Raw genomic sequence first — 72089 nt, 5'->3', positions numbered from 1 at the left:
GTAGCACCAAATCGTACTGCTGAAGAGAAGTTCCGCAAGGAAAAACCTCCAACATTTGACGGGCTGGGCGACCCAACAGACGCCGAAAAGTGGATTAGGGCCATAGAGCGTATCTTTAACTACATCCGTTGCGAGGACGAAGACAAAGTAACTTGTGCAACCTACCAACTGGTGGATGAAGCCGACTTCTGGTGGGAATCTGTGAGGCGCACAATGACTGAGGAACAGTGGGAAAATTTCACTTGGAAAGATTTCAAGACTGAATTATACGAGAAGTACATACCGGGATGCTATAGACAGAAGAAGCAGAATGAGTTCTGGAATCTGAAGCAGAGGGCTGGGACAGTTACTGAGTACGATAGAGCCTTCAATCAGCTATCAAGATATGCTCCGACGCTGGTGGACACTGATGAGAAACGTGCAGAAAAATTTAGGAATGGACTGCGCCATGAGATATCAATCTCCCTAGCAAGCCAGGGAGGTCTCACCTACGCACAAACTTTGAGCAGGGCTCTTACCATTGAGTCATTGCTACCAAAAGAAAAAGGGAAAGCTCCGGGACAGTCTGGATTTGTACCACCTCAAGATGGTGGTAAAGGAAAAAGAAAGTGGAACGAGGGAACTGGAGGAAACCCTGGAAATGGAAATGGGAAGAAACCATGGGTTGCTAACCAAAATCAGAATCAGCGTCAGAACCAACAGCCGCAAGCAATGGGACGACCACTTTGCCCAAAGTGTCAGCGACCTCATTCAGGGGAATACCTGAAAGGAATGAATATATGCTATAGATGTGGGGAAACTGGGCACTATGCTTCAGTATGTCCGAAGAAGAACGGAGGAGCACCTCAACAGCAAAACCCCAGAAATCAACAGCGACAAAATCAGGGTCCTGGAGGACAACGGGGACAGCCACAGAATGCTAGGGCCTATGCCCTTAACCAAAAACAAGCAGCGGGAAACCAAGGAAACTTGGCAGGTATGATTAATGTTTTCGACGTGCCGATTATAGCTTTGTTTGATACGGGAGCGTCCCACTCTTTCATTTCACATGCTGCTTGTAAGAGATTAGAATTGACTCCACAATTGGCTGAGACAACTTTAGAAGTTAGCACCCCTGGTGGTGGAAGATTGGCTGCTAAGGACATTATCTCGAACTTAGAGCTGAACATAGGTGCTGAAACATTTAAGGCAGATTTGTATGTCATCACTATGATAGAGTTTGACATAATCCTAGGGATGGACTGGCTTACTCAAGTCGGTGCCACGATACTGTGTAGCGAGAGAAAGATCTCTTTCCAATCCGCTGGAAAGGAGAAGGCAAGTTTTCATGGCATAAGAATGGGAGGAAGAGTACCAGTGATTTCGGCGATGAAGGCCACAAAGATAATGAGAACGGGAGAATGTCAGGCTTTTCTGGTCAGTTTGACAGGAGAACATGAAGTAAAGAAAACGATCGAAGAAGTTCCAGTGGTGCGAGAATTCAAAGATGTTTTTCCCGAAGAATTGCCCGGTATGCCACCGAACAGACAACTAGAATTCACGATTGATCTAGAACCCGGGGCAGCACCAGTGTCAAAGGCACCATACAGAATGGCCCCGCCAGAGTTACAAGAATTGAAAGTGCAACTACAAGAACTGTTGGATCTAGGTTTCATACAGCCTAGCGTGTCACCGTGGGGAGCACCAGTCTTATTCGTCAAGAAGAAAGATGGTTCACTAAGGATGTGTATCGATTATAGAGAATTAAACAAGCTCACGATAAAGAATAGATATCCTCTTCCAAGGATAGACGACTTGTTTGATCAGTTGAAAGGAGCCGGTGTGTTTTCCAAGATTGATCTAAGATCTGGTTACCATCAACTCAAGATGAAAAGAGAAGACATTCCAAAGACAGCATTTCGAACGCGTTACGGACATTACGAGTTCACAGTGATGCCCTTTGGATTAACGAATGCCCCAGCCGTTTTCATGGATTTGATGAACCGAGTGTTCCATCAATATCTCGATAGTTTTGTCTTAGTGTTTATTGATGACATTCTCATCTACTCTAAGACTGAAGAACAACACGAGGAGCACTTGCGCATCGTACTCGAAACCCTGCGTAATGAGAAATTGTTTGCTAAATTCAGCAAATGCGAGTTTTGGTTGAGAGAAGTAATGTTTCTCGGTCACATCGTGTCGACTGAAGGAATCAAAGTAGACCCCGCCAAGGTCGAAGCAGTCAAGGAATGGAAGGCACCATCAAATGTCAATGAGATCAGGAGTTTCCTCGGTCTAGCAGGTTACTACAGAAGATTCATCGAAGGATTCTCGAAATTGGCTAGGCCAATGACTCAGCTTTTGAAAAAGGGGACTAAATACGTTTGGTCTGAAGCGTGCGAACAAAGTTTTAAGGAGCTGAAGACTAGGCTGACTACTGCACCAGTGTTAGCAATACCAGAAGAGAATGAAGAATTCGTGGTGTATACTGATGCCTCGAAACTAGGATTGGGTTGCGTGTTGATGCAAAATCAGAAAGTGATAGCATACGCGTCTCGTCAATTGAAGCCCCATGAGCTGAAGTACCCTACTCATGATTTAGAACTAGCAGCCGTCGTGCACGCGCTGAAGATTTGGAGACACTACCTCTATGGAGTAAAGTGTGAGATCTTTACAGATCATAAGAGTTTGAAATACTTCTTCGAGCAAAAGGATTTGAACATGAGACAACGAAGATGGCTCGAATTAGTAAAGGATTACGATTGCACCATCAGTTATCATCCAGGAAAAGCGAATGTAGTAGCTGACGCACTGAGTCGAAAGACGAAGGCTAAGCTAGGGTATTTCATCACCCAGCAGAAGGAACTTATTCGTGACTTCGCCTCACTCAGTTTGGAAATTGTTCATCCTCCAGACACAGTATCGGGTTGTGTTGCTGCATTGATAGCTAAACCTGATTTGAGAGAAAGAATTGTGCAAGCACAAAGAGAAGATTGGTTCTTGGAGAAGATGCGTCTCGCTGCAAGAACAAATGAAACGAAAGGATTCACTGAAGCAAAGGATAATGCACTTATGGTTGGTGAAAGATTGTGTGTGCCACACAAAGAAGAATTAAAGAACGAGATTATGAGCGAGGCTCATGATACTCCTTACACTGCACATCCAGGCAGCACAAAGATGTATCAGGATTTGAAGAAAATTTTCTGGTGGAAAGGAATGAAAAGAGATGTAGCGTTGTTTGTAGAGCGATGTCTCGCTTGTCAACAAGTGAAGGCCGTGCATCAGAGGCCGTATGGAATGCTGCAACCACTACCTATCCCCGAGTGGAAGTGGGAGCACATCAACATGGACTTCGTAGTGAGCTTACCGAGGTCAGCACGTGGAAACACTGCTATTTGGGTCATAGTAGATCGATTATCAAAGTCAGCGCACTTTCTGCCAATTCAAATGACTTTTGGATTGGAGAAACTTGCAAAGTTATATGTCAAAGAGATAGTACGCCTTCACGGTGTACCTGTATCTATCACGTCAGATCGTGACACCAGATTCACATCGCGTTTCTGGAAAAGTTTACAAGAAGCAATGGGCACTCAGCTGAATTTCAGCACAGCGTACCATCCTCAGACTGATGGGCAGTCAGAAAGAACGATTCAGATTCTAGAAGATATGTTGCGAACGATTGTCGCAGACAAAGGTGGAAGTTGGGAGGATTTGTTACCTCTTGTAGAATTTGCTTATAACAACAGTTATCAAGCAACAATTGGAATGGCTCCATATGAGGCTTTGTATGGCCGAAAATGTCGATCACCACTTTACTGGGATGAAGTGGGCGAGAGAAAGTTGTTAGGTCCTGAATTGGTCCAACAGATGGTTGAGAAGGTCGACCACATCAAGCAAAGAATCAAAGAAGCTCAAGATAGACAAAAGTCTTACGCCGATAAATGCCGATCGGGGTTAGAATTCAATGTTGGGGATCGAGTTTTCCTCAAAGTTTCTCCCACAAAGGGAGTTATACGTTTCGGAAAGAGGGGCAAGTTACGACCCCGTTTTATAGGACCTTTTGAAATCCTAGATAAGATAGGCCCTGTAGCCTATAGGTTGGCATTGCCGCCCAGTATTGGAAACGTGCACAATGTGTTTCATGTCTCTCAGTTAAGAAAGTATGTGTTTGATCCAAAACACGTGATTAAGCATGATGAAGTGGTCCTAGCCCAGGACTTAAGTTATGAAGAGAAACCAGTCCAGATACTTGATCGCAAGGTTCAAGTTTTACGTAACAAGAACATCGTTCTTGTTAAAGTGAAGTGGAACCATCACGGGATGAAAGAGGCCACATGGGAACTTGAAGATTCAATGAAAGTCAAGTATCCCCAGCTAGATTATCAAGGTATGTAATTTCGGGGACGAAATTTTTTTTTAAGGAGGGAGGAATGTAATACCCCGTTCCTTTTTGCTAAGTTTAGAATAATTTTTCGAATTTAGAAGTAAGATGATTCACGCCGGATATAAAGAAAATGAATTTATTTTTAATTCCAACAAAAATGATTTACAAAAACATTTGTAAATTTAGTTATTGAATTTATATGCATTTCATATTTATTTAATTTAGCATTTAAGTATTTTCACGAGCTATTTATTTAACGAACCCTGAAGTATTTATTACAGTCCCGATATTTTATCTATGTTCCTAATAGCCACCTTATATCATGATTATTTATAGCATACATGTATTTATGCAGACTAATAAAATCCTCCCATATCTCATCCTCAATCCACTACTCATCAATGGTGCTACACTACTCACCAATTCACTACTTCCACCACCAACGTTAACATCACTACCCACTCACACTTTCCACCCACACTACACACGATACCTTGCCCCCCATTCCCTTCCACTCACCATTTCTCCTACATACCAAGGAACAAGTGCAGAGGTAAGAACTGCAATCATAATTTCATAATTTAATTCTTACAACCTTCAGCAACTCCCAAGCTCTCTCTCTCTAAAAAAAAAAAAAACGCCACTGCCCATGTAAGTTTGGAACTTTGAAATTCTTTCATTTCTTCCTTGTCTCTCTTGCAAATTTTGAATAAAGCAACATCTGAAATTCTTGTACAACTCCATTCACAGAAGCTTAGTAAACAACAACAAATACAACAACAAACACCAGCCGAAACCTCACCAAAAGGTTATAATTCTAACTCAATTAGTTTATGCCCAATTCTTCCTGTGCTAATTGAGCCTAAAGCAGAGAAACAAATCCATATTCATCATCTCACAGATATATGCATATATTTATATATATATATATACATTCATGTATGTGCATAAACAAGTACTAAATAGTTTTTCAAGTCTGTGAATAAACGAAAGAAAGAAAAGAGGAGTCTTGATCTTGATTTAGCTTGCTTTCGAGTTTGAGGCGTCGAATCGGTTGGTTGTTGTTGCTGCTTGTATGAGTCGAGTCAGGGGTGGGAAGAGGTTGGCTGTGCGTCGACGACGCAGTGACGAGCTGTTGCTGCTGCTGTCGCCGAGAGAGAGACCGAGGGAGGCGGCGGCGCTCGTCGTTGCCAAGGGGGAAAGAGAGAGTTGGGGGTTAGGACGCTGGTGGTGGTGGCGTGAAGCCGCTGCCGTCGTCCGCTGGATTTTCAGAAGGAGGCAACGGCGGATCTGCTGCGAGGACGCCGGAGGCGGCGGAGCTCCGCGGCGGTTGCGCCTGCTGCGTGAGGGAGATGAGAGAAGGGAGAGCCGAGAGTATTCGCCGTTGCTCCGGCGAGCTTCCGAGGCGGCGGAGTTTCTGGCGGAACCGAGGGAGAGAGGGCTGAGCGGGGCTGTTGGCGACGTTGGGTGCGTGCGTCTGTGTGTGAGAGACGAGAGATGGGGGAGAAGGGAGTCAGGGGACGGCGGTCGGGCGGCGGAGGCGGCGCTGCTACCTCTGCCGGAAAAGAAGAGGGTGTTGCTGTATGCGTGTGTGTGCGTTTGTGTTTGTGAGGTGTGCGTCTGATATGAGAAGGGGGGAAGGAGATATGGGTTTGAGTTGGGCTAGGGCTTAGTTAGAGTGTTGGGCTTTGGGGTTGGGTTTGAAGTTGGGGAGTGGGCTTGAGTGTTGGGCCGGGTATTAATTAGTTTTGGGCTGCGATTTTTTTTATTTTGCTTGGGCCGATTTTAATTAGTAGTGGGCTCGAGTCATGAGCCGATTTTTATGAGTATTTGGGCCGAGATTTTATTTATTTTTGTTTCAGTTGGGCTTTTAATTAATAAATTTGTTGGGCCTTATTTTATTTAAGGACTTTGGACTGCCTTCAATTAATTAAATTGGGCTTTCTTATTTTTAATTAATTGAACTATTATTAGTTTGATTAATTTATTTAAAGGATAATTTTCATAATAATATTATATTATTATTATGTGCATATTTTAAGTAATTACTTATTATATGCTAAGCATGACATAATTTGCATTATATTTTGCAATAAGAATATTTATGATTTAATTGGTTTTATTATAATTCCAATTATTAAAGAAAGATGAGTAAGAATATTGTTGGTGTTCTTAACTCAAGAGAAATGTTTTCAATTATTTATTCATTAAATTTTGAAAACCCGGCTAAGTGAATCATAGAATATTAAGCACTTCACCATGACTTAAGATTAGAATTCAAGGAGACCTATTGAGAATAGATTTCTTGTAGGCTTTGAGCATCAGGAGGATTAGCACTGCTATTCCGATTCAGAGATAACGTTAAACGACAGGCTTTGCCTAGACAGGTGGGCTTATTTTTCAAATGTATGATTTAGCTATTGAGCTTAAATATTCGTGTAATATAAATTGTTTATCCAATAAAATATTTTTGTGCACTCTACCATGTTTAAGGCTCGTACAGTTAATCAATTGAGGTTCTCTTATGACCTAACACGTTGTTTGAGAATTGTGTACACTTGTTAGCTGACTCGGTGGGTTGATCTCCATCGGGCACTAACCAGAGGCGTTATAAGGGTGCTCGACGGGATGTGTTCCGGAGCATAGAAATGATAGGCCTGTCTGGATTAATTTCTGAGGTTTATTATACTTGACTGGGTTACGCCCTCAGTTCAAGTCAGCGGGAGACAGAGATCCGTCGGTGGCTAGAGGTCCGGGATCACAGCGAGTAACAGAATGGAGTGTGCAAACGCGCGCAAAATAATTAAGTATATATATATGAAAATGTTTTAACATGCATAGAAGTTATTTCTCTTTAAAACCTTCTATGTCATGTCAGTAAGATTGGATAAACTGTTCTTCAGATTATGAAATGCTTTAAAAGTTGCAGCCCACTAAGTACATTAGTACTTAGCCAAAAATTATTTTCAAATGTTTTCAGGTTAATGGCTGGTGATGACGGGGCAGAGCTGAGGCTAGAGTTCAACTCCTTATTTTAATTTCCGCTGCAGAACTAGCCAGTATCTGTCTTTTGTTCCTTAACTTAAGACCTATTATGTTGTGATTCTAAAAACAATATCTTTTGTTGAACCTAGACTATTAACTCTCAAATATTTTGATCAGTGATTGTTGGTTATCTGAAGCATGACACTAAACTTGTGATCCTGAAGTTGTTATATTTGTTGATTGATTTGTATCACTTGAATACCTGTCTTTCTTCATCCAAATGGGCTAAGCCCGTTCGTTATCCCTTTTATTCGGATTTTCACAAGGATTTTCCCTTGTTCATTTAGATGATTAGTTGTACCCCAGTTATAGTTATTCCTTCAAGAATTGGGGTGTGACATCAATCATCACTAATCCAAGATTATTACTAAGAATTCAAGATTCTTAGTAAGAATCTTATAATTATAACTTAAGAATGTTAATTTGATTAGTGATTCACTCATCAATCATCACTAATCCAAGATTATTACTAAGAATTCAAGATTCTTAGTCAGAATCTTATAATTATAACTTAAGAATGTTAATTTGATTAGTGATTCACTCATCAATCATCACTACTCTAATATTATTGCTAAGCATTCAAAATTGTTAGTGAGAAACTTATAATTATAACTTAATAATGTTAATTTGATTAGTGATTCACTCATCAATCATCACTAATCCAAGATTATTACTAAGAATTCAAGATTCTTAGTAAGAAACTTATAATTATAACTTAAGAATGTTAATTTGATTAGTGATTCACTCATCAATCATCACTAATCCAAGATTATTACTAAGAATTCAAGATTCTTAGTAAGAAACTTATAATTATAACTTAAGAATGTTAATTTGATTAGTGATTCACTCATCAATCATCACTAATCCAAGATTATTACTAAGAATTCAAGATTCTTAGTAAGAATCTTATAATTATAACTTAAGAATGTTAATTTGATTAGTGATTCACTCATCAATCATCACTAATCCAAGATTATTACTAAGAATTCAAGATTCTTAGTAAGAATCTTATAATTATAACTTAAGAATGTTAATTTGATTAGTGATTCACTCATCAATCATCACTACTCTAATATTATTGCTAAGCATTCAAAATTGTTAGTGAGAAACTTATAATTATAACTTAATAATGTTAATTTGATTAGTGATTCACTCATCAATCATCACTAATCCAAGATTATTACTAAAAATTCAAGATTCTTAGTAAGAATCTTATAATTATAACTTAAGAATGTTAATTTGATTAGTGATTCACTCATCAATCATCACTAATCCAAGATTATTACTAAGAATTCAAGATTCTTAGTAAGAAACTTATAATTATAATTTAAGAATGTTAATTTGATTAGTGATTCACTCATCAATCATCACTAATCTAATATTATTACTAAGCATTCAAGATTATTAGTAAGAAACTTATAATTATAACTTAATAATGTTAATTTGATTAGTGATTCACACATCACTCATCACTAATGTAAGATATTACTTAAGAATTCAAGATTCTTAGTAAGAATCTTATAATTATAACTTAAGAATGTTAATTTGATTAGTGATTCACTCATCAATCATCACTACTCTAATATTATTGCTAAGCATTCAAAATTGTTAGTGAGAAACTTATAATTATAACTTAATAATGTTAATTTGATTAGTGATTCACTCATCAATCAACACTAAGGTTATGAATGGTGTATAAACTAGATTGATAAAAAAAAAAAAATCTAAAATTAATAATAAATTAATTAATAAATATTTTTCCGACATAAAAATAAGAACGGAAACGAGCCCAATCCGTAATTAACAATATTTTTTGTATATCATCTCGACATATTCTAAGGTTATGAATATATATGATATTGTATATTGAAGTAGACTTTAAATGAATTAATAGATACTATATATATCAATAATACGAGTGTTCTGTATTGGTGACCATTCGAAAAGAACTTCAAGGTTAAGCGTGCTTGACTTAGAGCACAACTAAGATGGGTGACCGACTGGGAAGTTCGTCTAAATTATGCAATACTGTATAAATACCGAAATAAATTGTGGATATACAATAAACTAAATAAATAAATAAAATAAATAAATAAAAAAATAAAATAAAAAAAATAAATAAAAAAATATTACCGAGGGAAAATGCCGTCGGTAATTACCGACGGCATTTTGCCCTCGGTAATACCTTGAACAACTCCGGCGTGTGCGCCACCACCGTCCGGTGGAAATTACCGACGGTGATCTCGCCGCCGCTAATTACCGACGGCATTTGCCGTCGGTAATTTTCCGGCAACTCTCCGCCGTTCAACGGCGGTATATAATGGCGGAAATGCCGGCGGCTTCGCCGCCGTTAATTGCCGGCGGCGGTCGATCGCCGTCGGTAATGGCGTTACCGACGAGCCGGTTAGCGACGGCGAGTTGCCGCCGGTAACGCTGCCGGTAGCCTTTATCACCGGCAGCCGTGTCTTATTACCGACGGCAAAATGCCGTCGGTAATCGTGCGTTTTTTTGTAGTGTCTCATTTTTGAGCAAATAATACTACTATCAATATAAAAAATTAAGAGAACACTTTTGAAATAGCCATTTTGAATAAGGAAACACAATATTTGGCCACTAATTGAAAAAAACACAAAATCTGGCCATTTATTACGTGTTAAGACTGTTTTGCCCTTAATTAGGGCGTACCGGATTCGGGTCGGATTCAGATTTGCGCGCCGGAAAAAAAAATAAAATTCTAAGTATATGACACTAATATGACTATAAGTACCATTCGTGAATGAATAATCTAATCCCTAAATGGGTAATCTAAATCCTAAATGGATAATCCAAACCCTACGGGGAAGTATTCAAAATGGTCATATGATTGTACCCATCTAAATAATATCAGCACACAAGTATATGGTACTAATGACACTAATAGTGTCATGTGTGCCTAACTCGCGCGCAAACCCAAATTTTGTCCGCCCTAATTAAGGGTAAATCAATCTTAAAACGTAAAAAAAATGGCCACATTTTGTGTTTTTTCAATTAGTAGCCAAATATTGTGTTTCCTTCTTCAAAATGGTCATGCGAGTATATTGTTTCGAAAACTGCCTGCACTTAATACAACAATTTGAACTCTTAAAAGTCCAACTATATTATTACTAAAAGTCCATAATTAAATACCAAAACTAATTAAAAAATTAGAAAAAATATAAGTAATAATAGAAAAAATAACAATATATATTTCTTAAGATATAAAATAAGAATTATTTTCAGCCATTAGATCATCAAGATCTACGGTTGATTCGTAACCCTATTCGATGGATTTATGGTCCTGGGTTCGAATCCCAAAGGTAGCAGAATTTTATTTTTCACAATTCATACATTTATACAACGAATCCATACGTGTTCTACATAAAATTCATATATATATATATATTAAACGAAATTTCCTGAGTTAACAAAGAATGACCCTATGTATAGAGATTAAAGAAGAGATCTCATCCATTAAAACCGCTACATCTTGCAGTTTATATTAAACGAAATTTCTTGATTTATCTAGCAATTATAATATCTGAAAAATTGATTTTAATTAAGGCTAAACCTGTAAAATTGATTTGGTAGAAAACAGAAGGGGCGAAAATTACTCCTCACTGACAACTTGTCGTTCTCAACCTCTCTCTCTTTCTCTTTCCTCATCCTCTCAGCCGTCTCTGCAAATCTTTCGTTTATTTATTCTTCAATGGTGTCATGGCGGCGGACGAGGGAGTTGGCGGGGTGGATATCCCAATCAGGCGGCACAAATAGAGACGACGCAAATGGTTGCCGATTATCCGGTAACTTATCTATTTCCCTGCCTTTTGTTCTTGGTTGGCGACGATTGTTCACAGGAGGCCACGCGTAACTTCCGTCGTAGGGAGGTGCTTCTGCCTCCCTCTGCTGCCACGTGATGATGGGAAGCGAATTCGTCGGCGGATTCAAAGCTGATGGAGTGACCGAATTCGGCTCTTATTCGTTGAAGAAATTTGGAAACACAAAATCTAGTTTTTGGTTGTAATCTGCACTGCTATTTTTTTCGTCAAATTGAATGATTTTTTTGGAATTTTGGAGATATTCATGCGTCCAGTAAATCTGAGTATATCTGTTCATTTATAAAAATTGTGTTATGTTCATTTATAAATTGTGATTCTTTGTACAATACTATTTAATAGGATGAAAACAGTTTAATCTAAAAATCACTCCTTTATCGCTTCCATTCTTCCTCAAAGTTATGCACGAATAGGTAGGGTTTCTTAAGTAAATCGGCGAATTGCTTTTGTTTTTGGTTCTACTATGAAATCTGATTTTTTGTTTTGGTTTTCGTTTTTTTAACATAAAATATTTTGAACATGCTTTAAACAATTACGAACACCTAAATAAACTATTTGAATTTCTCTTACTAACATAAAATATTTAACATAAAGCATTTTGAACAAGCTTAAAAATAATTGCAAACACATAAATAAACTATTTGAATGTTTCTTACTATCATAAAATATTTTGAACAAGTGTAAATTTTTTTACGAACAGACGTAAACTATTTTGAATACAGATACAAAAATAATTAATAAGATTAACGAGATGACTAAATTACACGTGAATACAAATACATAAATTTGCATAAAGATACGACGGGATAATATTTCGAACATGCATAAAAAATGTACGAACATTGTGTTTGAACAAGATCGATAAACAAATGAGGGAAAAAATATATTGAAGATTTCAGATATGGACGAAAATAAAAAAATAAGAAGATATAGAAAGATACTATCTTATCAAAAAAAAATTTAAAAAATAAAGATTTATAAACCTTAATTAGCGACTGCGTAAAATTATTGAATTACATATATAACCTTTCGGCTATAATTAAGGAAAAGAAACAGAAAAAATCGGCCCTTGGATTGATAATTTTGGAGGATCTAGATTAATTAAAATGAATCTATATAATCTCCTTCTCCTTAATCAAGATAAAAACTATTATGACTTAAATATATGTAAATTTTAACAGTATTATAACAAAACAATCATGTAAACTGTTTGAAAGAAACAAAAAATTACATCTACTTATTTTTTAACCATTAAACAAAAACAACATGAGAGAAAGTGTATGGTGTTCAATATTATAAATAAATGAGAGGAAAAACAAATGACATTTGATTTCTATTATACTAATTGTTGGATATTTGATTGGATAATGTAATTTACTTTAACCTTACAATTTAATTTATTTACAAAATTTAATTGACAATTTTAACCTTCTAATTAAATTTATTTACAAACACTTCTTTTTTAATATATATAGATAATAAATGGACTACATTTAATTTCATACTATAAAGTTTAGATACTTTTTAGATTTACAGTTTGTGATGCTCCCGTTTAAGTTAAGAGGAGCATACTCGTCAGGCAACTGATAATATATAAATGTAGAAGTACAAAATTGCTGTATCTCCTCTCTTTTTGCTCACACTCATCTACTTCAGTTTAATTCTTTACCCTATGGGCTATGATCTTAATTAATGTCTTAACTTTCGAAAATGGGAATCAAACCAGCAGGACTCACCCGAGGTAAGTAGGATATTTTATTATATAAAATCAGCGGTGGAGCCAACGCTCAAAGATATTACTAGTATAACAAAATAATTAATCCTCAAATCATTCTCTAGGATTACTCATATTTTGAGAGCCGCCTAATATCAATTTATTATCATTTGTATAGAAATTTTGCTTCTTAATATAAACAATCAGGGTCCCGATTCGCTACGGAACTGGTGTATGGGGGAAGGGGGGAAATACATCGGTAGGCTTTTTGAAACCTTTTATTTTGTAAACTGGAAGTTGATATCAATTTCTAATTGAAATTGATGTGCAATGGAGTTGAAATAATATCAGTTGAAAACAAAGGTCAAGACTCAAGACTGCAACTGATGATAAATCAGTTTAGATAACTTCAGTGAGTGAAACTGGTCAACACACTTCAGTTCAGATAGTGTTCAGTCTTATCAGGTTTAGAAAATCAGAGAAGTGTAAGTAATCCTATTGATTATCCGAATATTTATCAGTTGGATTGATTACACTTGCGCGGAAGCAAATTTGACTGAAAAAGTCTTTAGTGCATCAAGTTGTCAGTTTTTAAAGTTTAATCCTTTAAGTTATCAGTTTCAGTCGAAAAGGGTTTGTGGACAAATAAGGAATAGAAAAACTGAAAGCAATAAACAACAGATTTTTGAAACAATAGGGCCGGATGGCCCTATTGGTGATTGAAACTTAAATTTTGTCCACAAAATTTAAAATATCAATATTTGGCCATCTTTTATGTGTTCTACCTAATTTACCCTTTAACCCAATAGATCCAACAACTTCATTTGACCCGGATCCAGATTTAGGGATTAACCCATGCCTTGTCTACCCCCCAGACCCCGACCTCACCCACCCACCCCCCAAGCCAAAAAAAAAAAAAAAAAAAATTTACTTTCCCTGCTTGTCTACCCCCCAGACCCCCGACCCCACCCACCCCCCACCTACCCACCCACCCCCCCCCACCACCCACCCCCAAGCCAAAAAAAAATTTTTTTTTTTACTTCCCCTGCCTTGTCTACCCCCAGACCCCAGACCCCCGACCCCACCCACCCCCAAGCCAAATTTTTTTTTTTTACTTCCTCCGCCTTGTCTACCCCCAGACCCCCGACCCCACCCACTCCCACCCACCCACCCACCCCCCCCCACCACCCACCCACCCCCAAGCCAAATTTTTTTTTTTTACTTCCCCTGCCTTGTCTACCCCCCCAGACCCCCGACCCCACCCACCCCCAAGCAAATTTTTTTTTTTTTTTTACTTCCCCTGCCTTGTCTACCCCCCAGACCCCCAACCCCACCCACCCCCCCACCCACCCACCCCCCACCCCAAGCCAATAATTTTTTTTTTTTACTCCCACTGCCCTGCCTACCCCCTGACCCCCGACCCTACCCCCCACCCCCCACCCACCCCCAAGCCAAAAGGAACTTTTTAAACACTTCCCCTATGGTTTAGATATTCCATTTAGGGTTTAGATTATCCATTTAGGGTTTAGATGTTCCATTTAGGGTTTAGATTATCCATTTAGGGTTTAAATGTTCCATTTAGGGTTTAGATGATGCTGTTGTTTCTATATTTGTTCTGCATGTTTGGCACTTATGGCACTATTAGTGCCATAAGTGCTAAAAAGACCATTTTACTTTATTTTATTTTGGATTTTCGTTGGCACTTATGGCACTATTAGTGCCATAAGTGCCATAAAATAAAATAATAAAGTAAAAATTTTTGGCTTGGGGGTGGGTGGGGTCGGGGGTCTGGGGGGTAGACAGGGCAGGGGGAGTAAAAAAAAAATTTCGTTGGCACTTATGGCACTATTAGTGCCATAAGTGCCATAAAATAAAATAATAAAGTAAAATTTTTTGGCTTGGGGGTGGGTGGATGGGGTCGGGGGTCTGGGGGGTAGACAGGGCAGGGGGAGTAAAAAAAAAATTTCGTTGGCACTTATGGCACTTATAGTGCCATAAGTGCCAAGCTTGGCACTTATGGCACTAATAGTGCCATAAGTGCCTAACCCGACCCGCGTGCCTGATCCTACCCGGCACGCGACCCGCGCTCCTGACCCTACCCAGTCCGCCCAATTAAGGGCAAAAACGTCCCAAAGCTATAAAAATGGCCAAAATTTGTGTTTTTTCAATGTGTGGCCATAAATTGTGTTTTATGCTTCATTTTGGCTACTTCAAAATTTTACTCTTATTTTTACGTGGTTCGAAAACGCGTTCCTACTTTCACAGACAGTTGATCAAGCTAACAATCATTGGCTTGTGCTTACGGGTGCACAACAAACCTTAGATTGAAAAGAACACTTGTGTTGGATTTTCACCTCCTTAGCTTGCGAGTGCTAAGGAACCTGTCTGTTTAGTTTGTGGGTACTAAACAACCTAAAGTTCGGTCTACAGTCTCAAACTCTCTTTTCACTCTTTAGAAAATGGTTCGAAATACCAACTAGATTACTGAGAACAAGCTCTCAGTAATCGAAGCTTAGGCTAAGGATTTACAATGAGAATGCTTAAGAAAATATGAGAATGTTTGTAATCAGTGAACTGACTACATGAAACTTATGAATTTGAATACGGAATTCATTTTTTGAGACTTGAATTCAAACTCAAGTAATAAAATTTAAATTTAAATCTCACTTTAATAAGATTCAATTCAAATATGATTCATTACCATCCCTATCCAACGATCTCTCATTCGATTTTGAAGCCAGAGCTTTCAAAATTTCCACAATTACAAATTTACAATTGCGAGAGTGCGACTCTGTTAAGCTTCCACAGCAATGAATAGCTCGTCTCTTTTTTCTTCACTAATTATCGGAAGACTTCCTATCCCTTGTAATTGGATTTTGAAGTTACTAGAGCCATATTATTTAAAGAAATTTGAATTGGTTAATTGTTTTTCGTAAATTGATTATTGCAACGAGCTGGCAAAATATAACGACGGTTAATATTATATATTCTTTTGTACGTATCCCTAACATTATAAATTGACGATGCATGCCAAGTATTATTACACAGCTGATCAGTGTAGAAGCTTCCCATGCGAACCTACCTAGTACAAAATAATATTTACGTGCATGAATCATGATGCAATATTATACTTAAATAATTTATAATATTAAATCAGAAAAATAAATCTAAATGGGATGTGATGTGGTCTGGTCCTAGCATCCACTCTGCTACAATTACTATGGCTGCCAAGATCGTAGGGTTGGATCAGAGTCATCAGACACAATTTATTGCCCATAAAATTCTAAGGTTAATGATCTGCAACCATTAATATTAAATAACCTTACACATTCATTTCACATATATTATACAGGTACTTGGGGGGTTGAAATACGCCTACCCAGATTTACATAGTAATTGTGTCACTATGTGTATCAAGGGATGTTAATTGGGTCGATCCATTGAATTTCAGGCTAGTCCTGTCGAGTTATCAGATTATTCGGGTGCAGGCTAATTGAGTTGAAAAAAATTTAGGTTAATTTTTTTTAACCCTAACCCCGAATGTTCGGGTTTCGGGCTAGCTCATCGAGCTAGACTCAAAAAATTATTTTAAAAAAAAAACTAATATACTCATCTTGACAATATTATATCCATAATAAATAAATCCACACATAAATAAGTAATATTTGACCATCAACTTACATAATAACTACTTCCTCCATCCATAAAAAATGGGGCACAAATATTACTATATTTGGTGTACACAAAAAATGGGGCATTTTCCCTTTTAAGACATGGGCCCATAAATTTTCTTTATATTTAATCCTTATCAATACCCCTTATTTACAAAAAAACTAACTTTAATTCAATCTCAACCACTCATTTTAAATAATGGTGGGATCCTTTCTCCACTAATCATCAATTTTATTAAAACATGTGCTCAAGAAATGTGCCCCATTTTTGGTGGACGGGGGAGTAATATGCAACTCTTGAGATATAAAGATATATGCAATATTTTTATTAAATAATTTTTTTTACATATAAATATTTTATGTTAAAGTATTGGATAAAAAATATAGAGAAGTGAAATGATGAGTATAACTTTCTAATATTGAATCAAAATATTTTTCACAAACTTTTGAAAAAAATATCTTATTATACTAATTTTCATAAAATAAAGTAATGAAGTTGAAAATCAAATAATGAAAAAAAATAATAGAATCAATCGAACACATTATTTTCGGATCAGCCCTATAGGATTTTGGGTTATTTTCGGCCAATCCTATCAGATTTTGGGCTATTTGATTAAGGGTTATTCGGGCTGTAATTTTTACCGGATTGCAAATTTTCAGCCCTAACCCTCTCGAGTTGGCAAGCAAATCGAACTAGCCCACAGGTTTCGAACTGAATTGACATCCCTGTGTGTGTTGGGTATGTACGATTATATTTTAATTATATATTACTACAATATACGTATTGCTATAATATTAGTATATTACAATATTATAATGGTGTACACAGGGTGCAAATTTATAACTTAATTAAAATACAATTTTTGTGTGAAGTCCATAAATGGGTCAAGCGTGCTCCGACGTACATCTATATTACTTGGCAGCTTCCGCCTCCATCTTGGGTCAAAATTAATACAGATGGGTCTATCAGAAATGATATCATGCATGCCGGAGGCGTTGTTAGAAATGCTTTCAATGATGTGATCGGTTGCTTCCACTTTACAGGCGGTAAAGGTGCGGCGTTTGAAGCAGAGCTTTTAGCTCTTATTATTGCGATTGAGAGTGCACATAAAGCTGGGTGGCGACAGGTTTGGTTAGAGGCGGATTCCACTTTTGTGGTGAGTCTTCTTAGTTCTCGATCTTACAGTGTTCCTTGGCGTTTTAAAGCTCGTTATTTGCAAGCTCTATCCTATGTGTCTGCCATGGAATGTCGGATATCTCACATTTTTTGCGAAGGCAACAGAGTGGCCGACTGTTTAGCTTCCCATGTGATGGAGGAGGGTTATTGGTGACAAACATGATTTTCGTACCTCAATTCCACATGATTTGTTGTCATTTCCCTTCATTTTTTGCTTGCCAATGCGTGTTTGTACCCTAATGTTGAGTTTTATGAAGATTTTATTCTTTGGTGTAGTTTTGGAGTGATTTCAGGAAAAATCAAGGATTAATTGGAGGATTTTGAAGACATGAGATTGAAGTACATCTCGAGAGGAATCCGTGAGCGCAAACGGCGACCAAATCCGAATTCGGACGAGGGAGAACGGAGCCGAACAAGCGGACTGCGCACTGAGCCCAGTACCCCGCGGTCCCGGGCCTCTGCTCCAAAATCGTCCAGAACGCCAGACGGCACCCGCGGTCCGGGCCGGGGCCGCGGGCCTCCCAACAGCTTCCCCACAGTCCTGTACCGCGGTCACGGCCGTGACCGCGGCCAAAAGGCGGAATTGTGCATTTTTGTGGGCCCAGGCGGTATTTTCAGCCCCAAATACCCCTTCTTCCCTCACTTTTCATAGGATCCACCATTCTTCACCTCTCAAAAACCCTAGCCTCCATTCTCTGCCATTTTTCTATCTTCCACACACAAAAACAACACCAAAATCAAATAAAGAAGGGGAAGACTTAGAAAGGAGCTCATCAAGATTACATTATTGAAGATCAAGATTATAGGATTTGTCTATGAATATCTATCTCTCTATATCTTTATTTATGTTTTCTTATGACTTGAGATTTATTTTTATTACGAATATGCTTGGCTAAAATCCCTTATCCTAGGGATTAGATTAGATGGATTTGTAATGGATTGATTTCTTTGTTTAATATATATCTTGATTGTGCTTATTGTTATCTTTTCAAGCCCTAGATTTATCTCTTAAATGATTGGTTGGCCATCTTTTGTGCATTTCTAATTTGTGATTTGAATCGAGAGAGGATAATTATAATAGATTAGGAGTTTGATACATATCATCTCAATAAACCGGGAGGTTGAGAGTTGGGTGATGGCTTGTTGATCTTTTGTGCTCTTGGGAGTTATAGGTTAGAAATTGATAGCGGACGACAATTATGACCCGTAATCTACTGTTTTAGTCGTCCGGGAGGGGGCTAAAACTAGTGGGGAGATCGCCTAAGATAAGCAGGTCATATCAAGATTAATATTGATTTAGATTAAAATTCATTACAATCCATCGAAATCTAGTCCCTAGGATAACTTTCCTTCAAGTCATTCCCCAATTTATTAACTAAAATTATTTTTGTTGTTATTTTAGTTTACTTGCTTTAATTTAGCTTTGTTTTAGTTCCCAACATCTCTTGAATTTTGGTTGTCTTAATAGATTGAAAACAACTTATTGATAGTATTTAGAAGTTTGAATTCACTAATCCTTGTGGGATACGACCTTACTTCCACTTATTGCAACTACACAGTGCATTTGCGGCGTAGCGAAAATAATAGCGAGCAATTGGTCACATGACATTGCGGATATCCGGAATCTGGTGGTTGATGATATCCATCTTCCTTACTTCTTGCGGATTGTTACCAAGTTGTTTTGTTTCTCTCACCCGGTGTCTTAACGCTTGGGTGCTACTCTTCTTGTGTTTTTTGGTTTTGGTGAATGAGGAAACCGGATAGCTTAGGGATGATGGTTCGGCCGGAGTCTGAGAAGCTATCTTTCCATTTTTCTTTCCCCAGTTTTGCTTTGTCCCTGTTTGACAGGTACTCTTTTTTCCTATCTTAGAATTTTGCCTTTGGGTTTTTCTAGGATAGGTTTTAACGAGGCTTGGCTCTTAGTCTGCGTTTTGTGCTCTCAATGGTTCTTGGTTTTTTTTTCTTCGCTTTTTCTATAAAAGTTTTATTCATCATGATCAATAATTTGCATGTTTAGCTATTTGGTTTGAGACCTAGTGGAGATAACTGTTTAGCGGATTCAAGAATGTGTGATATGATTTTAACCTTGAGACCTGGCGGAGATAGGTGAATCATAGGGAGCTATTCTTGTGTGCTTTTGAAAGTTAATAGATTTTTTTGAGACCTAGCGTACTAATCAACTATCATAAACTGTTCTAGCGAAAATATATGCTTATTTATGCGATCTCTCATTAGGACTGGATTAAATTGGTAATTATGATTAATAGGTTAATTTTGTATATTTGATTAATGAAATTACATTCCCTAGGATCAGTCTTTTATTTATCTGATTTTATTTGTTTAATGTGGAGTTTATTTTTATTTTTCATCATATTTTTGCTTGTCTAGATATTGCAGTAGTTTTCATTAGGATTACTCTGAGTATTTTCGATTATCAATCTCTGTGGATACAATATTCGGTTGCTATTTATACTACGATTACACCGTGTTAGTTGCGGTATTTTTGCTGCTAATAAATTAGTGATCATTAATCAACTATCATAACTACTCTAGTGTGATTATTTATATGATTTCTCATCATAACTGGATTAAACTGATATTGGATTAATAGTTTAATTGCGTAGATTTAATTAACGTAATTGCATTCCTAGAATTAATTTTTTTTGTTCTTTAAATTTTATTATCTGATTTTATTTATTTTCATTACTTGAGTTTAGTTTATATTTTCACCATATTTCTATTTGTTTGCATGGATATTGGTGCTTCGCGAATCTACCAACATGTCAAATCCAAACATATACTCCCTCCGTCCCACTAGATTTGACACACTTGCCTTTTTTGTTTGTCCCACTAGAATTGACACTTTTCTAAAATAGTATGTGGTCCCTACTTTCTCTACTCACATAAAATAAGTGGACCCTACCTACTTTACACTCTTAACCCTTTATTTTTAATCTTCGTGCCCAACTCAAAAGTGGCAAGTCTAGTGGGACGGAGGGAGTAACATATAACAAATAACAAATTCACCACGACCATACTTGAATCAAAATGAAAGTTCGACTCTTGCATACTCGATTTGATGTACAACGCTCACACGCTCAATCGAGCGTCGGGCAATAGTTCAACTTGAACTATTACTTAATACTCTAACATAGAGCATTTGAGTATCAAGCGTCGAGTAATAGTTCAATTTGAATCATTGATCAACACTCGAGCGTCAGGTATCGAGCATAATAGACTGTTGAACGTCAAGCAATAGTTCAATTTGAACCATTACCAAACACTCGAGCATCACGTGTCGAACATCAAGTGTCGAGCATTGAGATGGAAGCACATCAAGAAAGTGTGAGAATAAGTATAAGTCATTTTTAGAGTTAGCTCGAAGGAAGACAACTTACTAATTTGTGGTGACGCGACAAACCTACAAAAAGAAAGAGATGTATGACAGGGCGACGATATGTCAATGCAGCGCAAGTCAAGATGAGATGCCGCAATGATGGGGCGCATTAAGAGAGAGAGAGAAGGAGGTACATTTTTTTTTTTTAGTTATTGTTAATTGTATTTTCATTAAAGATATAAATATTTTAATGAATATTATTTATATATTTTAATTTGTGTGAGTACAAATATCCTAATGGATTTTATTTATATATTTTATATTTCTTTGCTTTTGTTTTTTAGAATGAGTAAAATGCACCAACCCTTCTTTTTATATACTTATCATAATAAGTCATTATGATACCTGCTAGATCGGCCAGCATTTACAATTTGGACTTGGATCTAATTTTGTGTTAGGACTAACCTTGATTAATAGACTTCAAATTGAAACTTTTGATCTAAAAAACACTCACCTCTCAGTTAGTTCTATCTCTCAAACTCAACGAAGAAGAAACTTTGGTAGTCAATTAATACATTGTAAGTATGACCAGTCTACATAGTACATTAGCCCTGAGTTGTCACTGTTATAGTAGTATTACTTTACTTTACTTGTACGATTCTGTTCTGACATGAATTTTATGCACAGAAATTCTTGCATATATGATTCTTAATCAATAAATTAATTGACCAACATATTCTTATCTATTTACATCATGTAGTATATTTCCTCAACTATTTCTAATTAGACATCCCAACTTATTTATTGAAATGTTTATATATGGAATAAAATCAAAATAGCTAATTCACGAATTTTAAACCCGACGCTGGGAAAAGCGATAAACATTACTCATTGATTGTTTCCCTCGTAAATTTTAATTTGTAAGAATGATAATACTCCCTCTGTCCCACAAAGTATGACACAGTTTTCTTTTTTGTTTGTTCCATGAAGCATGACCTGTTTCTAAAACAGGTAAAAAAAATTACCCTTTATTCACCTTTTCACTTTTTCACCTACCACACTTAACCTACAAAATACCAATTTCTTAATTCTCATGCCGAAAAGAATTGTGTCATGCTTCACGAGACGGAGGGAGTATAAATTTATATTTTAATGTATTTTTTTTTTTCTAAAACAGAAAAAACTTGTAAATTAAATACTAAAGTATTGTAGCAATATGCTAAAAATCATCTATTCTTAAACTTACACTAGTATTGCATCAGCACGAATGCACGATACGTTGCGACCATCCGTGTAATGAAATGTATTTGGAATTCCTATAAATTTTTAAATTAATGTCTAAAATGCCTTGCACATATATTTTTATGTAATTTTTAAATGGTAAACACTGCAATCTTTCTCTTACTAAAATAACGAATATGAATAAATAAAAATAATAAATATAAAGATGGGCGGTCGAAAAGATTTCTTAATAAGTCTAGTATATGTCATTTATTTAGTTAATCACTTTTTAAAATAATAATACTTAAAAATCGTAGTGTATTAATTAGAACCATAAAAATTTAAATATTGATAACAAACAACAAATCACATACCCTATATGGATCCGAAAGACTTAGTACACAATTTTAAAATATTAATTAACACATAAAAATATCAATTAGAAACCAATGATAATTTTGGACAAATTCAATGTATTCTCTTTATCTCCTAGAACTTTTGATTCAGTTACAAAATTTCTATTATGGAATGCCGAATTAATTTTTTCTTTATTAATTTGAAGATCTAACAAGTATTGAAAATTAAAATTACAATAATAAATTTTTAGAATTTTGTAATGTAAATAAGATACGCATAATCTTTTTTTGATTTTTTTTACGTAAAACCTTTTCTATTTCATTTTCAATTTCACTATATTATTTGAAAAGCTAAATCCTAAATAATTAATCATTATTTTTTTCTATTTTTTATTACATATTAATTTATAAATTTATTTAACCAAATTAGTAATCACTTCAATAAAAATGGATAAACTAATACTCCGTATGATATTGACAATTTTCACAAACATTCTTTTTTTTTTTACAAATTAACAATTTTAAATAAAGAAATTTAAATCTATGCCACAAGGAACTTGAAATCCAAACCTTTGACCTTAGACATTAACCTTTTAACGCTTGGCCAACACAGACATAAATTGAACTTTTTAATTGACAATGTGATTGATTTAACTTTAGTGAACAAATGGATCGGGTCCATTTTCAGTTCTTCACACTGGTTTTTCTTGTCCTGTTATACAACTATAGAAAACAAAATAAATTAGTACTGATGCCATAAAAGTAAAATGATATAATTATTTCATTAATGCTTAGCCACGATTAATTAATTGCAATAAAAAGCCACCACATATAACGGTAGCAACCAACAATAATTAATATTGGAAAACTACTCAACCAAACGGATATATGATACAGCAGATATTGAAATACGAAAATATCATTAGTACTTATGAGGGGGGTTTTTTGGATGAGTAATTAATTAATTAATTATGAGGTAATTTGTGACATGTAAGTTGTAGGTTTGATTTATTTACATAAAGAATCAATCAGAAATTTGGGTTTAATGTGTTGGTTAAGTTTATGGAATTGGTAATAATAATAAAGTTGTAAAATTAACCTAAATTTACACTTTCAAACTCGAACTATGACTATGACGTGAAAATTCTAAATTTCACTTGAAGCATTCCAACAAAATATAATAATTCTCTTCTCATGCGAATCCTAATTTCTCGCAAGCAATTTTGGAGGATTCGTACAGATCTTTTTTGAAATGCCAAGTGAAATTTAGAATTCTAAGTTAACTTCGAGCTTTTCACATTGTAGTTCAAGCTCGAAAGCCTAAACCCATAATTATCACATATAGCCATTTTTGTTAAAAACATAAGTTTTATAGCCCTAGCTAGTTTATAATAGATAAGTTATATAGCTATTTTATACTTAAAAGACTATAACACCCTTTGACTTTTTTGAAACTTCGAGTACTCGATGGTGTACTCGATAGCACCATCGTGTACACCATCGAGTAATAAAAAAATGAAGATTTTCTATAACACTATCGAGTAATCGAAGTACTGGATGGTGTACTCGATGGCACCATCGTGTACACCATCGAGTAATAAAAAAATGAAGATTTTCTATAACACTATCGAGTAATCGAAGTACTCGATGGTGTACACGATGGCACCACGGGTACTCGATGGTGTACACGATGGCGCCATCGCGTACTCGATGGTGCCATCGAGTACGAAAAAGTCAAAGGGTGTTATAGTCTTTTAAACTTAAAATGGCTATATAACTTATCTATTATAATCTAGGGCTATAAAACTTATGTTTTTATGAAAGAGGGTTATAACTCCCAGCAGATCATCTAAATGCATCACTAACTTTAAATTTAGGCTAAAACAATTGAAAATGAGATTTAAAAAAATGTATCCAGCAGATCCCCTAAATTGGATGGACCCCACAAAATTTTTTACACCTACCTAAATTAAATCTTAAATTTACATCCACCCTAAATTTATTTTAAGCTTATAAACTTGTGTTGGATGTTAAAGGTAGGCTTTGGAGTTGGAACAAGACTTTCCAAATGGTGGAAGTGAATGTTCCTTTCTCTTTGTGGTGCTCTCGGGAGTACACACTCCCCTTTTTGTAACTGTCTTGGTACTACTGGTACCGAGTTTTTCAATATATTGCACTTTTATCGATCAAAAAAAAAAAGTAGGGCCCACACATAATTATTCTTTTTATGTAGAAAATAAGAGATCTGGTGTATGCATTTATAAAATCGAGATCCTAAAATTAAATAGAGAAGCTTTAAGGAAGAATATAGGAGCATAATTTTGGGATTTCTGTTGGGAGTGCTCTAATAAGATTTCCCTCTTATTTTTACTACTTTCTTAAAAAATCAGTATTTTTTACTACTTTCTTAAAAAATCAGTATATTTTTTTGTATTTTGTAAAGTTCAGTTATTTTTACAATTTTCATGACAGTTCAAGCTAGTTTTTGTTCTTTTTAAAATTAGATCATTTTTACAAATAATTATAAAATTTGGTTTGTGTTTTAATTTGTTATCTTTGTTTTATATATAAAAAAAATGCCATCTTTTTTTTTATTCGCCAACTCATAAATATGAACTTATATTTTTATTTCTTTCTTTTTAAAGGCTTGGTACCAATATCAGTTTAGTTCCTCGTGTGTTATTTTTTATTTTTATTATTTTTTTGACGTCTTAATTAGTTCCTCATGTGTTATTTTTTTGACGTCTTAGAGATGAATACAATTTGATTTGATTTTATAAAATCACAAACTATATTATGCGGTTTAATTGAGAAGCCTAATTTTGTTTCTCTTATTATTGTGCTATTGAGCGGTCAAAATTTTGTTTTCGCCAACTAAACAAAATAATAGAATTATGTTTTTGTAAATTTGAGCCCTTAGATATATTTCTTTGTTATGTTTAAACTTTAAAGGATCACTTTTACGGAGTTCAGCATTTATCATTCACGCATGTCGTATATATAAACAAGAAAACACAAATCCTTATAATTTAATACAGATATTAATGGGTGAATTAAACACGTAATAAAGATTATTAATAGAATTCCTTTAATGGGTACGTACAATATACTATATGACAACAGTTGGCGCGTTCAATAAAACAAAGCCTAAAATTTTAAGGGCCAAAAAAATACTGTCATTTCTAAAACATTTAATTTAATATTCACTACAAAAAGAAGCTCTATTAACTACAAAAATTTTCATATTTAGAAATTTAAAATTCGTTGATATTTAATTTAACAATGTAAACAACGACATCGTATTGGCGTCACAATGTCCTTCGTCGGACTGTTCTTGAATTTAACGAGATTTGTATTGTTATTCCGTCATTGAATGTGTATTAATTATTTATTTAATTTTAAAATTGCTAAATTAAACTGTATTTTTCTTATTATTACAAATTACTCCCTTAGTCCACAAAGATTGTGCGTTTATTACTATTTTCGTCTGTTCACAAAGATTGTGTGTTTTCAATCTCCTTTATACTTTAAACTCATTCACACTCAATATTTACAAAATATTCACCATTTACTTTTACAATTAAGTGGGCCCAATATTAAACTTTAATACTAAAATTACATCTTCCAACTTTTTTATTAAAATTCATGCAACACTTGGTTGGTCTTGACTTTCCACTTCCATCGTGCAATTTCTCGCAAAGTATATTTCCAGACACAAAACACATACAAAATACGTAAAAACGATTCGATTTGGATCTAAACACGAGGTACAAAAATGGGGCTCGTGAGTGGTATATGAATCACATAATATGAAATTCGTGTGGATTTAAATCTGACCATTAAGTTTTAGATTGAATTGAAATATCATGTTCATACTTTAGGCAACAAATATGGGCACCTGTCAAAGAGAAAAGGAAGAAAGTTTTAGAAAGAAAAAGGGATATTTGCCGTAAAATACACGAACTTTCAGCAAATTCTAGTTTTTCCCATAACTTTTAAAATTTGAAAAAAAAATACATCACCTTTCAATTTTTTCTGATTTTTCCCACGGGCATAAAATACCCCCAAATAAAAGTTGATTTTAGGACTTTTGACTTAGATTTTTTGATACCTAAGCATGACGGATAATAAATGTGGCATAATAAAGTCAATGCATCGGCTTAGGTATCAACAAATCTAAGTCAAAAGTTCTAATCAACTTCTATTTGGGGTTATTTCATATTGATGGGAAAAATCAGAAAAAATCGAAAGGTGGTGTATTTTTTTTCAAATTTTAAAGGTTATCGAAAAACCAGAATTTGCTGAAAGTTCATGTATTTTACGGCAAATATTCCAAAGAAAAAACTTAAGTGAATTAGATAATAATTCTCATACACTGACGAAGACGCACTATTCTACAGAAACAAACATAAAATACAATTAAATAAAGGGTTAATAGTCGAAAAATACACGAACTTTCACGAAATTTGCATATTGCACATGACCTTTAAAAATAGCCCCAGAATACACCACCTTTTAATTTAGTTGCAAATTGCACCCGCGTTGACTACCACCTTGATTGGTGGTGACGTGGCTGTTGGATTTTGTTGACGTGGACAATTTTCCCATGTAGGAATACGACGTCATTTTGTTGTTACATTACAACACCTAAAACGACGTCGTTTTGTCAAATATTTTAAATAAAAAAAAAAGAAGAAGAAAAAAGAAAAAACTTCACGTTGTTCTGCCAACTCTCCTCCGCCGCTCACCTGCTGCTTCACCCCGCAGCCGTCGCCTCCGCCGGGTGGTCCTACTCGAACTTGGGGCTGAAGATTATTGTTGGTTGTTGAGTGATTTGGGGCTGAAAAAGAAAAAAATTGCTGTTGAAGGTGATTGTTGATTGTTGAGTGATTTGGGGCAAGAAGCCGTTGTTGTAGCCGGAGTGTGGAGAGAAAGGGGGGCTTTGGGTCGGGCTCGGTGCCGACGGCCTTTCTGCTGTGCGGTCGCCGGGAGTCGACGGGCAGGAGGTCGCGATTTGGGGATCTAGGGTATTGGCGGCGGAGGTGGTGGTGGTGCCCTCGTTTTGTCATTCCCAAGCACCGCAGCCATTGGTGCCCTATTCCTATCTCTCCAGAGGCGCAGTGCTGTGTAGTCGTGGGTGGAGGGGGAGACGGCGACGCCTAGAGAGAGAAGTAAAGGACGGGGATGTGGAGGGAGGGCGGGGAAAGGATGAACGCGGCGTCATGGTTGGAGATGAGGGGTTTGAGTGGAGGCGGCTCCAGATCTGGAAGGGTGGAGGTGGCGGTTGAGTGAAGGTGGAAAGGGGGGGCAGCGGTTGAACGGCGCTGCTCCTGTCGCGGTTGATGTCGGAGAGGCGTTCCTCGCCGTAGAAGCAGGGGGCGGCTCCAGATCTGGAAGGGTGGAGGTGGTGATTGAGTGGAGGTGGGGGGTTGAACGGCACTGCTCCCGTCGCGGTTGATGTCGGAGAGGCGTTCCTCGCCTGAGAAGCAGGGGGCGGCTCCAGATCTGGAAGGGTGGAGGTGGTAGTTGAGTGGAGGAGGGAGGCGACATGGAGGATTTTTTATTTTTTAAGTAAATTCTTCAAAATATCAAAACGACGTCGGTTTGTCCACGTGGCTTGCCAGCGTGTAAAAAAAGCCACGAGTAATGCCATGTAATGTTAAATATTATCCACGTCATCGCCAGTCAAACTTAAGAGCTGCCGAAACTTTCACCGTGTGCAATTTACGACTAAATTAAAAGGTGATGTATTCTGGGATTATTTTTGAAGGTCATATGCAATATACAAATTTCATGAAAGTTCGTGTAATTTTCGGCTATTAACCCTTAAATAAACTACACACATACAGATACAAGACTGTTTTTAAATTAAATGAAGGAATGGGAAAGCTGAATATTGAATATGCTTTCTTGTTGCAATTGTTGTATAGCTCCCAACTATGATCATGCAATTTGTCCTCTATTATTTCAAATTTTCACTATGCTTCCAAATTCGATAATAAAAAGTTTAAATTGGTCCACTTTATTTGTTCAAAACCTTTAATTGGATTGGGCCGATCGTCAAGTGATTAGTGGTAAGGTGCAAATATCATGCATATATAGTATATAGTACATATTACATCATAGTATTAAAGAATTAAAAAACATTTGTTTTCAATATTTTTAGATTCTTTGATCGGTTCCATATCTTTTTGATTTGTAAACATTTAATTCGAGCACTACCGATTCACTTTTAAATTGAATTCATATGGTTCCATTTTCTTTAATTTGGTCCGTGACTACTTATTAAAATTAGGTCTTTGCTATTTAAATTGATCCCCTGTTGGTTTCATTTATTTAATTGGTCCCTACATATTCATTTCTAAAAATTGATTGTATGAAAATCATCTTTATTCTGTTAACTGTGAATTAATAAAATGTTATTACAATATATAAAAAAGCATGAATATGTATAAAAGAGAGATATTGTTGTATATAAAAATAATATTATCATATGCATAAAAATATTATTCTGGAAAATGAAGGTGAATTAATGAGATTGGTAATCTGGAAAATTGAAGGAGTTTTAATGGAAATAAAAACAAAATCTTGAGGGCTAGAAAATATAGAAGCAAGAGGTAAATATTAATATTGAGAAATAAGGGCCGTCCAACACATGCAAGAACTTAAATATATCTCTTGCAAAAATTAATAATGGTGTGGTTGGATTTGTTAGAAATTAAGTGGTGCTTTAATGGCTGCTGCTGAGCTTTCCCTGTATATATATATGTATATATACACACACACACACACACACACCGACTCCCCAGGCAATGAATGACGGCCTTCCCTGCAGTTTTGCGTAATTGCAATATTTACTACAAATTTCCCATTCCTACCTTTCCTCTTCCAATTTAACTCATTCTCTCTCTCTCTCTCTCTCTCCAACCTCCACTTCTTACCATAATTTAATTGAGCTTTAAAGCAATCCCATTGCATTTCCCTCCTATATATATACACATATATGATGGTTTTAAGCCAACACCCTCAGCCACTTCATGTTGCTGTTGCTGCTGCTACTGCTAAAAGAGGTGGCCACAACCATCGCATAGGAGCCGTCGTCGTCGTCGCCGCCGCTCCGACCACCTTCAGGTAATCTAACTCTCCTAACTTATATGTAAATAGCAAGTATTTGATGCTCATATTGGTATATATTTTCGTGTCTTAATTAGGCATTGAAAGTTAATTAAAAGAAAGAGATGAGCCCAAGGAACGGAGCGAAGCTGGAGCTGAAGTTGAACTTGTCTCCACCGAGGGGGCGAGACTCCCCGAGGCGGTCGCCGACCATGTCCCCGACGAGCTCGTGCGTCTCATCGGAGGCGAACCAGCAGGACGAGCAGCTCCGGTACTCGACGAGCCCGGAGGCGACGTCGATGATGCTGGTGGGATGCCCCCGGTGCCTCATGTATGTGATGCTGGCGGGGGAGGATCCCAGGTGCCCCAAATGCAAGAGCTCTGTTCTGCTCGACATCATCCACAACACCGCAACAAAATCCAACAACACCCAGAATTCAAGGAAATCTTAACGATTCTCTGCTTTTGAGTTCACCTATTTAATAAGATCCAATTAGAATGCAGTTATTTCTAGAGGTAGTTAGCAAGTAGCACTATTGGTGCTCCGCTTCTCGATCACTATGTACAAGGAGGAGTGGAGCCTTAATAGTGCTACATTTCTTTCTTTAGTTTTGATCCATTTCAAGTTTAAGGTCATTATCTGCCTTCTTCACTCTGTGTGTTTGTGTGACAGTTCAACAAAGTACAAGTGAGATAGTCTGAGGAACTTACAACTTACAAGTATTAATATTCAGGGACGGAGCCAGGAATTAAGTTCGGGGGAGGGGGGTTGAACTCGTGCAGCCCCCGAGAAATTTTTTTTGGGCATTCTGTATATTTAAGGTATTTTTTATTTATTAAAATACGAGCATAATACTAATAATAACGAACAATATTTTCATAGATTATATAGTTTCAATATATCACAAAACTTTTTTTGGACATTCCGTATATTTAAGACATTTTTTATTAAAAGACAAGCATAATAATAATAATAATAACAAACAACATGTTCATAGATTATATATTTTCTATATATTACAAATTAGTTTCAATACATTATATTTTTTTTAGCATTTCATACATATTAGGCATTTTTTTTATTAAAAGACAAGTATAATAGTAATAATAACAAACAATATTTCATAGAATATATAGTTTTAAATAACAGAATTATCCTTAAATTAAGTATACATGAGAAAATATAATAACCAAATACTCTTTTATAAAATAAAATTATTTTATAATAGGTATAAACATATATTTATATATATATTTAAAAAAAAAAAACTCAGAATTTGGGAGGGGGCTCTAGCCCCCTAGAACATATGAAAATGGTGGAAAAAATGATGAAAATATATATGTTTTCCATGAAAGAAAAGGCACCCAAAAGAGAATAAGTTTGGATATTTTAATTGCATGCCAAATTTCACAATATTATATCAAGGGTAGCGCAATTTTCATAAATGACAGTGATAAGTTTGGAATAAAGGACGCACATTAAAAATGCTACATAAAGAAAAAATATCAAATATGGAAGGATCTTAGTTTGAAGTACGTGTCTTTATGATGCCTTAGATATCATCGCCAACAACCGATAGCTAGCTAGCTCACTTGTGCTAATCAATAAGATATTAAATATCTTGATAAGTAGTTCAATGTCAATATTACAAGTAAGTAAGCAACACAATGACAGTTTAAACCAAATAAATGCATCAGTAATCGAGACAGTTGACGGAGAATAAGAAGGCTATTACCCTAGATTGCATAGGTGCGAGGGAGCGGGTGCGGGAGCGATACGATTCGGGTGCAGGGATACGAATTTTTAAAAATTATAGGGTGCGATTCGTGAAGAATACGTCTGTGCTATATATATATATATATATATATATATATATATATATATATATGACCATTTAAAGTCAGCCCAAGGTTTTAAATAAATGAGAGCCCAACTGAATTTAAAATTGGCCCAAATGAATCAAGCCCAACTCCAACCCTTATTGCCCTTTTCTCCCACCCTCGGCTCTGTCTCTCTCCCTCTCTCAATTCACGCCGCCCGCCCTCCCTCTCTCAGAAATCACGCACGCTGACATACACACACAAATCTCACGCGCTGCACCCTCTCCTTCTTCATCTTTCCCGGCGAAGAGCGCCGGCTCCCCGAGAAGCAGCAAACGCGGAGAACCCACGGCGCTGCTGCCTGACCTAGCCTCCCTGAAACGCCGCCGTCGTTTGAAATGCCGCCCCTACCGCCGCCGCCCTTTGAAATCCGACCACCGCAACGGCATATTGAAGCCAACCACCGGAAACCACCAGATTCGCGAGGTTGGCGCACTCGATTCGCGAATCCAATTTTTTTTTTTTTTTTTTTTGGGGGATTCTCCACCTGGCGAATCCCGTGCGAATCCCACGCGAATCGCGCCCGCACCCGCCCCCCGCACGAATCGGATACTGCACGGGGTTGATTTTGCGCGAATCCGTGCATCCTAGTTCATGTATTACCTCATAACTAGGGCAGTAAACGAGCCGAGCCGAGCCAAATACAAGCAGGCTTGAGCTCGGCTCGTTTAAATATTCAGGTGTTCGAGCTCGGCTCAAGCTCGATTCGAGCTTTAATCTTAATGATCGAGCTCGGCTCGTCACCCACATACTATAAGCTCGAGCTCGGTTCGAGTTCGGCTCGGGTGATGCTCGATAATGTCGAATTCGAGCTTAAGCTCGAGCTCGGCTCGTTAGATGTTCGTATATATGATGTTCAAGCTCGAATTTGTTATAAATTTAAGAAAATATTCTTAATTAATATGTTATTCGAGTTCAAGTTCGACTCGTTTAAGGTTCGTGTACTAACTCGATTAAAGGCTCGACTGAAGGATCGTGAACAGGCTAGCAAACATGTTCGCGAACAATCGAATTCGAACATGTTCGCGAGCTCAACGAGCCGAGCACTGTCAGGCTCGAGCTCGGCTCGATAAAAATTTCGAGCTCGAAATCAGGCTCAAGCTCGGCTCGTTTATTATCAAATCGAGCTCCGAACGAGCTTTTTCGAGCCGAATCTCAAATAGCTCGCGAGTAGCTCTGTTCATTTACAGCCCTACTCATAACTAGGGATGTCAATTGGGCCAGCCCACTCGATTTTGGGTCAGTCCATTCGAATTCGGGTTATTTTTTGTTCGGGCTAGTCGATTTTTTTATTTTTCGGGCTAAAATTTTTCGACCCTAACCCTAACCCACTCAGTTTCGGGCCCGCAAGTATTACGATTTTTTTATATGTTTAATTTTTGTATAAATAATCATATTCTTGTAATAAAAATATGTCGTATTTTTAAATCAAAACATTTCACTTTATTTTAGATACAAAAAATAATGTTATTTTAACATAAGTTTACATAATATCTAACATTAATTTCGTTTCTGATAAAAATTGTATATAAATTTAACATAAATAACTATCTTTCTTTGACTTTTATATATCATAGATGTTTGTTATTAACGGTTGGAAAAAATCAAAACATATTCTACAAGCTTCAAAATGTTATTATCGAATTAAAAAGTAAAGTATTAAAGTTTAAAAATCAATTATTAAGAATATGTTCAGTTAATCGGGCCAACCCACTCGGTTTTCGAGCCAACCCTATCGGGCTCGGGCTATTTTCGGTTCGGGCCATTCGGGCTAATTTTTTTTCGGGCTAAAAATTTTCAACCCTAACCCACCCTTTTTATCGGTCTATTCGGATCGATCCGTCGGTTTCGGGCTTTTTTGACATCCCTACTCATAACACACCTTTACGTATTTTTCGTGATACACTGAAGCTACATGGTATTTCGAGGTGAAACTGAACAACTCACAACTTTATATTAGCTGCAACACAAGAAAATCTTCCCTTCTTAACCTAAGCATATGCTGCAACAATTATACAACGTAAATTGGTAGGTGCGTGAAAATTTGCAACCAAATAGAACACGCCCCTAATAGAAAAGCTATATATGTGACCAGAGAATTCGTTAGTTGAAGTTCGTTTCTACGTCCATTGCAATCGGAACGATTGAAGTTCCGTTTGGCTTGGCTTCCTACCTTCACTTTCTATACCTTCAGTCACCATTCAGGTCCCAGTTTTCAGGACTTCATTTCTATCTTTCCCTTGCTCTGTTATACTTTTCCACTGAACAGATGTGCATGAACTATTAACATCAATTAAATTAATGCATTTACCAACCAACATATAAATTAATGCATTTACTAGCTGTGTCAACTTGATTTGACAAATCAATGTCCACAAGTATTCACGAGAAATTTCTTAGGAAAACTGTTACGAGGATTTTTCCACGCAAAAATAAGGACTTGAAGAACATATATCAGAAGATGATGAATATGAGAGAAAAGTCTTTGTCCAACTTATGCACCACCTAACTCATCCTCATGGTTTTTATGAGACAGTAAATCAATTAAAAAAACATGACAACATAGTGGCCTCAGTTACACCATTGTAATAAATGACAGAACATTTAATTAGGCAGATCAAACAAAGGTGAAATATCACACAGAGCATGCTCAGGTTCTCTTGACGTAGGCGATCTAAGCATGGCAGGATTGGGAAGAGAGAGTACGGGTCTTTTCATGAACCAGCCACCTAAACTAGACAGGCCAACTAAATCATAAACAAGAAAATGAGATCCACACAACAGGCAAGCCTGGCTTCACAAAGTGAACTAACTACGTCACTTTCATTTATAGTAACAGGGTCCACACATTTAAAATGAGACCCTTACTCCACTGACAACTTCACTAACATTTTATTAAAATATGTCCCGTCCACAATGACGAAGGAAGTATTTCATATCAAGTGACAACATCTTAAAATTCATCTTATTGTCAGGATAATCGCAAGCAATTTCTAGGCTCACATAAATGCGGTAAACTCATGAAAACTCCATGGTGCACTATATTAGTGCAGGTGAATAGTGCAGCACTAAATTTAGTGTAACAATCGTCTACACCAAGTGGGTTACATATATTTCTCTATTATTTATTCTCTCTGTCCACGAAGCATCTTCCTATTTTTACATTTTCGTCCGTCCATGAAATATCTTCCTAGTCATTTATGGAAACAATTTCACTAACTATAACCCTTACAAATATGGGACCTCTTCTCCACTCATCAAATACACAACTAGCTTTTATTAAAACTCGTGCCGACTCTCCTTAGGAAGATGTTTCATGAACAAAGGAGGGAGTATTATTCAAAATAATTATTATATAGTATTTTTAATTATTAATCTATGTACTTATGGTTTGATTGTTGAGAACACAAAAATTGGTCTATCATTAAAAAACACATTGAAAATTGTAACAATAGAATTATAATCATTATACTTTTTAACATTATATGATTACCATTTATTCTCTTAATATAACCTTTAGTGTGCAACTGAAACGGTGATAGTTAATATTATAAAACACAAATTAAATATTACAGATAACATTCTTTTTAGTGTGACACTGATAAAAGAAAATATGAGTTAACGCAAGAAGAACACCTCAAAACTGAGGTTCACAGAGATAATCTCTGCCACAGCATAAGTCTCTAAAACAATGATCAGAAAAAAAAATGTACTTGCCAAATGGAATATATAAACTCATCGCGAGGCCCGGAACTAACGAAATAATAAAAGCATAACTAATTAACTAATTCCAAAAGCCCAACTATAACTCCAATTCCACGAATGTGATGGGTATAGACCTTCCGAGAAGGCCCACCTACAGCGATGCTACCAGACATTTGGAGTTGAAACACTTTTGGAGCAGAAAATGCAGTCAGTTATGCAAATCCAAGCCTTAAAAGTAACGCTATGATTTACATACTCTCACATTTTCTCGAGTACTGAGATAACTTTATTAATGGTTAAACTAATAAAACCAAAGTAAGCTACTATCTGAAGTTCCCTTGAACTGGATTTTTCTTTTTGAGCCTCCAAACTGACCATTAAATTGAGTTATGTAGCCAATCAGCAAATATAAGGCATGATACAGTATGTTATGTTCACTATTAGGTTCTACAGTCCTCCATGTTACCTTAGGAAGGTGAATGACCAACTCAAATAAGTGGACTGCTTGCTATCAAAGTAAAAAAAATAGTACTAGGAAAATGGAAAATTGCCGCAAAATACACAAAGTTTGGACGAATTCTGGTTTTGCACATAACCTTTGAAATTTGAATTAAAATACATCAAGTTTTAATTTTTTCTGATTTTTCTCCAATTTTAAATTCCCCTAAATTTAAAATTTTGTAATTCTATATGAAAATAAAATACACAAGAAAAAAAATAATTAATTTTACTCCCAACCTTTGAAATTTGAAATAAATACACTAACTTTTAAACTGTTACTTAAACTGTTACAATTTCTTTTCATTTTCTTGTGAATTAATGTTTGATTGCGAGGGAAAACTTTATTATCATATTGACTTGTTGAATTGCATAGTTCATTAAATGTATTATATGTACAAGTTATGAGCTTCTTGTGTTAGGTTGTAGTAACAACTACTTTTTTTTAAAATATTAGGGGGGATTTTAAATCAGGGGAAAAATCAGAAAAAAAATTAAAACTTGGTGTATTTCATTTCAAATTTCAAAGGTTGTGTGCAAAATCAAAATTCGTCCAAACTTTGTGTATTTTGCGGCAAATTATCCTTAGGAAAAACCATATAGAACTAGCTACAAAATTTCAAAAGGAGTATTGACAAGAATCACCTGAGGATGGTTTATAAAAAGACATCGCTGGAGGAATTTTCATCTGCGTTGCTAAAGAAGTTAATCTAATGCAATGTCACCTCATAAAAGAAAGTTTATAAAAAGCATAAAACAAGAATATAATGCAAAGATGTTAAATGGATAGACCTAAAAGCCAATCAGTCACTGGAAAAATAAGTCAAAATAAGAGTGATGGATTTCAAATCCATATCAGTTCAAACAATCACAAATGGAACTCCCAGTATAGATTTCAAATCCATCCTCAAGTTCTTAATTCAGACATAGCATATGGGAAGACATAATAGTCACACTTAGGGTGTAAATCAGAAACATCATAAATTAAGATAATCACATTTTTGCATTCATCTAGATCCATCAATCTGCTTTCTAGACCGATATGTCTAAGAGAAAGATTAGGAGCCATACTGTCATTCCTGTGATTTTTAAATCAGTGCAAGTCACAGCAGATTAGGTCAAAACCAGACTCCAATTCATACTACGTAAGAAATCCTCCCTGCGGATGGGAAAGGGGATCACATTCAGAGTTCCTTACACTCAATTCTTATCATGCCAGCATGGATGATCAAAGGAAATCATTAAGATCAACTTATTACCATATTCTATAAACAAGTTATGTTGCAAGAGGATTTTGTAAGTTTCATGAAAACTAGAAATAATAGAATAAAGGCCGACATTTATCAAAGATGAGATATAGATTTTTCAAGTTTGTAAATAATTTACCTACTGTTATGACTGCGCCATGGGTACATGTTCAAATGTTCTTCTGCTTCAGCCCACAAAATCTCCTTCCAATACCTTACACCATGATGGCAATGGTTTGCATCCCAATAGGTGTGCCAGACCACTAGGACTGGCTTTGTGTAAATAGAATATGGGTTGGGTGATAACAAATGTCTAGCTCTGGACAGTTTACTGTCTTTAATAGACCTGCACCAATTCAGTCCATTGCATTAGATATATACCATTTTCAGTTTTTCCTCAAATGTAAGTACAGTTTTCACCTTCAAGCTCTCTGCTCTGGCTGCCACTTGATGGGCCAACAGCAGCCTCGCTCTCTGTTCAGTGCTCCAAACCACTAGCTTTGACTCTATCAAGACTTGCAGACAATTTCCTCTTTCTTTGCTTTCCCTTATTCACTTCTCCAAATGTATTAGTGAAGTGTCTTCCTAATGCTTCACAGGGGTAACAGGGTTGTCGCAATTTTTTGCCTCGTTTCTCAGAACACTCCAGGGCCCTTCTTTTGCGGACAGGTGTTCTTAATCAACAGTTAGAAATTACAGAATTGAAACAAGAATACCAAGGCCTTATAAAGCTGTAAGACATACCCCTCAGTAAATTTCAAAAGTATACAAGTACATCATAAATTGACTGAGGTGTAAGAAATAATTTATGTATGTGCGTGTATATATAAAGAGGAATGATATGCTACATACCTACCTTTAGCACCATTCTTGAGCATCACTCCCGTTCAGTCCACGTTAGCATTTTTAATTTTTTTATTTATTTTGCTTTATGCATTTATTTTGATTGATTCTAATACCTCAAAAATAATTGTTGGCATCATTAGTTTTACAAATTACATAAAAATCAAAGGTCATTTTGTTATTTTATTCATTTATTTGAAGTTATAGGGAAAATGAACAAATTGGGCTTTGATATTAATGTGATTTGTAAAATTAATGATGTGAATAACAATATTTGAGGTATTATTATCAAAATGAATGTGACGATGAAGCGCAGTATGTTGGTGAGACGCTTCTCCTCCAACCAATAAGTCGGGGGGTTCGAGTCATCTAGAAGGCTAGAGTGTGAGTGTGTTTTTCTTTTCTTTGGGTGTAACAATTTTTTTAATTTTTTTTTATCAAAATGAATGTATAAAACAAAAGAAATAATGCTAACATGGACTAAACATGAGCAATGCTCATGGTAGATAATTTAGCATATACACATTCCCCAGTAGCAGCAAATTAACAAATCCCCCACAACCACAGATGCCGGCTTCTAGACCAATAAATAACAGCTATAAACAATCAAATTGTCGATATAGCTGCAAATCAAGAGATATCGAGTCAAACAAAAAGCCAAAGTGTGACTTTAACATCAGTTTAAGCATTTTTTTTTTGTAGTCAAAGGATTGCTGAAGGCAAGAGGACAGCTGAAGTGGAGAGATTCAGTGTCCTGCAAGAAGGATAGAGACAGTATTTAGGAACAGAACAAGAGGGTGTCGGGAAATATTTGGAGAAAGGTGGAGAAATCAATAACCAATTATTCTCTGGCTGCTTCTGTTTTCAGAGCTCTGTGTGTAAATTGATGCATTTGGCTTTTATATGAGATATAGAATAAAAAATGAAACAGTTTATACATACCAGAATAGTCAAATGGGATTTCTGCCACTATAAACATTTCCTAACAAAAAACTACTGACATATTTTAGATACAATTTCCCAAGTTATGAAAGGAAAACACAATTAGTTAAAAATGGCCAAACAGGAATCCAAGGTTTCTAGATAATTCTAAATTGAATAAAGATTAATGAATATTGAAATTACAAAGACATTGTCCTGTATCAAAACAAGAATAAAGAAAACCAGTCTCCTCTATAATACTGAGCCTTCTAGAAATGATGTAAAAGTATCTAAAAGAAATTCCATTAGATTTTGCAGGCATAATAGCTAGAGAAACATGCCAAACCAGTTTTACTACAAAATGACACAGACCAGGTCAGAGTGAAGCCAAGTAAATAATCTGTTGCACATTCTTAAAAGCCACATAACAGTCAAGGGAACTAATAAGTAAAAGGAAGCATTATATAATGCTTTCATAAGAATCTGTACAGCCTTGACCAAAATCACAAACACACCCACGCTACCAGACATTATCTTTGATCTTACACAGTTTTTCTATACAAACTAAATGTGTTTTATGTCATAAGATCAAAGATAAGTTCATATTTTCTGTACAAGTAAACACACTCAACACACAGGGAAGACTTTACATAAGGCAAGTACAAGTATAATGCGCCACAAGATACCACACATTCTTTTTACTAAACCACAAAATAAAATAGAAAACCTACTCCCACTGCACCTGCATTTTCCGAATGCAAAAATGCTACAGCATTACCAACAATGGTCCCAAGCAAACCAAGAAAGCCAAGTTTTAAGATTCAGAGAACCATTAAAGTTTCTTCAGTTCAACTCTGGAGCTATTACGCTTCAAAATGATGGCATTTATCTGTAGTCTTCCTGACTTGCATATTATGAACAGTAAGCTTAATTAATTACCCACCCAAAAATGATGATATCGAGGTCAACATAAGCTACAGGCAAAACGGCAATAGGATTAGCAGCAAAAGTTATTGCATAACAAATGAAAGCAGTTCCCAACAAAAGACATATTAAGTGCATATCAGATGACTAATTTTGGTTGTCAAGATTCAAGATTCATTATACTGCAGTATAGATTTGTAACTATAACCATGACTAGAAGTTTTAAAGCAGATGTAAAATAAAATTAAACAAATAAATAAAAATAAAAAACTCTTACTTGATGAAATTCTCATACACTGAAACTTAGCAATTATAACCAAGAGAAACCTACAAGTCTTGTGTGTCATGTCATATTCCATGACAACATGATGAAAGATGAAACCAGGGTTCTAAATGAATTTCAGCAACACTTAAGCACATGACCAGAAGAAATATAACTGTCGGTGCCCAATCAACACTTCAGTAGGAGACTTCAGATGAATGATGAAAGAGTAATAGAAACACTAATCGCAGAAAAAGATGCTCAAGAACTTTTCTCATGAAGTTCTCCCCAACCACTACTGCCTCTAACATGTCTGTCAATAATACCAAATTCTGCATTCTGAGCAATTCTCCTTGCATAGTTCTCAGCTGATATAGGACCCTTCTTTAATCTCCTATAGTAAATCATCTCCCAAGGCCAAAAGCGGGCGGAACCAAAATAAACTTCAACAGATAAGTCCTTTCTATTTTCCTCAGGGTGCTGCAGGCCATAATGTTTCAGAACCATGTGTACTTCCTCTAAAGACATTCTCGCTGAACTTGAAGCATTAGACATTGATGGATTTTTAGATTCTGTTTCAGCTACATGTTGCTCAATTTGTGAATCTCTCATCCCTTTCATAGAGTGCAGAGATAAATTATCAACAATATGCTCATCACCATCTGACAGTAACAATTCATGCGAGTCCTTGGGGGAAGAATGAGATAGATTATTATCCTTCCCAGATGAATCCTTCGTCATGCCTTCTTGTTCCAAGTTAGCAGGTCTTGTTTCACATTTATTTTCTAACGAGAATGAGATACTTCGAGTTCTAGTGGAACCTACAGTCCTCCTTAACAGTGTTTCCTCTTCAATTACATCCATACTTTGCTGAAGAGAAACAACATTTGCCAAAGAACCCTTGGAGTTTTCCTGAGCTTTATTTGGAAAGGGAGATACATTTTGATTGACCTCTTTAGGTAAAGATGAAGAAGTAAGTGACATTGATCCGGCTTTGGACCGTGACTTAAAGGTTTTATATCCAGAATGACGTGAAGGTGAAGATCCAGAAGAAGAAGGTAAGGAAATTTTCTCTGAATGTACTGACTTCAACTTGAATCGTGATGAAGGTTGAGATGATCTAGAAGGAGACTGTGATCTGGATGAAGTATAATCAGAGTGGATTGAAGATGATGATGGACCTCTTGCTCTCTCAATATGACTTTTATCCTGACTTTCATAGTCCCTCCAATTTCTCTTTTTATCTTTGAACTCATTCCCCCTTCCTCTAGGAGAAATCTCCTGAGTGGAAGAATCTCCACGTCTCAGCAACCTCTGATAGCTTTTTGAAGTTGATGGCTCCTTGTCACTGTCCTGACTACTAATGGGAACAGTGTCACCACTGGGATGTGGCCTTCCTCGACAACCAGATGCATGCCTCTTTGGCTCTAGTGGACAGTTGCTCCTTTTGTGGCCCACCTCTCCACAAATATAGCAACTCTTTTGAGATTTTTCATTGTAGGAAAGCCCTCTTCTGTCTTGGATCTTCTTGACAGAAGGTGAACCCACCAAAGGAGATATGTCTGTACGTTCATCCAATTCCTTTTTACAGTCGCTGTTATGAGGCTCATAACGGTCAAAGTCCAAATTATTTTCCAAATAAATTTCATTAAGTGGGTCTATAGCCTGTTCGTCCCACCTACTAACATTCAGATGGTTCTTTCTACCATCTCCTTTCACATGATGATCACTCCGAGAAGTATGACTGCTTTCCCTCACATAAGGTTTTGAATCATCTGGACGGTACCTAGTTGATTCGTAAATTAAGTCAGAAGCACCAGTTTTAAGTTCACCATCTGCTTCTTGGGAGTTCATCTCATTCTCTCGACGACCATATGAACCCAACCTTCGATGAGCATATTCTTTCATTGAGTACCTTCTGTGTGGTAGCTCGTTCGACTTTTCCCCAGTGGGGAGCCTTTGCAAATTCCGGGGCTGCCGATTAGACCATGATATTGTTATGGCCTGACCACAAATCCTTGTCCCACGAAGTGTTTTAAGAGCTTTTTCAGCACCAGCAGGATAATCATAAACTACAAAACCATACTTGTCCTTCACTCGTACAGTACACCTACCAAACCTCCGGAAAACACGTTGAAGCTCATCTATACGAGTGCCAGCTGATAGGTTTCCAATATGCAACGACATCTGAAAGATACAACAACAAGATTTACCGAACTAATACAATACCCCAAAACCTATATCACACGAATACATAGGATTGCATGCAACATGCAACAATATACATAAACCCAAAACCATATTGCAATCATCTGTACGTTGTAATAGAAGCAGCCCGCTTATCATCTCCTATTAAAATCAAGAGGTAGTGCACTTTAAGCTAAACTAGAAAGGGCAGGTCTGGGGTTTCAAGACTTTGCATAATGGACATTTACTTATTTTTTCTTAAGCGAAAAAGTTGCCCGTCTAAGAAAATAATAATTTTATCTGGCTCGCCAACTGAAACAGAATTCAGCATCTAAGCCCTAATGACTCAGAGGCGCAGATTTCAAACTACGTTTTGCAGATAAAAAAGATGCAGGTTAGAATTCCATCTTATTTTCTTTCTTATTCTATTTCTCCTTTTCTGATTCATAAAGGCAGCAAGGTAGCATGTAAAAATTCGAAAATGGATAACCTAAAACGTTAACAGAAAATTCCACCCAAAACACACAAAACGCCAACAAGAGTTATTCGAAACTTACACATGGCACTCATATGCATTTGACCAAACATTTTAAGCTTCCACCACAAATTTCTGGGACTAAGAAACAGTAATCCAAATAAAACAAAATAAAAGAACAATGAAAATTCTACTAAGTATACGAACCCGTGAATCGAAACATGAATCTAATAGCACAAAATCAAGCAACTCGTAAACATTCAACAAACTGCCTAGTCTGAGCAAAAATTCAAAAATAAATTACATAACCAAAATGGAGTAAATGTGAATTACATGGAGATTGTGACGAGGGGTAACTCTTTTTTTGCAGTATGTGAATAATTAATTCGGTGATTATATAGCACAGCTGGAGACTGGAGTATCAAATTCACAGTGTAGAGAGCAATTTGTAGATCGTCGCTTTTTGGTCTCCTTCCGTTTCTTATAATGGCTTTTCGGCTTCCTTTACTTTTTTCTTTTGGCTTCCTTTTTTCAGTTCTTGTACCCTTCCGATTAATTAATTACAGGTCCTTTACTTTTTGCGTAATTTGGGCTCCAACCCATTTTTTTACGGTGATAATAATTTTAAGACTACTCACAGTCGTGACACTCACCCAACTCAACTTTACTTCACTTTTTAATAAAATATTCATTTCTCTCTCATCCACCTACACAATCCACAACCTAGTATAATTTTTACTCCCAATGGTGACACCAACCCAACCTACATATTTTTTCTTTTCTCTTTATTTTTAAATTATCTTAATATCTAAAATAAAATATAAATTTAAATTAAATATTTATTTATTATATTTAATAAATAAAATAAATATATTTTTTTAATTGTAATTATATTATAATTAAACATTGTCATATATTATAATTGATATTTAACTCAATCACAAAGGAAGATTACAAGAATTAAACACACAACTGAAATTAAATATATCAAAGTACAATACGTGAAATTTAAAAATACAATTAGAAAATACAAATTACATAAAATTGAGATTCATAAAATTGAGAATTTGGTTGATTTTCGAAATTTGGAAAAAAAGGAGGAGTCGGATAAGATGAAAAATTTGCAGAATCTTGAGGATTAGGATAATCTTGGGAGTTTTGATGATTTTGAGAATTTGGATAATAATAATTGGGATAATTTGGATCCATAATGAAAATATAGTGAAATGAAGAAAGAGAGAGTTTTTGTTTGGGTGTAAAAATATAGTGAAGTTAGGCTCTATTTATAGAGCAAAAAATAAGAAAAATTTTAATATATTTTTTATAAAGAAAAAACATTATAAAATTTTGTTTATTCAAATATTTAATCTACCACTTAAAATTTGACAAGTGGCATGGAAAGAGAAAAGTGGGACGGCGTGACTTTGGGGCGGCAGATCCCCCAGGTCACCCAATTTTGGTGACTTTGTAATTTTTTTTTTTTATCATCTTGTTTTGTCCTACATGTGTGACTCTCCCCAAAAGTCACGATTGGGGGTAGTCTAAAGATGGTCGAACTCAAAACTTTATACCCCTCCTTTCTACTACAACTGACTTGACACTTTTTGGCACCAAAATTAAGAAAAACATATAAAATGAATAAAATTGATAGGACCTACACCATTTTTATGACTGAATTTTCTATTTATGAAAATATGTCACTTATAGTAGAACATACCAAAATATAATACATGTCATTCATAATGAGACGTTGAAATAGCATTTGCATCAATACGATATGCCGATAGGCTTGAACTTAAAATTTTATATTGAACTAGCATTTGCACCAATGCTATATATATTGGTAGGTTCAAACTTAAAACTTTATGTTGAACGAGTGTTATACACGAAATATATATACACACAATTGATATAATCCCAAATTATTACATTTATAAGTATAATAAAAAAATATATAATTTTAATGGAATATATTTGAACGAAATATTAAAATAAATGAAGAAGCAAAAAAAATAAGTTAAAAGTAAAAAAATGAAAATAGATTTATTCAAGAAAAAGATAAGAAATGAAAGATATAATTGTTGTAAGTTTTAATATTTAAACAAATATAATTTTTACATTTTAAATTTAAAATTTACATAAAATATACTATTAAACTAGAGAATATTTAATTTGATATGCATATCAAATATTTTATAATTAGACGAATTTTACAATTTTACAAAGAAAAAAAATAATTACAAATAAACCTTCAATTTTATTATAATCATATAATTGTCAATTCAAAATTGATTTCAAATTGAAAGTTGTATTTTTTTTTTTTATATTATAGATTATAGATGGTAGATTTACTAATTTATTAAGTATATTACATTAGAGCATGACTGATATGCAAGAATGGAATGTTGATTCCTAATCATCGATCCTCTAAATGGTAATTTTTTTTATAATGAGAACCATCATTTTCGATGGAATGCCAGATTCCATAACCATGAAATTAGTCATTTCTCCTTTCCAATTTTATTATAATCATAAAATTGTCACTCTAAAATTGATTTCAAATTGAAAGTTATAGTATTTCTTTTATACATTATAGATTGTTAGTTCACTAATTTATTAGGTTTATTTCATTAGAGCATGACTGGTATACACGAATAAAACGGTGATTCCTACATTCATCCTCGATCCTTTGGTTGATACAATTTTTATAATGAGAAGTTGAGAACCATCATTTTCGATGGAATGCCAAATCTCATAAACATGAGATTAGTCATTTCTCCTCTCCCTCATAGTTAGGTATGTCAAATCTATTTCTCTTGACTTGTCAGGTTATTCGAGTGTGGGCTAATTAAGCTGAAGATTTTTCGAGTTAGAAAATTCCAACCATACAATTTCGGCTATATTCTTAATGATCCTATATTTACAATAAATAAATATACACAAAAATTTGAAGACATAAATTATATGACAAACATAATATAACAAGATTCATAACCTTATAGTATACTCAGTGAACTCTGCAGTGTCTTCTACTCATTTACGTGTGTACATGCAAATGTAACTGTCCTTTCTTATATATGGATAACTCATAATGGATGATTTGCATCTAATGCATCTCAAGGACAGAAAAAACGTGTATGAAACTCATTTGCCAATATTTGTCACTCAGATTTTATACCTTCATGCATATAATAGCTGGAAACAGAAGAGTTTAGGATATTGCCAAACAATAACTGTATCCAGAAAATTTTGGAAGGACAGCCAGATATAAAAAGGTTCTATACAATTAGAAATCACTTGGTGCAAAATTTTCACAACCAAGATAACAAATTATTTTCTTTTCAAATTTTCCTTCCGAGGATGATAAAAGCATTCAAGAACACAAGAATTGTGATATTAACAAGATGTTCATTAATTTTCACACAGAAGAAATCCCATCACCAACTATCTCCACATAGTTCACAAAGAGAATAAAGCAGGATAAAAGATACGAGGAATCCAGGAGAGACGATATGAGATGGCTTTTCAGGCATTCCCCCATACAACTTCCATCTTAACACGATGAGATAACTATCAATCAGAATATGGTCAAATAGGACCTTCATGTCTTACACTAGAAATAGGTTCCTTCAGGAGGCTGGACCAGCTTACGGTTGTGCGGAGCAGCCATCTCTTTCTTCAGCTGCGTCAGTATGTCTTCCATTGTGTACTCCCTCTGCCAATTTGATAGAAGCCCAAACTTTTTTGGTTCCACCTAGACCATGAATGCCATTATATCATAAGCATATGTTTTTGCCGGGCTAAAAGTATCCAACACATCACATTCATCCCAGATGAAGTAAAAATAACAAATACACAATCCTTACCAAAAAGATAAAAGCTGGATTTACCATGAACCTTCAGATATTGGAGTTTCAAATACACACACACACACACACACATTATATATATATACATATCGAGACAATACAAGTGATAGAACAGGACTTCTAAGAGTCAAATTTATTTGAATAGATCTTCTTATTTCAATTGCCACTAAAACCAGGAGACTTCACTTGTACGGAATCTTCTGATTCCAGATGCCATTAAAATTTCTACTTACATATATTCTGAACATAGGGAAGTTTTATTCATCACCATTATTATGTAAAAAGGTGACATGAATTAACATTAGCAACAAAGATAAAATTGTCACAGCTTTGCAAAGGGTTTGAAAAAGTAAATCATTAAAAATATAATTAGCTAATTTTGGAAGCTTCCGGGATCTAGCATGGTTCGAGGTAACACTTGAAAGTTAAATTGGCAACTCCCTTGGCCCATATATCACTTTTACCTTTATCATTCAATCAATATTAATAGTACTATTAATAACTCTGCCTTAAGAAAAACAACGGTGTCAACTTAGCCTTGAGTTGATTGTATCTGTACCACTCCAGTTTCATGGTTTACACAAGTCATGTTAATGCGGGAATGGAAACGAACACTGGGAGGCTTCTCTGGATAATCTTTGTCACAAAATAACTTCAACTGATATATGCGTCCCTCATGCACAGACTGAAAGCAAAAGAAAATGTAAAATTAGTTTTTAGCATTACATTCACAAACAGCTTGAAAGAAAAAAGAAAAAAAAAAGAATATAAATAAATAAATAAATAATAATAATATTAATAATTAAAATTAGCAACCTCCAACAATAACTTTATCAAAATTTACAAACTTAACACACAAAAACCAGCAACACAGGAACCATAAAAAAAGCACGCACAAATCAAAAGGGCAGAAGATAAGATAAGCGATTGATGAGGAAATGATTGAGAATGTACATAACTTGTTGCACTTGACATCTTAACCTGATCTACTGCAGAAGTAATGGCACGATAATTATAAGCTATTCAGTTTAGAATTATGGCTGTTGACTACCAAAATAAGCTAACTCCAAGGGAGAACAAAACTTTGATTTAGAGAAAAAGCAATCTCAAGGAAATAATCTCATTGATAGATAAAGAAAAAAAAAAACAAATATGCATACTGATACCAATTATATATAAACTAGCGAAAAAGTTTGAACATTACACGAGTCAGGAGGCATATGAGAATTGCAAACTGCTATCTTCATGCCAAATCACATTTATGAACTGATATGCGATGCATAAAAAATGAATTCATGTTATAAACCTATTTGACCATCACAGTATAGTCAAAGGATATGCTCACATTGTGGGGACCTATAATGGTACCAGTCCACGAGCGCATATAGATATCATCTCCGTCATCCATTCCATAGCTCACAGTACCATCACCAATTCCCTTTTCTCCACGCTCAAGTTCCTCCAACAGTCTGAAATTTCGAGGAACTACAAAAATGTGGAAAAATTAGAATGAAGAATGCCAGTTTCATTTTCCTAACACAGCAAATGATCGCCTACAAGGCCACAACAGGTGTAAAGTGCAAGAGAATGATAAGGGGAGCTCCATTTTTCAGCCATTCACACACGACCTGTGAGATCTAAGTGCATCGTGAGTAAGATAAGAAGGTAATCTTTGTATAACATATCCTTTGAAAATTTAACTGGCCAAACCACTTAGAAAACAGAATCGTGAAAATTACCGCCGCTAGTTGGGATACGACTGAGCCAGAATCTAAATAGAGATGTCTTTTATACGGTTGAAAATGTAAAACGGATTGACAATAAAAGCAGCTACTGCAAACACTGTGCAGTCCACAACCTCGAAACTTCATAATATCTTAAAACCAAATCATTAACTGACAAAACTCATTAAATGTATAAATAGACTCCCACGTAGTAGAAACAAAGAGCAATGGGAACCATGAACATATCAAATGCAAAGGCACCGCATAAAAACATTCATATCATATGCACTCGAAAATCAATTTGATGTGTGACCAGAGCCTTACGAAATCTTACAATGTCTTTCTTTACACTTCAAGTAGGAAAATTCAAGTCGATAAATAATTCATTAAAAACTCAATGGATTGAAGTTCATAATCTTGAGAAATAAAAGTAGGTGCGATCAAAACCCCCGCAATATATGTATGGACAATCAAAATTAAGAACAATTTTCCTAATTTAGATCCGCAGCTAAAAATTGAGGCAGGCTTCCTCTCGGGAAATTGAAAGGCTTAAACCCATGAAACCCACCCACTCATTTGCAGATTGACTACGAGGAAGATGAAAATGAATAGAAGAACCAAAATTAATACTAGCATTTAAGGAATATCTTCATGAAAGGAGGAAGTCTTTACCCACGACGCTGGATCCTCCCGAGCCAAGAGTCATGGTGTAGTATTGGGAATTGGGTTTCTGCGTAGAGGTTGATTTTGATCGGGGAAGAGAGAGAGAGAGAGAGATGAGAGAGAATCTGAGGAGGAGAAACGCGACGCGAAGGGGTTAATAAAAGGTCAAAAACATTTACTGTTTATTAATTATTTCCACCTTTTTTGCATTTAAAAACTTTGGCGTAGCATTTGTCGATCTGCAACAAAAAAAATTATAGTAATGAATTTTCGAGGCTATCATTGCTTCTTTTATTGTAAGCTTCGCTCCATCCAGACTAGTACATTCGCCTGTGCGATGCACGATGAACATAATTTTACATCAAAATTAAATGATTAGTGTGTGTATCGGTTAAGCGATTAGGGGTTAATGTCTAAAATCGAAGGTCTTGCGTTCAAGCTCTCTGTGGTGCGATCTTTAAATTTCTTTATTTAATCATGTTAATTTATCAAAAATAAATAAATTAAATGATGTATCAAATAAATAAATAAATAATATTAAATATAGTTAGAATATAAGTAAATGTAAATTATTTTTTCTTAAAAAATAAAATAATCTACATCAATTACTCAGTAAAGATCCTTAATTTTATTTTATAATTTTGAAAAGTATCGTTTTTAATTTTCCATCTATTTGATGGAAAACTTTATTTCTTCCCTAAAATTATAGAATAAACACATCATTCAAATTAAAAGAAACGAAGAAATAATAAAAAAAGAATTTTCACATCACAATATATATTTTTAAAACATGAACTAATCATGCATAAAATTATTTTTTCTAAATTAGCTCATTACCTATGTCATCTTATTAGAAAAGCTTCAATTGATAAGTAGGAAAATAAATTAGATTATTAGAATTTATTAGAATACTAATAAAAGAGTTGAATAATTATTTGATACCAAATCAAAGATCTTGCATTTATCTTTAATTTAAGATATGTAGAATAATTTTTATAAATAAAATATGTTTTTTAAAAAAATCATCAAAATATGAAAAAGAGAATATGAGAGAGAGATAGAGTATAGAAAATTGAAGAATGCGTGCAATGAAAGAGAGGTGAGAGGAGAGAGAAAATATATGAAATTTGTTGAGTTTTATAAATACCCTTTGATTGATTATTTAATTACAATTTTGCCACAAACTGTGTTTTTATATAATAAATAGATTTTCGATTACAATAAATCTATGCAGCCTCATTATGGTCACCCACACACTAGTATAATAAGGAAAATCTTAATTTATTTAATTTATTTTTTAAAATAAAAATAAGATTTAGTTATTTTACTATATTCTCTATATTGCACTTATTTTTTTAATTTTTTTACATTTTTTATTTTAATTTATTTTTTAATAAAAATAAAAAAGTTATCAAAAAATTATTAAAAAATAATTACAAAATAGAGAATATGATAAAATAACTAAATCTTATTTTTATTTTAAAAAATAAATTAAATTATTTTTTATTTAGGTAAATTGTGGATAGCCACAATATGGCTGTTTAGCATACACTATCATGTTATATAAATAACATTGTCATGAAATGCCATTAACATTATATTGAAATGACACTATCATTAAATGACACTATCATGTTATCGAAATGACATTGTACACCCGGTGCACTGTGCACCCGGGTGCACAGGAGAATTTGTGATATTTTTATATTTGTTGAATTCCTATAACACTGAATTTGGGGGTTTCCTAATTTACATGTAATTAATTTAAATTTCCAAATATAAACTTTCTTTTTAATTAATAAATTATTAATTATCGCATAATTAATACATCTATATAATAATTTATTTTCACAGTTCTGCACGGCGTGGAGTGGTAAGTCTATTCCCAAAATAAACGCGTAAGATAGGTCACACGAAGGTATAATATGTCACTAAGGTCGTCAATCGGATTACGCATATCGAATCATCTATCACTAAGACTTACAATAGATGTATGTTGGCTACTACAAGACCGTCAGAATGACAGGACATGCCTAAAATAAAATGTGCTAAAATATAAGCCCCGTAACAAGCACAAATTCCATGAGCGAAAAAACAAATGATCATCTCATTGATGAAAAACCAAATATCATGATTGTCATCGCCGTCCATCTAATATGGCGAGAGACGACATGATGTAAACCCATGTTGCACTTGTAATTGAGGTCTAACCGAAGCACCCTTACCTAAATGTGTTGGCCAATGTATTGTTCAACTACACTCAAAATCTATATTACTCTCTCAAGTAAGATGTCTTATAATATGTACTAAATTATAACTTCATATTTATTGTATTGGGCCTCAAATAATAGAAAATTTCATATTTGTTACAACAACTAAGTTGTATAAAACAAATAAAATAACATTTATATATTTATTAAGCATAAAATATATCACGCATTGGTATCACTTATGAAAATAAAATTTTATTGTACAAAAGAAAAGAAAAGCGAACCTAAACCCTGGAAAGCACATGAAGCAGATTAAAGGCCGAGCCTCATTAAAATCTTATCGAGAAAGAGGAAAAAGAGTACTCGTCTAAGAAAGAAAAGAAAAGCTATAGGAAAGTGGGAAAACTTCAGAAGTTCCGGCTTAACCATCGCCCCCAAATAAACACGACCTTTCTGAGCAGAGAACGATAGACCAACCGAAAAAAAGAAAAAGAAAAGCACTGGACAGCAAATGGAAAAAATCATCCCAAGAGTGAAAGTCAGGGCCGGCCCTTCTTCAATTCAAATGGGGCAAAGGCCTAGGGCCCCAAAATTTAAAAATAGTTCTATTAGTAGTATTTTCCTTAAAAAAAATTATAAGTTAGTATTATTTATTAATTTTAAATTTATTAAATAAATATTATTTGATATTGATATTAAAGACTTATTTTAAAATTATAAGTGATACAAATGTGTTATACTAATCATAAGAAAATAAAGTTAATTGTAGAAGTTTGAGTTTGTCAAAACATCATATTGTTAATTTAATGTTTCAAATGCATGTAGGATATTGTTAAGTATACCAGTTATTGTAGCGTGAATAGAAATATTTTTTGTAAATTAAAATTGATAAAATCACATTTGCCGATTACTATGTCTGAAGAAAGATATATTAAATGTGCTAACAATTTTGTGCATTGAAAACACATTATTTAGGGCAGGTAAACTTGATCTTAAAGATGTTATTGATGATTCTGCTTTTCAAAAGTTAGAAGATCTAAATTATTTAATTATTGCTATTTAGTTTATTATACTTAATAATTAATAATAAAGTTACGTAGTCACACAATCATGAGAGACAATCACATGCTATCTCTATTCGATGACAAAAATCTCAAATTTTAGTGTGCATGTGTTGGCCAAGGGGTAAAGGGTTAATGTCTAAGGTCAAAGGTCTTGGGTTCAAGTCCCTTATGGAGCAGCCTTTAAATCTCTTTATTTAATAATGTTTGTTTATAAAATAAGAAAAAAAAAATAATATATAAAAAAAATCTCAAATTTTTATTTTAATAAGGGCCCCTTTTTTCGTTTTCGCCTAGGGCCCCCGGAATGTCAGGGCCGGCCCTGGTGAAAGTGAAACTCAAACGAAGGCTCAACATGCATTAACTAGCTGACGAGTCACTCGATCATGCACTAACTACTTATTTACCAAAAAAAAAATCATGCTAAGAATAGATTCAAAAATCAACTAGGTTACTGGTGAAACACAAAAGGATGGGTATCTATTTAATCAGTGAATTATTAAGGAATCGTGGACTATACCTAGTTTTGATCGGAGAAGACAAAGAGAGTAATCGGAATTCTAGAACACGAGAGTAAAGTTGCTGCTTGATAGTAAAAGATAGCGTAAATTACAAACAGCACGTATGCCACTATTTATAGATTACATGTAAAGGGTAAAATAGTAAATTCAACATTGGAGCATGCGTCTTGCGTGGTCAGGGGCATAATAGTAAAATCGTCTTCACGCGGGAGATTTCCCCGCGTTTCTGGTGATCCCTCTGGTGAAGACCATTCCTCTGGCGAGAGCGACTTCTCTGGTGTAAGTTGTTCCTCTAGGTAAGTATGATTCCTCTGGCGAGCGTGATTCCTCTGGCGAGAGCTATCTCGCTGCTTCCCGTGATTCCCCTGGTAAAGTCATTCCTCTGATGTATCCATTCCGCTGGTGAGGCCTATTCCTCTGATTTATATCATTTCTCTGCTCTGCACATATTACTCCTCATCAGTTACGAGTCACTCATGCATTAAGTCATTAGCCAATTATTAGTTCGTATCCCACGGCTAGTAGCATAATATTGTTATGTTATGGGAATGTTAGCATTTGTTGGGTGATGGCTAGTTCAAAATTCAGTAGTGATAATTACTACTCCACCCGTTCCGATTAAAGTGGTGCGCTTTTTTTGGGCACAAGATTTAAGGAGAATAAGATTGTAGTATAAAGGTGTGTAAATGTGTGTGGGGCCACATTATTTGTAGTGTAAAATTAATTACCAAAAAAAGAAATGCATCACTTTCGATAGGACAACCCAAAAAGGAATACGCACCACTTTCGGTGGGACGGAGAGAGTATTATTTTCGTTTTCCTTTTTTTTTTTTTACCTTTCTTGGTTGTTTTTAGACGGGCACTCTTTTCCATTCTTAAAGTTTTTCCCACTGAATTTTCTTTAGAAAGGTTTTAATGAGGTCCGGTCCTTAATCTGCTTCTTTTGTACTTTCAAGAGTTTTTCTTTAGGTTTCTTTTTATTTTTTCTATTATAAAATCGTCATGTAATTAATTAGTATATTTATGCTAAATATATAACTAATTAAATTTTAACAACTCAATAACTATGAAACATAATTATTCAATTTAATAAATGCTCAAAACACAAATAAAAAAATGAAATATTCGATAATTAAATATAATATAACATATAAAGTAAAACAATATTTACATGTAAGGAAAATACCAAATACTACATTACTAGTTGTGAACTTGAGTTTTGTTTATTCCACTAGCCAGCGGTACGGTGGAGAACATCGTCGGTTAGTGGCTAAAACAAAAACCTAATTCCACGGCTAGTTATATATTTTGGTTTCTCTCTATATTTTCTAACTTACTATCTACACCCCTACAATACACTAAAAATACAAACATGCTCAATATCCAAGTAACATAGAAATTCATAAAATGCTAACATTGATAAATTCAAGACGTGGAACTAAGTTAAAATTTTTACTTTATTTGAAGAAAAAGCCATAACAGTTGTGTAGTAATTACTCCCTCCGTCTCAGCTTTTAGTATCCAACTTTCATTTTTTGGCCGTCCCACATTTTAGTATCCATTTCTATTTTTGGTAAAAGTAGGTGGAACCCTTACTCCATTTTAATTATTTTAACTCTCATATAAAATGTGGGACCCTTATTCCACTCACAACACATCAATCACTTTATTAAAACCCGTGCCGTTATCAACTGGATACCAAAAGCCGGGACGGAGGGAGTATTACTTAACCAAAGTCGTCGTTTAGCTGTCGATCTCCTCTCCCTATCTGAACAGTCGTGGGCGAGTTTGATAGTGTGGTATAAAAATAAAGATATTAATTATATAGAGATAATTAATCCAACTTTTATGAGTTTAATTATTTAATCTTTTGTTTGATAGCTAATAAATAATGTATGTATAACTTGTTTTGGATGTTTGATAGGTTCTACTAAAATGCATATAATTTATACAGATATTTAATAACATTGCCTAAGTGATAGTATATCTGGTGAAATTATCATACTACCCTCCACTTAATTTTGAAATTATTCGATGAACCCTTCACATAATTGGGATAAAATGAAGCAAAAATTACCGCCTACCAAGCTGCTTATCAACACTATATTACAGTGACCACATCACAACCAATTGCAACTTTTGTTTCTCAACATTCGAAAGAAAATCAAGTTATCTGAGTTCAACCAGACAAAGACTATCCATAAATATGTGTGTGTCGCCTACCAAGCTGTGAAGGTCGCTGAATATTGGAAGACCAACGAATAACTTGATCCCATCAACCTCATGTTATTGGAGCTTTCTCACAATTGACACCATCTGCAATTTGAGCAGTAGCAGAGGCCCTGAGAGTGAAATCCACAGCAGAATTTGAAGGTCATTTCAAGCTTTGATTGTGAATGAAGCAGCACGTTTTTGAATTATTGTTCTTCAAATTGCAGATTTTGGCACCCAAATTCTTGCTAAAACTAAACAGCCCAGCATCAAACTTATTCATAAATTCACATGTGAGCTTCAAATAGCTAAAATATCCTTACTTGCATAAAAGTAGAATGAAAAAAGATGTTTAACAATACCCCAACAAAATTGAATCTTTAGCCCCAAATCTTAGGGCGTCTTCTTCTGCGAGAAAATTAACTTACACATCCACATCCATGTACTTATATATGCATATAAAATTGGCACACCTATATTTCTTTCTCTCTCGTCGACTTGCAATTAGAGAGAGAAAGTTCTTGCTTGATGCAGAGATCCCTATTCCGATACTGCTCCCTGAGCGTTGGGAATTTGTTGGTTTTGTTGAAGTAGGTTGAGGGATAAAATCGTCAACGGAAAAATTAATCTAAATCACTGTTCAAAAAATATAATTGAACTGGGGTCTCGGAGGGATGAGTTTTCTAAGTGAAATAGTGACTTTGGTGCGGGCTTCCCATTCACTGCGGGCTTGGAACATTAGTGGTGAATCCTATCAAACAGGATGAAATGGTGAGAAAGATAATTTATCTCACCTAATAATACCTACATCAAACTTGCCCTTTTGTGTAGTATTCGTCGACACTCTCTCCATTTTGAATAGCAGTCGTAGACACACTCTCTCTAAATTAGAAAATGGTCAACGGTCCGTCTCTTTTTCTTCTTTGTGTTAGGCGTGAACCCTTTCTCCACTATCTAAACTGAAATAAATGTAGTGGTCTTACCCATTACTCACTAGCCATTAATCCATTAAATCTCGATCACACCACATACTAGCCATGAAAATTTATCTCTTTCTCTTCAGGAGTCAAATTTGTATTCTTCAAGAATTAAAGAAGAAAAGTACAAGAAAATAAATCATAATTTGTGCCATGAAAATGACCAAAGTGTGAAGTTTTTAATTTAAATGTGTGAATAATATTCCCTCAATTCCAACGAAAGCCGTGCGTATTCCTTTTTGAATCGTTCCAACGAAAATAGTCCCATTTTTTTTTTTGTAATAATTTTACACTACAAACAATGTGGCCCTACACACCTTTACACTATAATTTTATTCTCCTTAAATTTCGTGCCGAAAAGAAACGCACCATTTTCGTTGGGACAGAGAGAAGAAACGTGTCAAGTACAAATATGATTGATGCATTGAAGATAGTTTAATCCAATTTAAGTAAATTCTACATGATTTTATAGGTATTTTTCATGTATACATTATCAAATTTATTTTAGATTCCACCCCAAATTAATAAATACTTACTTGTTTTGACCTTTTGGATTAAATGCATTTTGGAGTATTGCAAATTTGCACAGTTGCACTCTACTTTTCTTTCCTCTTTCTCTCAACCCTTTTCTTTCCCCTTCGCGTCGCGTTTCTCCTCCGCAGATTCTCTCTCATCTGTGTTTCTCCTCGATCAAATCAATCTCTACGCAGAAACCGAATTCCAATACTACACCATGACTCTTGGCTCGGGAGGATCCAGCGTCGTGGGTAAAGACTTCCTCCTTTCATGAAGATATTCCTTAAATGCTATTAATTTTGGTTCTTCTATTGATTTTCATGTTCCTCGTAGTCAATCTGCAAATGAGTGGGTGGGTTTCATGGGTTTAAGCTTTTCAATTTTCCGAAAGGAAGCCTGCCTCAGTTTTTAGCTGCGGATCTAAATTAGGAAAATTGTTCTTAATTTTGATTGTCCATACATATATTGCGGGGGTTCTGATCGCACCTAGTTTTATTTCTCAAGATTATGAACTTCAATCCATTGAGTTTTTGATGAATTATTTATCGACTTGAATTTTCCTACTTGAAGTGTAAAGACATTGTAAGATTTCGTAAGGCTCTGGTCACACAATCAAATTGATTTTCGAGTGCATATGATATGAATGTTTTTATGCGGTGCCTTTGCATTTGATATGTTCATGGTTCCCATCGCTCTTTGTTTCTACTAAGTGGGAGTTATTAACGGACCGAACACACAAACTGAGACTATTTATACATGTAATGAGTTGTATCAGTTAATGATTTGGTTATAAGATAATTATGAAGTTTCGAGGTTGTGGACTTCACAGTGTTTCCAGTAGCTGCTTTTATTGTCTATCCGTTTGACATTTTCAACCGTATAAAAGATATCTCTATTTAGATTCTGGCTCAGTCGCATCCCAACTAGCGGCAGTAATTTTCACGATTCTGTTTTCTAAGTGGTTTGGCCAATTAAATTTTCAAAGGATATGTTACACAAATATTACCTTCTTATCTTACTCATGATGCACTTAGATCTCACAGGTCATATGCGAATGGCTGAAAAATGGAGCTCCCCTTATCATTCTCTCGCACTTTATGCCTGTTGTGGCCTTGTAGGCGATCATTTTCTGGGTTAGGAAAATGAAACTGGCATTCTTCATTCTAATTTTTCCACATTTTTGTAGTTCCTCGAAATTTCAGATTGTTGGAGGAACTTGAGCGTGGAGAAAAGGGAATTGGTGATGGTACTGTAAGCTATGGAATGGATGATGGAGATGATATCTATATGCGCTCGTGGACTGGCACCATTATAGGTCCCCACAATGTGAGCATCTCCTTTGCTTATACCATCATCGTCAAATAGGTTTATAACATGAATTCATTTTTATGCATTGTATATCAATTTTTAAATGTGGTTTGGCATGAATATAGCAGTTTGAAATTCTCATATGCCTCATGTAATGTTCAAACTTTTTGCTAGTTTATACTAATTATGCATATTTGGTTTTTTATCTTGATGTACTAAGGAGGCGTTTGGGTTGAAGGATGAGAATTGGGATAGATAAGATTGATAGTATTGAAGGGTGATTAAATAATCCATCCAACTTTTGGGTGATAAATAATCACTCAATTGAATGATTAGGGTGCGAGCCGAGTTATCCATCACGGGCCGAATCATGCAAACTACACATTTGATTAAGTTGGATTATTTTATCAATCATGTGTTATCATTCAAACCAAATGCCTCCTAAGTAGATTATTTCCGTGAGATTGCTCTCTCTGTCTAAAACAAAGTTTTGTTTCTCCCTCGGAGTTAGCTAATTTTGGTAGTCAACAACCATAGTTTAAATTAAATAGATTATAACTATTGTGGCCATTACTTCTGCAGTAGATCAGGTCAAGACGTCAAGTGCAACAAGTTATGTACATTCTTGATCATTTCCTCATCAATCTCTTATCTTCTGCCCAGTTGATTTGTAAAGTTCTTTGCATGCTTTTTGATGGTTCGTGCGTTACTGTTTTTTGCGTGTTAAGTTTGTAAATTTTGATAAAATTATTGTCGGAGGTTTCTAATTTTTATTATCATCATCATCATTATTATTTATTTTTATTATTTTTTTCAAGCTGTTTGTGAATGCAATTTTAAAAACTAATTTCACATTTTTCTTTTGCTTTCAGTCTGTGCACGAGGGACGCATATATCAGTTGAAGTTATTTTGTGACAAAGATTATCCAGAGAAGCCTCCCAGTGTTCGTTTCCATTCCCGGGTTAACATGACTTGCGTAAACCATGAAACTGGAGTGGTACAGATACAATCAACTCAAGGCTCAGTTGACACTGTTGTTTTTATTGAATGAATGATAAAAGTAATATTACGATGTGGGAATGGGGGGTTGCCAATTTAACTTTAAAGTGTTACCTAGAACCGTACTAGATCCCAGAAGCTTCTAAAATTGGCTCATTATATTTTCAATGATTTACTTTTTGAAACCCTTTGCAAAGCTGTGACCATTTTATCTTTGTTGCTACTTGCTAAGGTCAATTCATGTCACCTTTTTACATGATAATGGTGATGGATAAAACTTCCCTATGTTCAGAATATATGTAAGTAGAAATTTTAATGGCATCTGGAATGAGAAGATTCTGTGCGAATGAAGTCTCCTGTTTTTAGTGTCAATTGAAATGAGAAGGTATCAAATAAATTTTACCCTTAGAAGAGTCCTGTTGTATCAGTTAAATTGTCTCAATATGTATTTCTTTGGAAGAACCACTTATACTCTTTGATATGCTACCTCATGTAGTGGATTGAGAAATACAATCCAAAAGCTAATGTTCATACTAACGAGGAAAAATCTTGGAAGTGAATCTTTGATACTTGGGTATTTAATTGAACTTTGCCTATGGAGGACAATAGCAGTTACTCTACTGAATGTAATATATATATATATGTGTGTGTCAGTGTGTGTGTGTGATTGAAACTCCAATATCTGAGGCTGCATGGTAAATCCAGCTTTTATCTTTTTGGTAAGGATTGTATATTTGTTATTTTTACTTCATCTGGGGTGAATGTGATGTGTTGGATACTTTTAGCCCAGCGAAAACATATGCTTATGATATACGACATTCATGGTCTAGGTGGAACCAAAAAAGTTTGGGCTTCTATCAAATTGGCAGAGGGAGTACACAATGGAAGACATACTGACGCAGCTGAAGAAAGAGATGGCTGCTCCACACAACCGTAAGCTGGTCCAGCCTCCCGAAGGAACATACTTCTAGTGCAAGATATGAAGGTCCTATTTGACCATATTCTGATTGATAGTTATCTCATCGCGTTAAGATGGAAGTTGTATGGGGGAATGCCTGAAAAGCCATCTCATATCGCTCCTGGATTCCTCGTATCTTTTATCCTGCTTTATTCTGTTTATGAACTATGTCGGGATAGTTGGTGATGGGATTTCTTCTGTGTGAAAATTAATGAACATCTTGGTAATATCATAATTCTTGTCTTTTTGAATGCTTTCATCGTCCTCTGAAGGAAAATTTGATAAGAACATCCTTTGTTATATAGCTTGTGAAAAATTTGTACCAAGTGATTTCTAATTTTCTGGGTACAGGTTATTGTTTGCCAATTTCCTAAAGTCTTCTGTTCAAATGCGAGGAAGATCTGCACATACACGTTTTTTTTTTCTTACTTGAGATGCATTAGATGTAACATCAATTATCATCTATATATATGAAAGGACAGTTACATTACATGTACATACGTAAATGAGTCGAAGACACTGCAGTTAGTATACTATTAAGTAGGTTATGAATGTTGTTATGTCACTTGATTCAAATAATAAAAAAATTAGGAAAAATGAAAATCATATAATTGCAAAGAGATTCTATTGTAACTAAACTTGTACGCTCTCATTACTAAAATACACGTCTTTGTACCTACATGCTGTACAATATGAATATCTTCCATGAGTTGGAGAAAAAATTGTGAGTTAGAAAGAGTAGATTGAAAATGAAAGAATATATGTTGAAAATAACAAATCATAGTAGAGTTATTTTTTGAATTGATTGTTGCTTATGAGATCCTAAAAAGATGAAATAGGATTGACAAACTGATTGCGGAGGATGAAGAGGTGAATGGGAGAGAGAAAGGTTGTCTTAAGTTTTTTTGAGGAGGAATGGAGAAGGTTTGTAGCGACAAATGTGGTGGTTGATGCAGTTGCTACAAGTAAACCTTGTAGAAGAAGATGATAGTAAAGGTTGATTTTTATTTTCTTGTCATTTTATGCAAATCACATATAGTTATGGATTGACAAATAGATCAGAAGAAATCAAACAGCTGAGACCCCAAGTAACTGTAGAATGAATTATAATCAATCAGTGACTATCAACTACTTGTTCGACATTGTAACAGTGACCACAATTATACGAATTGAATAATTCAACATGACAGCAAATAAATCATGTGTTGTATCCCTAACATTTTTTTACCTCATTCAACCTAAAAATCCAACAAGGTGACTCAAAGTAATGAACACAGTTTCTAGAAAATACTAAAAGTTGGGTACACAAAATATGATTAATCCCAAAATTTCTAGCAACTTGTAATATGACATAGCACAATTGGAAGAGGGAAACAAAACACAAAGTTGTAATAAAAGGTAAAGATTCGTTTGAGTACAAAACCTCGAGATAAATAAAACCACCCTATTCCATTCCACATAGAAGATACATAACCAAACAATAAGCTATACTACTAGTAATAGTGAACTGCATGGCATGCTTGTTGATTGATAGGAAAATTATGAAGCAGCACTCCTATGATCTTCCTCTGCCCCTGAAACCACCGCTACCACGACCACCACCCCTAAATCCACTTCTACCACCTCTAGGTGCACCCCTTCCCCGGAATCCTCCACCACCGCCACCACGGAATCCTCCTCTTCCACCACCTCTTCCTCCCCCACGTCCTCCACCTCTAGCAGATTGCCCTTGTCCCCTGTAATAGAATGATTCAACATCAACACAAGTAGAGAAACAACATTAAAGTCAAAGCAAAGAACCAGCAAGTGCATCACTATCATATCAGAATATGACCACACAAGTGCTTGTTAGGAAGTATATCATCTTGCAACATTTATCAGACACTAAGACAATGGACACAACGGGTTATCTCTGCAAACTAATGAACTAGATATTGACTGTATATACAACTAACATCACTATATATGAAATGGGAGAAGTTCGTTTTCGGTTAAGATATTTGCCAAACAACCCCTAAGTAATCCCAAGCATCACAGTCACAATATAGTAAACGTAAATTGGTTAAAAAAGGAAGAAAGCTAGGGAAGAAACAACATACTTAGGCTGGGGAAGAAATCTTGCAAGAGGCAAAAGCTTAGCTGGATCAATGAAGAATTTATCACCGGCGGAGTAAGACGTTGCCACAATGCCCTCCATCATCTTAATCGAAAAGAACTACAGCATGACAGCAGTCTTGAGTCAAAATTTACCACACCAATTTATCATCAGAAGAAACAAAACAAAAGATACTCACAGACTCATTGATGGGACCAAAGATTTCATCTACTTTGCCAATCTGGGTCTTGTTCTCAAGGTAAATTGGGGCATTGAAGTAAGGTATTTTCTCGTGAGACAGCTTCGTCACCGCATCGCCCTCACAAGCATGAACAAATGTCGAAATCTCTGCACATCAAAATCAAAAATCAAGATCAAAATCCAACCATATGTTATGTTATGCTACTCGAGCATTCATTTTAAAACTAGTGCGAGACAGACCGACGACTTCAGAAGGAGGGCCTTCGTCGCGAGGACCAAAACGACCTCCGCCACCGCCGAAACGGCCGCCACCACCGAAACGGCCGCCACGTCCGCCGCCGTCTCGGCCACCCCTAAAGCCTCCGCCGCCGCGTCCCCTGGGAGGCCTCATGTCGTAAGTGTTGTGAGTGTGAGGAAGAGGAGGGAGGGTTTTGGAAGTAGGGTTTGAAATTAGGGTTTAAGTAAACTGCGAGCTTCATGATCGGGCCTATGGCCTGTCGGCCCACCAATATCAAAGCCCAATTTTATCATATACTACAGATTTTCTTTTATCTAGTTTTCTCAAAGCCCAACTTTTCTTTTATCTAGAATACACCGTATTAGCTTCCTGATCGGCCTTTATGTGTGACGTCACAGACGGCCCTGCCGAAATAATACAGATCTTTCCCGATTACGAATCCCTCGGATACGGAAGCCATCACTTTATCTACTTTGCCTTTTGTTTGGGAGGGGATCTTTTTGGGTGTGGAGAGCATTGGAATTTGTTTTCCTTTTGTTTTTCTAATTTAAGTTTATAAGGGTAAAATAGTAATTTGTTATTTAATCTCAATTTTAATCTAAGTTACAAAATAACAATTTCATAGTATCTATATTTTATATTTTATGTACCAAACACAATATTACGATACTAATCTCAATCAATCTACGATATGTATATTGAACTCTATCTATCTTGGTTTATCCCAATATATCTATCAAACATGGCCTAAGGATTAATTATAGTTTATATCTTTGACTTTCAATAAATTTTATAGTTTATAATACCAATTTTAATTTATTTTTTATATAGTCTGAATTTATTATTTATTTATAGCTACGACCACCTTAAAATTATGACATTAGCTCTTTTTCTTTTTTTATTAAAAAAAAAATAAAAAACGATGACTGACTGCCACAAAATCAAATCCTATTGTATTCTACACTGTAGGAGATTTTCAACAATAGGTAGCCCATCGTTATCGGACCACCGGTGAAGTTGGAATCGCGTCTCAAATTTGGTAACATTGCACTAACTTTCAGGCGCGATTCCAACTACACCAGTGATCCTATGATGGTGTGCTACCCACCATAATTCATGAATTGTATCTATTAATTAGTTATATATAATTAATTAATACTTCATCCTCCACAAAAAAATAGTCAATTTTTGACATTTTGGGATGTTCACAAAAATTAGTCACTTTCCATTTTTGAAAAATTATCAATCATATAGTGGGACCTCTAATTTTGGGATGCCCTATTTTTCACTCACAATACAATTAATTATCATTATAAACACTACTTTTCAAGTGGGACATTTTCTCCAATCACAATACAATAACTATTTTTATTAAAACTCGTGTTGTTACTTACTAGGACTATTTTTTATGGACGGATGAAGTGTAAATTTAAAATCCTAACAATTTTTCTTGATATTTTCAAACATATGATAAAAAAAATCTACTATTAGAATTCATTTTCTATGAAATGTTTTTTAAAGAATAATACTACTCTTTTTGAATCAAAACTCAAAAGAATAATATTCTTAATTTAACATTATTTTGTTAGGAAAGAAATTGGGTGAAAATCTATGAGAATTTGAATAAGTAGAGCCCACGAGAGCTCATCTAAAATCCCAGTCTCTGGAGCTCATTTAATGCTACTGCCACGGACCAAGAAAACTAGGCACTATTCCAAACCACGAACATGAAGTTTCCATTTCCCTTCAAATCCAACGAAATAACATTCAGTGCCAGCGCCGCCGCCGCCGCATCGTCATGGCCGTGGCCCAGCTGCGCCACCACCCCGAGAACACTCTCCTTCCGCGCCGACATAAGCCCAGCCCATCTCGACCACGACCAATCGCTTTCTCCCCACCATCACGCCAATCCAGAATCCGCCGTTATTAGCGGCCTGAGATCGGACCGGCTCTTCTTCGACCCCGGCGCCACCAGTTCCATACTGGCGGAAGCAAAAACAGACGACGACGGAGGAGGAGGAGAATCAGACGGCGTGGTGGCGACAGTGGTGATGGATTCGAGGAATCCGTTTCTCGATTTTAGGGTTTCGATGGCGGAAATGGTGGAGGCTTGCGGGGTAAGAGATTGGGAGTTTTTGGAGGAGCTGCTGGAATGGTATCTCAGAGTTAACGATGAGACCAACCATGGCTACATAGTTGGAGCTTTTGTGGACTTGCTCATTTCCGCCATTCATCAAGAGACCTCTTCTTCTGTGTCTTCTTCTTCTTCTTCAGCTGCAACCAAGCATTATTTCGCTTCTCCTCTCTCCTTTTCTTCGTCTTCCACTGAGGAAGAGATCCTTGTCCACAAAAATGTATGATTTTTTTCAGCTTCACTCTTTAGGAAATGACAGTTAATTTGGTTCACGACGACTCCGCTTCTACATCATAGCTCGTCTGAGAGAGAGAAGGAGATAAATTGTAATTCTTGGCCGTGGTTGATGAAGATGGCAGTTAAATACTTGAATTTACTGTCTGAAAATGAAAATTAATTAGTTAACTACATCATTTGTTTGCGAAGGTAATTTTTGGGGTTTGCTTTTTATATTATTGTATAAAATTTACTTTTGTAACTTTATAATTAATTAATACCGGACATACAACTAATTACTAATTATGAAATAGTATTAAAGAAGGATAAAATGAAAAAAAAAATGTATAATCATATTCTCAAACTTTGAAATTAAATATTTATTGAGAAATGGGGAAAAGGAAAAATAAAACAAAATGGAGTAGAACATTTAGAGAAAACGGATGAAATGTATATCATGTTTTATTTAAGAAATACACTATTGTGTTCGTATATATATTTCGTGATGTTAATTATATTTATTATACGTGACATATAATCAATATATTATTGTTTGGGTCCTTTAATTTATTATTATTATTATTATTATTATTATTATTATTATTATTATTATTATTATTATTATTATTATTATTATTATTAAAGGAGATGGTGAAGAATAAACTTTCTTTTTCCTCTTCTTAGTTCTTACATGAAGGAGTTCACCATTTGAATGTCTCCAAATAAACATAGATTGTTGTTCTTGATATAATATGATTTGCTTTATTTGACCTTGATGTTTTTTACTAGAGAAAACATAACAATATTTTTGTATATATATCTCCAACTATGTAATATAGTAATTGCTTAACTCGCAATTTTTTTCCGGTACATCAAATATTATCCAGCAACATGCAGTTATCTAAATTGTTCTTAAATTAGAGATAATATATGCACATAAATCATGTATGTATATATATATATATATATATATATATATATAGGGTCAAGTTAAACAGAGAATTATTATATATTTCATTTTGAACAAGTCTATACATTTTACGAACAGATCAACATAACTAACGAACAGACGTATTTAGTAAAAAAAAAAGAAAAACTCGCCACCAGCAGGATTCGAACCCGGGGTAAATTGCTGTTCATGCAGTACATTGATTTGTTCGTAAAAATTGTAGATCTGTTCGTTTTTATTTCACGAATTCTCTATTCTCTAAATATTTAGCATTCTCTGTTTAACTTTTCTCTATATATATATACTGAGGAAGGATAATTAGTTATTTTGATATCTATAGCTACTCTTTTTTTTTTTTTTTTTTATGAAATATATCTCACCTTGGAGATGCATGATATATATGTAATCAAGTATGAGTGTAAAATTTCGACAAAAAAAAGTATGAATATATCTCGAGTCAGTCCAATATTAATGATTGTGACTTTTTAAGCAAATACTACTTACCACGCCTACCAAATTTTATAGTCACAATGATAGTTAAACGTCAATATAATAGAAAAAGAACTCGTCATACTTTTGAATGTAACATTCGGTAACCGGTCACTAGCTACAACCAAACTCCTTGATATGAAAATGATCCCGCATGTATAAAAATTTGTGTCAAATTGTAAAGAGGATTGTTGTAAATATATCTTCTAGATATATCTTATGTGTGTTGACCAAGAAACCTAGAGGGAGAATAACACTTGACATCTTCAAGCCACCAGAGTTGACTGTCCTCCGTTCACACCGGACGTGTGTGAACGTTCACACCGGACGTTCACACTTGGTTTAACACCTATAAATATGGGTGTGTTGTGAACTTCATAATAACGACATTTTGTATTCTCTAATCTATTCTCTCGCTTCTCTCTAGTTTATAACACGTTATCAGCACGATAGTTCTAGTCCTCTCATCTTCCTTCGATCGTAAAAGGATTGGAGGTATGCCCTAGGAAAGAATTGTGTCTTTCCAATAAGGTACGACTAATTTTCTTTTCATCTGAATTTCAATCCGTATAATTTTAGTAATCATCTAAATCCAGACGAAAGAAACTTTGAAGTATTAGAATATTATACTGTTTAATATGTTTATATCAATAAATTGGCTTGGAAATAACCAGAAAACGGAATCATTGTAACATATATGCTTTGCATAAAAGAGATTGTTATTGAAATTTGTGCAAATTCCCCTTATATTTGTGGTTTGATGCAAATATGTTATATTTGTTTATTACGAATGATATAATTTTCGTTATTCTTGAAGAAATACAAATAATCCTAAAAGTTATATTTTGATGCTATTAAAATAGCATTTGTTTGAGCATATTAAATTAGTGATGCATTTCGAATGATATTGATCTTAATCATTCCACCAAACAAAAGTGAATTTTGATTGGAATTTGGAGGATATAAAGTAAATTTTTGATCTGTACTTAGACGGAATATGTCATTTTATGTAAACTTGTATTTGATGTGGTATAAAAAGTCAATGTGAAATAGTAGATTTTAGAAAAATAATAAAGAAAAATATGAAAAGTTCACGCAAAATAGAAGACTATTTTGATAATTGGAGACATAATAGATTCGCCCGATTATGTTAAAAAGATATGATGCCAATAGATTTAATCTCAATATCTTTGTGCACCCTTTCGGTGAGATGACAAACATATATAATTGAGTTTTAATTTATTTTGTTTGTTAAGAGTGCAATATTTGATTGGATCTTATTCTACAAAATCTTGAATATGATTTACTACTACGTGGCAATTCTTGTTTCGTATTATTTTATATAATCAGTAAACTTCAATGTTCTACTACTTGAATCACTATTGATATTATCATGTATTGGAAAAATTTTTAATTCATAGTGGATATATACTTTGTATATTATATATATACAACGTATTTTTTTTAAATAATCTTGAAAAACTCATTGATGCTATTCAAATAGCACAAGTAGTATTCCTGAAGAATATTACATTCAAGATCTTAAATTGATGCTATTAAAGTAGCACAAGTAATATTCCTGAAGAATATTACATGCTCTAAGAGCAAGTAAATTAAATATTTGGATAACATATCCTTGAATCTTTATCTATTTGATTCATATTGTTGCTCCCGATGTAGCACAATCAATATTCCATGAAGGATATTACATACTCTTCAAGAGCAATCCATATTATATGCTTTTGAAAATTAGACCTTGAAGGTCAAACGGCCCTAAAGGCCGAATGATTGTACTCTTTTTCCCTTACTAAGTTTTTTTCCTACGAGGTTTTCTTAGTTAAGGTTTTTAACGAGACAACTAGTGTAATATATGAGTAAATATATATGTCTTGTACTATTTTCCTCTACCAAATTTTTTCCATGGGGTTTTTACGGAGAGGTTTTTAACAAGGCATGAATATATATATATATATATATATATATATATATATTAATATCATATGAAATCTTGTGATATTTGTCTTGGTAAATAAATACACATATTATTCTTCAAAAGAAGAAGTATTTCCTTAAGTTGACATTAGATGAGAATAATGTTAACATAATATCAGGTGCATCAAAAAAAAATCATTGAAGGCTCCAGAAGAGCTTGTATCATTTTGCCAAATGATACTAAATTAGATATTGAAAATGCCCTGCACTTTAGTAAGTAACTTACTAAGTTTCAAGGATATCCGAAATAATGGATACCACATCGAGACAATTATGTGAAAGGTAGAAATGAATATCTTTGCATAAATTCTTTTGTTTCAGGCTATAAGCTGACAAAAGAAAAATTAGCAACACTACCTTCTGGAATGTATTACACATTCATAAAAGCAATTGAGACAAACCATTTCATGAACGTAAAGTTCAATGATACAAAAAGCTTTAAGCTTTGTCATGATAGGTTTGGACATCCTGGAGCGACTATGATGCGCCGAATAATCAATAATTCATATGGGCACAACATAAAGAATCAAAAGGTTCTTTCTACAAATGAATTCTCATGTGATGCTTGTGCGCAAGGCAAGTTAGTCATTAGACCTTCATATACGAAGGATAATACTGAATCTCCATATTTCTTAGAAAGAATTGAAGGAGACATTTATGGACCTATACATCCACCTTGTGGACCTTTTCGATAATTTATGGTATTAATTAATGCCTTTTATAGATGGTCCCATGTATGCTTGCTTTCTACTAGAAATGCAACATTTGTTAGACTACTTGCTCAAATCATAAAATTAAGAGCTCAATTCCCAGACAATTCAATTAAAAGAATTCGTCTTGATAATGCTGGTGAGTTTACATCTCAAGCATTTGATAACTATTGTATGGCTATTGGAATTGAGATTGAACATCCAGTAGCTCATGTCCATACTCAAAATGGTTTAGCGGAATCATTTATTAAACGTCTTCAAATTATTGCTAGACCATTACTTATGAAATCAAAACTACCAACTACTGTTTGGGGTCATGCCATATTACATGCTGCAACATTAGTTCGACTAAGGCCATCAGCAAATCATGAATACTCCCCAATGCAAATTATATTTGGCCGAGAACCTGATGTTTCTCACTTACGAACTTTTGGTTGCGCGGTTCAAGTCACAATTGCACTCCCACAACGTACAAAAATGGGTCCCCAACGAAGACTTGGGATATATGTTGGATTTGATTCACCATCGATTATAAGGTATCTAGAACCTTTAACAGGTGATTTATTTACTGCACGTTTTGCAGATTGTCATTTAGATGAAATGACATTTCCAACATTAGGAGGAATAAATCTACATCCAGAAAAGCACAAGGAAATCTCTTGAAATGAGAAAAACTTATCACATTTTGATTCTAGAACAAATCAATGTGAACAAGAAAATGAAAAGATCATTCATTTGCAAAATATTGCAAATCAAATTCCTGATGCTTTTGTAGATACAAGAAAAGTGACACAATCTCACATACATGCTGCAAATATATTTCTCATGTTGATGTCCCTGAAGGACAAAAAGCTTTGGCAGCAAATGAGTCCAAAATTCGTCAAAAACGTGGTCGACCAGTTGGTTCCAAAGATTCTATGCCTAGAAAAAAGAAAGGGGCAAGATATAAACCAAACAATGACGAAAACGACTAATCAATCAAATGAAAGTGATGTAATTCCTAAAGAATTACAAGTATCTGAAAATCATGAGATCTCAATAAATTATTTACATCAGATACTAGAGAGAGAAAATATCATTGTTGATGATATATTTGCCTTTCATATAGCTCTTGAAGTTTTAAATATCAGGATCCTGAACATACATCTGTTGCTAAATGCAAACAGAGACTTGATTGGCCAAAGTGAAAAGAAGCTATAGAAAGGGAATTAAATTCCTGTGATAACCGGAAAGTATTTGGGCCTATAGCCTTAACTCCGGAATCTAAAATCCCTGTTGGATATAGATGGATTTTTGTTAGAAAGAGAAACGAGAAAAATGAAGTTACGAGATATAGAGCAAGACTCGTAGCACAAGGTTTCTCACAAAAACCAGGAATTGATTATGAGGAAACATACTCTCCAGTAATGGACGCTATTACTTTTAGATTTTTGATTAGTCTGGCTGTGTCACAAAGGCTTGATATGCGCCTTATGGATGTAGTGACTGCTTATCTATATGGGTCATTAGATATTGACATATATATGAAAATTCCCGAAGGATTTAAAATGCCTGAAGGATTTCAGTCACAACCCAAAAGCATGTATTTAATTAAACTGCAAAAATCGTTGTATGGGTTGAAACAGTCTGGTCGTATGTGGTACAATAGACTGAGCGAGTATCTTTTGAAAGAAGGATACAAGAATGATGATATTTGCCCTTGTGTTTTCATTAAGAAAACCGAAAGTGGATTTGCAATCATAGCAGTTTATGTTGATGATTTAAATTTAATTGGGACTCCTGAAGAGCTCAATAAAACTGCTGAATATTTGAAGAAAGAATTTGAGATGAAAGATTTGGGAAAGACAAAGTTTTGTCTTGGTTTGCAAATGGAACGTATCCGTGGAGGTACGTTTATCCATCAATCCACATATACAGAAAAAGTGTTAAAACGCTTCTATATGGATAATGCACATCCATTAGCATCACCAATGGTCGTTAGATCTCTTGATACTAAGAAAGATCCATTTCGACCAATTGAAGAGGGTGAAACGATACTTGGTCCTGAAGTACCATATCTAAGTGCAATTGGAGCATTGACTTATCTGGCTAATAATACTAGACCAGATATAGCTTTTCCTGTTAATCTTCTAGCAAGATTTAGCTATGCACCCACTTTGAGACATTGGAATGGTGTTAAACACATTCTACGTTATCTAAAGGGTACCATTGACCTTGGATTATATTATCAAGAAAATTCTGATAATACTCTAGTGGGGTATTCGGATGCAGGATTTTTATCCGATCCACATGAAGCTAAGTCACAAATTGGATATATTTTCACATGTGGTGGAACTGCTATATCATGGAAGTCTGTGAAACAAACCTTGACTGCAACATCCTCAAATCATTCTGAAATCATTGCAATCCACGAAACAAGTCGAGAATGTGTATGGTTGAGAAATGTGACGAGTCATATCCAAGAGTCGTGCGGGTTAGCTTCATCAAAGGCCAAACCAACTGTTTTATATGAAGACAATGCTGATTGCATCGCGCAACTCAAGGAAGGATACATCAAAGGAGATAGGACGAAGCATATTTTTCCAAAGCTCTTCTACACACACGACCTTCAAAAGGGTTACGATATCGACGTGCAACAAATTCGCTCAAGTGAAAATCTGGCGGACTTATTCACCAAGGCATTACCAACATCGACATTCAGAAAGTTGGTACACGAGATCGGCATACGTCGACTCAAAGATATTCAATGATCTCAAGTTCAGGGGAAGCAGTTGTACTCTTTTTCCTTCGACTAGGTTTTATCCCATTGGGTTTTCCTAGCAAGGTTTTAATGAGGCAACATTTTTTAGGGATTGGTCAATCAAGGGGAAGTGTTGTAAATATATCTTCTAGATATATCTTATGTGTGTTGACCAAGAAACCTAGAGGGAGAATAACACTTGACATCTTCAAGCCACCAGAGTTGACTGTCCTCCGTTCACACCGGACGTGTGTGAACGTTCACACCGGACGTGTGTGAACGTTCACACCGGACGTTCACACTTGGTTTAACACCTATAAATATGGGTGTGTTGTGAACTTCATAATAACGACATTTTGTATTCTCTAATCTATTCTCTCGCTTCTCTCTAGTTTATAACAAGGATCAAATTTTATCATATTTGAAATTTATCATAAGTAATACATTGAGTTTCAATATCCATGCATCTAACAAATTTTGATGGATCGATTTGATGGAGACCGGCCTCCTATATGA

The 72089-nt window shown here is 35.0% G+C and overlaps 6 protein-coding genes and 1 long non-coding RNA gene across 8 annotated transcripts in view; 4 read left to right on the top strand and 3 right to left on the bottom strand.

Moving 5' to 3' along the window:
- Positions 1-7544, top strand: part of LOC131020501 (uncharacterized) — a 7809-nt gene extending 265 nt beyond the window's left edge. Inside the window, exons 1-3 of one of the 2 annotated variants that reach the window (XR_009100716.1) lie at positions 4878-5171; positions 6675-6750; positions 7344-7544. Coding sequence is in view for 1 of the 2 variants with exons in the window: in XM_057949352.1 (XP_057805335.1) it covers positions 1-976; positions 7344-7348 (981 nt within the window). In the remaining variant the exon portion in view is untranslated. Of the gene's footprint in view, positions 977-4877; positions 5172-6674; positions 6751-7343 lie in introns of those variants that run through there. The other variant, XM_057949352.1, reaches the window with a different exon arrangement.
- A 21884-nt stretch (positions 7545-29428) lies between these two features.
- Positions 29429-30500, top strand: LOC131020500 (uncharacterized). Its single transcript, XR_009100715.1, has 2 exons — positions 29429-29866; positions 29947-30500. It is a non-coding gene; the product is annotated as an uncharacterized LOC131020500 (long non-coding RNA).
- Positions 30501-40120: 9620 nt separating this feature from the next.
- On the bottom strand, positions 40121-43309 carry LOC131020499 (uncharacterized). The gene is made up of 2 exons (XM_057949351.1): positions 43125-43309; positions 40121-42316 (listed from the first exon to the last, which is right to left on the bottom strand). Exon 2 carries the CDS (start codon positions 42314-42316, stop codon positions 40391-40393), a length of 1926 nt encoding a protein of 641 aa, XP_057805334.1. The 5' UTR covers positions 43125-43309; the 3' UTR covers positions 40121-40390.
- A 2870-nt stretch (positions 43310-46179) lies between these two features.
- Positions 46180-49303, bottom strand: LOC131020498 (ubiquitin-conjugating enzyme E2 variant 1D-like). Its single transcript, XM_057949350.1, has 4 exons — positions 49057-49303; positions 48006-48145; positions 47220-47345; positions 46180-46545 (listed from the first exon to the last, which is right to left on the bottom strand). Exons 1-4 carry the CDS (start codon positions 49088-49090, stop codon positions 46405-46407), a joined length of 441 nt encoding a protein of 146 aa, XP_057805333.1. The 5' UTR covers positions 49091-49303; the 3' UTR covers positions 46180-46404.
- A 7161-nt stretch (positions 49304-56464) lies between these two features.
- LOC131020497 (ubiquitin-conjugating enzyme E2 variant 1D) lies at positions 56465-60109 on the top strand. Its single transcript, XM_057949349.1, has 4 exons — positions 56465-56794; positions 57730-57869; positions 58724-58849; positions 59682-60109. The coding sequence occupies exons 1-4, from the start codon at positions 56761-56763 to the stop codon at positions 59820-59822; spliced, it is 441 nt and encodes a 146-aa protein (XP_057805332.1). The 5' UTR covers positions 56465-56760; the 3' UTR covers positions 59823-60109.
- A 1060-nt stretch (positions 60110-61169) lies between these two features.
- On the bottom strand, positions 61170-62812 carry LOC131020496 (putative H/ACA ribonucleoprotein complex subunit 1-like protein 1). Its single transcript, XM_057949347.1, has 4 exons — positions 62346-62812; positions 62104-62252; positions 61909-62024; positions 61170-61545 (listed from the first exon to the last, which is right to left on the bottom strand). The coding sequence occupies exons 1-4, from the start codon at positions 62494-62496 to the stop codon at positions 61365-61367; spliced, it is 597 nt and encodes a 198-aa protein (XP_057805330.1). The 5' UTR covers positions 62497-62812; the 3' UTR covers positions 61170-61364.
- Positions 62813-63944: 1132 nt separating this feature from the next.
- LOC131020495 (transcription repressor OFP15-like) lies at positions 63945-64919 on the top strand. Its single transcript, XM_057949346.1, has one exon. It carries the CDS (start codon positions 64071-64073, stop codon positions 64701-64703), a length of 633 nt encoding a protein of 210 aa, XP_057805329.1. The 5' UTR covers positions 63945-64070; the 3' UTR covers positions 64704-64919.
- Positions 64920-72089: the final 7170 nt, after the last annotated feature.

The sequence above is a fragment of the Salvia miltiorrhiza genome, chromosome 4, assembly GCF_028751815.1.
Source record: "Salvia miltiorrhiza cultivar Shanhuang (shh) chromosome 4, IMPLAD_Smil_shh, whole genome shotgun sequence".
NCBI lineage: Eukaryota > Viridiplantae > Streptophyta > Magnoliopsida > Lamiales > Lamiaceae > Salvia > Salvia miltiorrhiza.
The sequence above is the reverse complement of the archived record's forward strand: the minus strand, read 5'-3'. Positions and strand labels throughout refer to the sequence as shown.

Excerpts from the sequence above, each read along its gene's own strand:
- LOC131020495 (XM_057949346.1), top strand. The coding sequence starts at position 64,071 with ATGAAGTTTCCATTTCCCTTCAAATCCAACGAAATAACATTCAGTGCC.
- LOC131020498 (XM_057949350.1), bottom strand. The coding sequence starts at position 49,090 with ATGACTCTTGGCTCGGGAGGATCCAGCGTCGTGG. Across the intron at positions 48,146-49,056 it reads GGGAGGATCCAGCGTCGTGG|TTCCTCGAAATTTCAGACTG; the intron begins GTAAAGACTTCC and ends ACATTTTTGTAG. Across the intron at positions 46,546-47,219 it reads TAAACCATGAAACTGGAGTG|GTGGAACCAAAAAAGTTTGG; the intron begins GTACAGATACAA and ends TTCATGGTCTAG.
- LOC131020499 (XM_057949351.1), bottom strand. The coding sequence starts at position 42,316 with ATGTCGTTGCATATTGGAAACCTATCAGCTGGCACTCGTATAGATGAG.
- LOC131020497 (XM_057949349.1), top strand. The coding sequence starts at position 56,761 with ATGACTCTTGGCTCGGGAGGATCCAGCGTCGTGG. Across the intron at positions 56,795-57,729 it reads GGGAGGATCCAGCGTCGTGG|TTCCTCGAAATTTCAGATTG; the intron begins GTAAAGACTTCC and ends ACATTTTTGTAG. Across the intron at positions 58,850-59,681 it reads TAAACCATGAAACTGGAGTG|GTGGAACCAAAAAAGTTTGG; the intron begins GTACAGATACAA and ends TTCATGGTCTAG.
- LOC131020496 (XM_057949347.1), bottom strand. The coding sequence starts at position 62,496 with ATGAGGCCTCCCAGGGGACGCGGCGGCGGAGGCTTTAGGGGTGGCCGA. Across the intron at positions 62,253-62,345 it reads CCCTCCTTCTGAAGTCGTCG|AGATTTCGACATTTGTTCAT; the intron begins GTCTGTCTCGCA and ends TTTGATGTGCAG. Across the intron at positions 61,546-61,908 it reads AGATTTCTTCCCCAGCCTAA|GGGACAAGGGCAATCTGCTA; the intron begins GTATGTTGTTTC and ends ATTCTATTACAG.